At 41.8% G+C, this 72089-nt stretch overlaps 1 protein-coding gene across 1 annotated transcript; it reads left to right on the top strand.

Moving 5' to 3' along the window:
* Window positions 1-16809: 16809 nt before the first annotated feature.
* On the top strand, window positions 16810-62654 carry CD81 (CD81 molecule). The gene is made up of 8 exons (XM_075187886.1): window positions 16810-16960; window positions 45377-45491; window positions 46626-46723; window positions 47988-48062; window positions 51006-51116; window positions 51381-51458; window positions 51733-51816; window positions 61994-62654. Exons 1-8 carry the CDS (start codon window positions 16895-16897, stop codon window positions 62054-62056), a joined length of 690 nt encoding a protein of 229 aa, XP_075043987.1. The 5' UTR covers window positions 16810-16894; the 3' UTR covers window positions 62057-62654.
* The last annotated feature ends 9435 nt before the right edge of the window (window positions 62655-72089 follow it).

Genomic DNA, 72089 nt, shown 5'->3' with positions numbered 1-72089 from the left:
TTCACTCTTACTAGAGATGAGCGGGCTCGGATTCCGCTAATCCGAGCCCGCCCGAACAGTGCGGATCCGAACAGGATCCGAGCACTGTTCGGATATTTCCGGCGGGCAAAAAATTTAAAACGAGGCTCTGTCGTCCAAGTCTCGCGTCGAATCTCGCGAGGGGTGGGAGGGAGGGCCCAGAACAATTCCATCTTGTACCTCTTTTTTTGGCATTATGTGCTCAAGCTACCTCGGTGCAACCTTTTGGCCTAAAAACAATATTGTGAGGTGTTCAGAATAGACTGGAAATAAGTGGAAATGATTGTTATTGAATGTTATTGAGGTTAATAATAGCGTAGGAGTGAAAAAAAAAAACACAAAACTGTTTTTTAGCACTTTTTATGCTTTTTTAAAAATAAATCAGAACCAAAACCTTTTGTCGGATGTTTTGGCAAAACAAATCAGAACCCAAAACCTCAAGCTAATCAGAACCCAAAACCCAAAACACTAAAAGTGGCCGGTGCACACCCTTAACTCTTACCACCTCAAGAACACAAATACAAAGAAAAATCTCTGCTGTGAACTAGGGATGAGCGCACTCGGATTTATGAAATCCGAGCCCACCCGAACGTTGCGGATCCGAGTCGGATCCGAGACAGATCCGGGTATTGGCGCCAAATTCAAATCTGAAACTGAGGCTCTGACTCATAATCCCGTTGTCGGATCTCGCGATACTCGGATCCTATAAATTCCCCGCTAGTCGCCGCCATCTTCACTCGGGCATTGATCAGGGTAGAGGGAGGGTGTGTTAGGTGGTCCTCTGTCCTGGTAGATCTCGTGCTGTGCTGTTTAGTTCTGTGCTGTGCTGTGCTGTGCTGTGTTCTGCAGTATCAGTCCAGTGGTGCTGTGTGCTGTGCTCTGTCCTTCTGAGGTCAGTGGTGCTGCTGGGTCCTGTGCTGTGTCCTGTTCAGTCCAGTGGTGCTGTGTCCTGTGCTCTGTGCTTCTAAGGGCATAGTTATTTCCCCAATATTCCCCTGTGTTTAAAAAAATAAAAAAAAGTTATTTAAAAAAATACCAAAAACTACTTTAATTTTTTTTAATTACCACAAAATTTGCACAACCAATCCTGCAGTATAAGCCCATTGGTACTGCAATATTACCAAGTTCACACATTCAGCAGTAAAAGTCCAGTGGTACTGCAATATTACAAAGTTTACACATTCTGCAGTATCAGTCCAGTGGTGCTGTGTCCTGTGCTCTGTCCTGCTGAGTTCCGTAGTGCTGCTGGGTCCTGTGCCGTGTCCTGTTCAGTCCAGTGGTGCTGTGTTCTGTGCTCTGTGCTTCTAAGGGCATAGTTATTTCCCCATTATTCCCAAGTTTTTAAAAAATAAAAAAAAAGTAAAAAAAAAATTACAATTAAAAATTTAAAAAAATATATATATAATTATAACCAAATTTGCAAAACCAATCCAGCAGTATAAGTCCATTGGTACTGCAATATTACAAAGTTCACACATTCTGCAGTATCAGTCCAGTGGTGCTGTGTCCTGTGCTCTGTCCTGCTGAGTTCCGTAGTGCTGCTGGGTCCTGTGCCGTGTCCTGTTCAGTCCAGTGGTGCTGTGTCCTGTGCTCTGTGCTTCTAAGGGCATAGTTATTTCCCCATTATTCCCAAGTTTTTAAAAAATAAAAAAAAAGTAAAAAAAAATAAAAAATTTAAAAAAAAAAATATATATAATAATTATAACCAAATTTGCAAAACCAATACAGCAGTATAAGTCCATTGGTACTGCAATATTACCAAGTTCACACATTCTGCAGTATCTTGTGCTACATATAATGGAGACCAAAAATTTGGAGGATAAAGTAGGGAAAGATCAAGACCCACTTCCTCCTAATGCTGAAGCTGCTGCCACTAGTCATGACATAGACGATGAAATGCCATCAACGTCGTCTTCCAAGCCCGATGCCCAATCTCGTAGTACCGGGCATGTAAAATCCAAAAAGCCCAAGTTAAGAAAAAGTAGCAAAAAGAGAAACTTAAAATCATCTGAGGAGAAACGTAAAGTTGCCAATATGCCATTTACGACACGGAGTGGCAAGGAACGGCTTAGGCCCTGGCCCGTGTTCATGACTAGTGGTTCAGCTTCACCCACGGATCTTAGCCCTCCTCCTCCTCCCCCCCCCTACAAAAAATTGAAGAGAGTTATGCTGTCAGCAACAAAACAGCAAACAACTCTGCCTTCTAAAGAGAAATTATCACAAATCCACAAGGCGAGTCCAAGGATGTTGGTGGTTGTCAAGCCTGACCTTCCCATCACTGTACGGGAAGAGGTGGCTCGGGAGGAGGCTATTGATGATGTAGCTGGCGCTGTGGAGGAACTTGATGATGAGGATGGTGATGTGGTTATTGTAAATGAGGCACCAGGGGGGGGAAACAGCTGATGTCCATGGGATGAAAAAGCCCATCGTCATGCCTGGTCAGAAGACCAAAAAATGCACCTCTTCGGTCTGGAGTTATTTTTATCCAAATCCAGACAACCAATGTATGGCCATATGTAGCTTATGTAAAGCTCAAATAAGCAGGGGTAAGGATCTTGCCCACCTAGGAACATCCTCCCTTATACGTCACCTGAATAACCTTCATAGTTCAGTGGTTAGTTCAGGAACTGGGGCTAGGACCCTCATCGGTACAGGGACACCTAAATCCCGTGGTCCAGTTGGATACACACCAGCAACACCCTCCTCGTCAACTTCCTCCACAATCTCCATCAGATTCAGTCCTGCAGCCCAAGTCAGCAGCCAGACTGAGTCCTCCTCAATACGGGATTCATCCGAGGAATCCTGCAGCGGTACGCCTACTACTGCCACTGCTGCTGTTGCTGCTGTTAGTCGGTCATCTTCCCAGAGGGGAAGTCGTAAGACCGCTAAGTCTTTCACAAAACAATTGACCGTCCAACAGTCGTTTGCCATGACCACAAAATACGATAGTAGTCACCCTATTTCAAAGCGTATAACTGCGGCTGTAACTGCAATGTTGGTGTTAGACGTGCGCCCGGTGTCCGCCATCAGTGGAGTGGGATTTAGAGGGTTGATGGAGGTATTGTGTCCCCGGTACCAAATCCCGTCGAGATTCCACTTCACTAGGCAGGCGATACCAAAAATGTACAGAGAAGTACGATCAAGTGTCCTCAGTGCTCTAAAAAATGCGGTTGTACCCACTGTCCACTTAACCACGGACATGTGGACAAGTGGTTCTGGGCAAACGAAGGACTATATGACTGTGACAGCCCACTGGGTAGATGCATCCCCTTCCGCAGCAACAGCAACAGCTGCATCAGTAGCAGCAACTACAAAATGGCGGCTCGTGCAAAGGCAGGCAACATTGTGTATTACAGGCTTTAATAAGAGGCACAACGCTGACAACATATTAGAGAAAATGAGGGAAATTATCTCCCAGTGGCTTACCCCACTTAGACTCTCATGGGGATTTGTGGTGTCAGACAATGCCAGTAACATTGTGCGGGCATTAAATATGGGCAATTTCCAGCACGTCCCATGTTTTGCCCACACCATTAATTTGGTGGTGCAGCATTACCTCAAGAGTGACAGGGGTGTGCAGGAGATGCTTGCGGTGGCGCGCAAAATTGCTGGACACTTTCGGCATTCAGCCAGTGCCTACCGCAGACTAGAGGCACATCAAAAAAGCATGAACCTGCCCTGCCATCACCTCAAACAAGAGGTTGTGACGCACTGGAACTCCACCCTCTATATGCTGCAGAGGATGGAGGAGCAGCAAAAGGCCATTCAGGCCTACACAGCCACCTACGACATAGGCAAAGGAGTGGGGATGCGCCTCAGTCAAGCGCAGTGGAGACTGATTTCTGTGTTGTGCAAGGTTCTGCAGCCACTTGAACTTGCCACACGAGAAGTCAGTTCCGACACTGCCAGCTTGAGTCAGGTCATTCCCCTGATCAGGCTGTTGCAGAAGCAGCTGGAGAAAGTGAGGGAGGAGCTGGTAAGCCATTGCGATTACACCAAGCATGTAGCTCTTGTGGATGTAGCCCTTCGTACGCTTTGCCAGGATCCGAGGGTGGTCACTCTTTTAAAGTCAGAGGAATACATTCTGGCCACCGTGCTCGATCCTCGGTTTAAAGCGTATGTTGTGTCTCTGTTTCCGGCGGACACAAGTCTACAGCGGTGCAAAGACCTGCTGGTCAGGAGATTGTCCTCTGAAGAGGACCGTGACATGCCAACAGCTCCACCCTCATTTTCTTCCACATCTATGGCTGCGAGGAAAAAGCTCAGTTTTCCCAAAAGAGGCACTGGCGGGGATGCTGATAACATCTGGTCCGGACTGAAGGACCTGCCAACCATTGCAGACATGTCTACTCTCGCTGCATTGGATGCTGTCACAATAGAAAAAATTGTGGATGATTACTTTGCTGACACCATCCAAGTAGACATGTCAGACAGTCCATATTGTTACTGGCAGGAAAAAAAGGCAGTTTGGAAGCCCCTGTACAAACTGGCTCTATTTTACCTGAGTTGTCCCCCCTCCAGTGTGTACTCGGAAAGAGTTTTTAGTGCAGCGGGGAACCTGGTCAGTGAGCGGCGAAGGAGGTTGCTTCCTCAGAACGTTGAAAAAATGATGTTTATAAAAATGAATAATCAATTCCTCAATGAAGTACAGCACTCCCCTCCAGATACTACAGAGGGACCTGTGGTTGTGGAGTCCAGCGGGGACGAATTGATAATGTGTGATGAGGAGGAAGTACACACTGTAGGGGGAGAGGAATCAGAGGTTGAGGATGAGGACGACATCTTGCCTCAGTAGAGCCTGTTTAGTCTGTACAGGGAGAGATGAATAGCTTTTTTGGTGTGGGGGCCCAAACAAACCAATCATTTCAGCCAAAGTTGTTTGGTAGGCCCTGTCGCTGAAATGATTGGTTTGTTAAAGTGTGCATGTCCTATTTCAACAACATAAGGGTGGGTGTGAGGGCCCAAGGACAATTCCATCTTGGACCTTTTTTTTTTGCATTATATGACCAATCAACAGTCGTTTGCCATGTTCAAAAAGTAAAACCAAATTTAAAAAAATTCAAGAAATTAAACCAAAAGTAAAATGCCCTGTCATAATTTAAAACAAGAGGTATTGACGTGCTCTAAAACTACTGTATTGTTGTTTATATTTTATAAACACTACACTTGAAAGCTTGAGTCTTTCAATAAAAAAGTAACTGTCCATTGCACGAATATTTGCAACAGGGACAATTTTAGGGTTAAGAAAGTCAACTAATAACACTTCGACGCTGTCTGTCTTTATAAACACTACACTTGGAAGTTGGAGGAGGTATTGTGGCCCCGGCACCAAATTTACTACCGGGGCCACTCCACTGTGCAGTCCATATTTAGGTGTATCAGATATTAAACAACGGTGACAGTTGATGCCCAATTTTTTAATTATATTGTGGCCTCGGTACCAAATTGTGTACCGGGGCCACCACACTAAGCAGTCCAGATACTTGTTTGGTGGAATTCAGACCAGTTGAGGGTTTTATTATTATATTGTGGGGACCACTCTATCTATACCACACTACAACTCTATACCACTCTATTTAATACTTTAATTTTATTTAATACTTTAATTCTATTTAATACTTTAATTCTATTACTAATTACCATAAAGAGGAACTGCGGCTTCTATTTAATACTTTAATTCTATTAGTAGTTACCATAAAGAGGAACAAAATAAACCAATTTTACCAAAAGTATAATATGACTTAGACTTACAAACACTACACTTGAAAGATGGTGCCTTTAAATGAAAAAGTCAGTCTTCATTGCACGACTATGTGCAACAGGGACAGTTTTTTGGTTTACAAAGTCAACCAATAACACTTCGACCCTGTCTGTCTTTAACATACTTGATGGGATCTCAATGACGAATTGTCTGTACCATGTTTGGAGGAGGTATTGTGGCCCCGGTATCAAATTGGGTACCGGGGCCACCCCACTACGCAGTCCAGATACTTGTTTGGTGGAATTCAGACCAGTTGAGGGTGTATTTATTTTATTGTGGCCCCGGCACCAAATTTACTACCGGGGCCACTCCACTGTGCAGTCCATATTTAGGTGTATCAGATATTAAACAACGGTGACAGTTGATGCCCAATTTTTTAATTATATTGTGGCCTCGGTACCAAATTGTGTACCGGGGCCACCACACTACGCAGTCCATACCCTTTTTTGGTGGAATTCTGACACGTGGAGGGTTTTTTAATTATATTGTGGCCTCGGTACCAAATTGTGTACCGGGGCCACCACACTACGCAGTCAAGATAGATAGATGCGTATCATAGATAAAGTACATTCAGTGGTGTGGGGCAAATTGAAAAATATTCAAAATGCACTGACATTATCAAAAACAAGAGGTTGTCACACGCTAAAACTCCAACATGTATATGATGGAGAGGATGGAGGAGCAGCCGTATGTGTAGTGTAATGCAGACCTGTTGAAGGTTTTTTATATATTTTATTGTGGTGCCCAGTGCCCACTCCTCTAGGCAGTCCAGGTACATTTATTGGTGCGATTCATAAAAGTTCAGGGTTTTTAATATATTGTGGTGACCCACTCCTCTACGCAGTCCAGGTACATTTATTGGTGCGATTCATAAAAGTTCAGGGTTTTTAATATATTGTGGTGACCCACTCCTCTACGCAGTCCAGGTACATTTATTGGTGCGAATCAAACAAGTTGATGGTTTTCTTATTATATATATTGTGGTGACCCACTCCTCTACGCAGTCCAGGTACATTTATTGGTGCGATTCATAAAAGTTCAGGGTTTTTAATATATTGTGGTGACCCACTCCTCTACGCAGTCCAGGTACATTTATTGGTGCGATTCATAAAAGTTCAGGGTTTTTAATATATTGTGGTGACCCACTCCTCTACGCAGTCCAGGTACATTTATTGGTGCGATTCATAAAAGTTCAGGGTTTTTAATATATTGTGGTGACCCACTCCTCTACGCAGTCCAGGTACATTTATTGGTGCGAATCAAACAAGTTGATGGTTTTCTTATTATATATATTGTGGTGACCCACTCCTCTAGGCAGTCCAGGTACATTTATTGGTGCGATTCATAAAAGTTCAGGGTTTTTAATATATTGTGATGACCCACTCCTCTACGCAGTCCAGGTACATTTATTGGTGCGATTCATAAAAGTTCAGGGTTTTTAATATATTGTGGTGACCCACTCCTCTACGCAGTCCAGGTACATTTATTGGTGCGATTCATAAAAGTTCAGGGTTTTTAATATATTGTGGTGACCCACTCCTCTACGCAGTCCAGGTACATTTATTGGTGCGAATCAATCAAGTTGATGGTTTTCTTATTATATATATTGTGGTGACCCACTCCTCTACGCAGTCCAGGTACATTTATTGGTGCGATTCATAAAAGTTCAGGGTTTTTAATATATTGTGGTGACCCACTCCTCTACGTAGTCCAGGTACATTTATTGGTGCGATTCATAAAAGTTCAGGGTTTTTAATATATTGTGGTGACCCACTCCTCTACGCAGTCCAGGTACATTTATTGGTGCGATTCATAAAAGTTCAGGGTTTTTAATATATTGTGGTGACCCACTCCTCTACGCAGTCCAGGTACATTTATTGGTGCGAATCATACAAGTTGATGGTTTTCTTATTATATATATTGTGGTGACCCACTCCTCTAGGCAGTCCAGGTACATTTATTGGTGCGAATCATAAAAGTTCAGGGTTTTTAATATATTGTGGTGACCCACTCCTCTACGCAGTCCAGGTACATTTATTGGTGCGATTCATAAAAGTTCAGGGTTTTTAATATATTGTGGTGACCCACTCCTCTACGCAGTCCAGGTACATTTATTGGTGCGATTCATAAAAGTTCAGGGTTTTTAATATATTGTGGTGACCCACTCCTCTACGCAGTCCAGGTACATTTATTGGTGCGATTCATAAAAGTTTAGGGTTTTTAATATATATTGTGGTGACCCACTCCTCTACGCAGTCCAGGTACATTTATTGGTGCGAATCAAACAAGTTGATGGTTTTCTTATTATATATATTGTGGTGACCCACTCCTCTACGCAGTCCAGGTACATTTATTGGTGCGATTCATAAAAGTTCAGGGTTTTTAATATATTGTGGTGACCCACTCCTCTACGCAGTCCAGGTACATTTATTGGTGCGATTCATAAAAGTTCAGGGTTTTTAATATATTGTGGTGACCCACTCCTCTACGCAGTCCAGGTACATTTATTGGTGCGATTCATAAAAGTTCAGGGTTTTTAATATATTGTGGTGACCCACTCCTCTACACAGTCCAGGTACATTTATTGGTGCGAATCAAACAAGTTGATGGTTTTCTTATTATATATATTGTGGTGACCCACTCCTCTACGCAGTCCAGGTACATTTATTGGTGCGATTCATAAAAGTTCAGGGTTTTTAATATATTGTGGTGACCCACTCCTCTAGGCAGTCCAGGTACATTTATTGGTGCGATTCATAAAAGTTCAGGGTTTTTAATATATTGTGGTGACCCACTCCTCTACGCAGTCCAGGTACATTTATTGGTGCGATTCATAAAAGTTCAGGGTTTTTAATATATTGTGGTGACCCACTCCTCTACGCAGTCCAGGTACATTTATTGGTGCGAATCAAACAAGTTGATGGTTTTCTTATTATATATATTGTGGTGACCCACTCCTCTACGCAGTCCAGGTACATTTATTGGTGCGATTCATAAAAGTTCAGGGTTTTTAATATATTGTGGTGACCCACTCCTCTACGCAGTCCAGGTACATTTATTGGTGCGAATCAAACAAGTTGATGGTTTTCTTATTATATATATTGTGGTGACCCACTCCTCTACGCAGTCCAGGTACATTTATTGGTGCGATTCATAAAAGTTCAGGGTTTTTAATATATTGTGGTGACCCACTCCTCTACGCAGTCCAGGTACATTTATTGGTGCGAATCAAACAAGTTGATGGTTTTCTTATTATATATATTGTGGTGACCCACTCCTCTACGCAGTCCAGGTACATTTATTGGTGCGAATCATAAAAGTTCAGGGTTTTTACTTTTTAATATATATTGTGGTGACCCACTCCTCTACGCAGTCCAGGTACATTTATTGGTGCGAATCATACAAGTTGATGGTTTTCTTATTATATATATTGTGGTGACCCACTCCTCTAGGCAGTCCAGGTACATTTATTGGTGCGAATCATAAAAGTTCAGGGTTTTTAATATATATTGTGGTGACCCACTCCTCTACGCAGTCCAGGTACATTTATTGGTGCGATTCATAAAAGTTCAGGGTTTTTAATATATATTGTGGTGACCCACTCCTCTACGCAGTCCAGGTACATTTATTGGTGCGAATCATAAAAGTTCAGGGTTTTTAATATATATTGTGGTGACCCACTCCTCTACGCAGTCCAGAAAGATACCTTGTTGCAACGTTTTGGACTAATAACTATATACTGAGGTGTTCAGAATACACTGTAAATTAGTGGAAATGCTTGTTATTGAATGTTATTGAGGTTAATAATAGCCTAGGAGTGAAAATAAGCCCAAAAACTTGATTTTTAAACTTTTTATGTTTTTTTCAAAAAAAATCCGAATCCAAAACCTTAAATCCGAACCGAGACCTTTCGTCAAGTGTTTTGCGAGACAAATCCGAACCCCAAAAATAACGAAAATCCGGATCTAAAACACAAAACACGAGACCTCAAAAGTCGCCGGTGCACATCCCTACTGTGAACCAGTAAAAGAGCTGCTATTCTACTTGTACGCAAAATGCAGAAACCTCAGTTACACAAATTTGCAAATGAACAATAAGCCACCCGCCCCTTCAAGGCGCTTCTGCTAATAGGGTGGTCCTAATTAAGACAATAAGAGCCCCTATATTGGGTCATACATTTGTGTGTTTTTAAATTGAGAGCTAACTTAACAAGAGGTATCCCAGGAATCTCCAAATGGCAATAGAGGACCAGCGCTCCCCATCAGCCACTGATACCAAACATGCCTCTCAAACTACAATACAAAAAATGGTAGATGCTCAATTTATAGATTCACAGCAGTGGCGGATTCAGGGGGGGGCGTGATCGGGGCATTCGTCCCCCCCCTAGCAGCAAAAAGCTAGGTCCCAGCCGTCAATCAAAACGGGAGGGGTGGGGCTAAGCACGAGCAGGGGCGGCGCTAAATGTGGGCCAGCCAATCAGAGTGGTCCCAGCCGGTGATCACAACGGGAGGGGGCGGGGCCAATTGCGGGCAGAAGGCGGGGTTTAACACGGGCCAGCCAATCAGAGCAAAGGAGGGGCGTGATTATGCAAAATCGCCCCACCTAAACATAAAGTCTAGATCCGCTCCTGATTCACAGCAGGTGCTTGGAAGGGTGGGGTTATACAGAAAGTACAAATACAGAGAAAAATCCCACAGCACACTCATGTGAACCAGTAAAAGAGATGCTATTCTATTTATATGCAAAATGCAGAAACCTTGGTTACACATATTTGCAAATGTATGATAAGCCCATCCCGTCAAGGCTCTTCTGCTAATAGGGCAGCACAGTGGCGTAGTGGTTAGCACTTCTGCCTCACAGCACTGAGGTCATGAGTTCAATTCCCGACCATGGCCTTATCTGTGAGGATTTTATATGTTCTCCCCGTGTTTGCGTGGGTTTCCTCCAGGTGCTCCGGTTTCCACCCACACTCCAAAAACATACTGGTAGCTTAATTGGCTGCTAACAATTTTTCATGTGTGGTTTAACAGACTCCTAGTGAATAAAGTCTTATACTGGAGAAATGCTAAATAGTTTTTCTTAACCAAGATGAAACCGAAACTCTTATCCATTGTCTCATCATTTCCCACCTTGACAACTCGACCTCCTCCTATCTGGTATTCCTCTCACCCATCTATCCACACTTCAATCTGTCCTGAATGCTGCAGCAAGACAGATATTCCCAGCTCCACATGCACTGCAGCACTGTACAAGTTACTACACTAGCTCCTCTCAGTCTCTGATAATAAGCTCTCAGTCCCGGGACTTCAGCTGTGTCACTGGAATTTCTTAACACTCCCAATCAAATTTTCCCACATCCTTCAAACATTTAAACGCTCTCTGAAAACCCACCAGCTTTCAGTTCAAATAAGTTATGTGTGTGTGTGTGTGTAATATTTTCATTTTTCTCTGGTAGACTACAAGTCTCAGTGGCCCTGGGTGCCAGGGTATAGTAGTACTTGTGATTCACTAAGAGCCAAGATGCCCTGGCAACCATGGGTATGATGGTGCTTGAAGTACAAGCACCAGCATGCCCAACAACTTAATAGCAGCCTAGGTATGCTGGAACTTGTAGTGCACCAGGACAAAATATGTAATTTATTCTATTTTTCACTAAATTAACCCACACCTTCTACTCCAGGGATGTGGGAATAGCCCAAGTGCTATACAGGACGGGGATGTTTTTTGCCCGGTAGGATTTTTTTGTGGGCCCGATCCCCCTGTGATCTGGCTGGTTGTCACTATGGCAGCGGAACCCCATGATGCGGGTTTCCCTGTTATAGTACCCCCAGCCCTGGCTGGCAAATCCTAGTGCTGTTATTGGCAATTTTGGATAGACCCCACACTTTTTGTCACCCTGAATTTGCCAGTACCAGCCTAGGATGGCAGCATTAGTACTGGTTTGAATTTATTATGGGGGTCCTGCTTGTTTTTTAATTTATTTACTTTTTCTTTCATAATTGCTGTTGTTATACATAAGGTGGACCAACACTGAGCAATGGCACCCGACCACCAATATTACTTGTTGCAAGTTATTGTGTGGGCAATTCATTCATTTGATCTATTTCTCTGCTCTGCTTTCCTATATTGACACAGTGTTTTTTTTGGTCATTTTATATTTGGAGGGCCTAGGTAATTTGGCAGATTAATAAACATTGAACATCACATTTTACTTATTAAACTAACGTCTTGAATTTTTTTCAGTGTCATACTTCTGGCTGAGTAAGTAAGAATGCTTTGTTGAGTGTGTTGCAAAAAAGTTAAATGGATAAAATTAGAGTCCAATGATGTGGTGGGTCTGTTATAGCGATCAAGGTTATACTTATAGCAGCATGAAATTAAATACTTTTGATATAAACTATGATCGTAATTATGTAACCTTTGGAATGGAAAAACAAAAATAATGTGCACATTAGACCCAGCTGTCAGCACACATACAGCCCAATCCCAGCACATTCACATACTTAACCACATAACGAAATAATGGTAGCATATGGCCATATAATGCCACCATACCATAACATATCTTTAATTAGCTTCATATGGGAACATATAGATGGTCCCTTTATGCCACCACATGCCAATCCCAGCTTACCTTTAATACTCAGTCGCTGTTCAGACACAGCAGTGCTCTGTGTGAACAAGCTCCCATATCGAGTGACCATGTGATATGATTCCAAACTTTGTCCATTTGAGTTTGAATGCATGATTTCTGGATCAATTTTGTGGGATCCAGTTCCTGGGATGATTTGGGAATTCTTTGCAGTATGTTTTGACCTTGCATGCATCATGCATATAGTGGTGTTCATTGATTCCTGTGGATTTGATCCATGCACAAAAAAGAGGTGCAGAAACTAACCTACATCTTCATGGCTCCACAGTATGGTTGCCAACAGGCCACTATTTTACTGGCCTGACAGGTAAAAATAGGAATATGTGCCAATGTTATTAATTGGGGAGAAGAATAATAGATAAGAAGGCCAATATATTTTTCCAAAAAGCATTGCAACCATAGTCCACAGGTCTCGGTTTGAGGTATGGCCACATAGACCATGGTCTAGGGTGGAAGAGACTGAAAGGGGTAATCCAATGCCTACAATAATGCCCACAAGCTGTGGTAAGAGGAAGACCAGCTTGACAGGTACCTTCTTAAATATTCAGATTTGGATCCTGATTCATTAAGGTAAGTTAAGCAAAACTAAGCAAGTAAGGCACAACCATGTTGCATTGGAGGGGAGGTAAATTTAAAATGTGATGCAAGATTTATATTTGGGGTAGGGCATGTCCTAGATCAACTTTAAATTTCAGTGTACAAATAAGCAATCAAGTATTTGTGTGATACATCAAAAAAACAGCCAGTATTTTCCTTATGTGCAAAATAATAAACTCATTTGCACCCCTTGCATTGCAACATAGTTTTCTCCAGAAAACTTGAGTAAGAAAACTTACTCAATTTTTTGCATAATGAATCAGGCCCATTATTATCTCAAGACAGGACACCACCAATTACTTGATTACTGGTTATTTGCAAACTAGCTGTGCTCCCCAAACTTCCCCTATTGCTGTACTTTAGACACCAATTGCAGAGACTATGAAAAAGTAAACCACTAGGCACAAAATACTACGGCTATGCTTTTTAGGGGAAGCTCCATACTTAAAATCAATCTCAGTTTGCAACACACTGATTGCGGCACTAAACATTAGTTCATGAGTTGAGACAGTGAGTATAGGTTACTATGTGGCATGTAATAGTTGTGTAATTTCAAATTTGTTTTTGTTACATATGCATAGAAATAGAGAGTATAGTAGTTTGCATAAAGATGCAAACAAAAGATACAATCACAGGATATAGAGACGGGCCTGCTCATTGAGATCAGATCCTTCTCTTCAGCCAGCTATCTACTATAGGAGCCTATAAAACCAAAGCTCTGCTGCAATGTTTCTCAAATCCCGTCCGCAGGACTCCTAACGGTTCAGTTTTCCAGGAGGTCACAAGTGAAATAATTAGTACATCTTGTGGATCTTTCAAAATGTGTCAGTCAGTAATTAATACATCTGTGTTCCAACAAATAGATAAGGAAAACCAGCACTGTTAGGGGTCCCTGGGGACCAGGTTTGGGATACACCGGTCTAGTGTACAACTAATGCTCCCTCAGGACATGATAACACTGTGTTTAAGATTGTATTAAACAGCATATGCACAATACAGCCATAAGGAGATTACACTTGAACTATTTAATTTACACACTGCACAGTTTAGAGTAAATAATGTTTAACACTATTATGAGGGATAGTAAGTGATTAGCTGCCATAGAAGCGAATAACTAGAACTAGCCAGAAAAAATAAGAAGTAAAAACACCCTAAAAATTTTACTTCTTATGTATTTGCCGATAGCTCAAAACCAGCTACAACCCTAGTAGGTGGGATAGCCGGTTAATAATATGCGGAGCATAATTACCTTTATAGAGAGTCACAGAAAGCAATGATTACAGATATAGCTGTCTGTTATTGAGATATCTTTGGCACTACAGAGAGATTTTTTTATGAAGATCATCTATAATTGGTTAAACACCAATCAAAAATTTGTTCTAGAATTTCTCTAATTTCCTTATTTCTAGTTTTTATTCGTTTTTCCAGTCACGGCTACGACATCTGCGTTAAATACTAGTCTCTCTTCACTTGTCTGGCCCGGTATGTCTTATGGCAGGGTCGGCAACTCCCGGCATGTGTGCCAGATATGGCATGAGGCACAGTTTTATCTGGCACGCCAGAGCTGCTTGCAGTAAAACTTAAGATGGATGAGATGGATCTGCTGCGCATGCGCAGTAGGTCCTCCCAGGTTAAAGCTCAGAACTGAAGACACATGTGCCGACCAGAGGTGAGTCGCACATACAGCCGCCTACATGTATCTGAAAGTGAACTGGGGGCGCTCATGTGTGGCATAATGTGAACTGGGACACTTATGTGTGGCATAATGTGAACTGGGGGTAATACTATGTGGCATAATGTGAACTGGGGGCACTTAGGTGTTGCATAATGTGAATTGGGGACACTTATGTGTGGCATAACATGGACTGGGGGCACTTATGTGTGGCATAACGTGAACTGAAGGCACTTATGTGTGGCATAACGTGAACTGGGGACACTTATGTGTGGCATAACGTGGACTGGGGACACTTATGTGTGGCATAATGTGAACTGGGGGTAATACTATGTGGCATAATGTGAACTGGGGGCACTTACGTGTTGCATAATGTGAATTGGGGACACTTATGTGTGGCATAACGTGAACTGAAGGCACTTATGTGTGGCATAACGTGAACTGGGGACACTTATGTGTGGCATAACGTGAACTGGGGACACTTATGTGTGGCATAACGTGAACTGGGGCACTTATGTGTGGCATAACGTGAACTGGGGACACTTATGTGTGGCATAACGTGAACTGAAGGCACTTATGTGTGGCATAACGTGAACTGGGGACACTTATGTGTGGCATAACGTGAACTGGGGACACTTATGTGTGGCATAACATGGACTGGGGACACTTATGTGTGGCATAACGTGAACTGGGGACACTTATGTGTGGCATAACGTGAACTGGGGACACTTATGTGTGGCATAACGTGGACTGGGGACACTTATGTGTGGAATAACGTGAACTGGGGACACTTATGTGTGGCATAACATGGACTGGGGGCACCTATGTGTGGCATAACGTGAACTGGGGACACTTATGTGTGGCATAACATGGACTGGAGACACTTATGTGTGTCATAATGTGAACGGGGCACTTAAGTGTGGCATAATGCAAACTGGGTGGCAATAATATGTGGCATAATGTGAACTAGGGGTACTTATGTGTGGCATAATATGAACTGGGAGCAATACCTTAATACATTTCAAACCACACAACTATGAATTTTGTACGTAATAATTACATAAGTTAAGAATATATATTAAGTTGGCCCATTACTAATAATATTGTCATGTTATTAGCATGATTATAAATAATTAAATGAGAGATACTGTATATATGTACCACTGGCACACCTGGGCTTGATTATAATTTAGTCAGCATACTGATAGAAAAAGGTTACTGACCCCCGTCTTATGGCAATATTTCTATGGAATGATATCCGTGCAGGCCCCTAAGGTTTCCCCATAGACAAGAAACGTACAACTTGATACAAGATTTACATATAGACAGCCGGTATTATATGGTTGCAAATACAGTTCCCATCCATTATTTTTATTTTTTTTATTGAAAGCTCGGGAACAGTGCTTTCGTGCCCTAATGAACGAAAAAAGTGCGAAACTTAAAAAACGTGCACTAGGGTGCGGTTCTTGGCCTTCCTCAAAAAAGGATAGGCCCTAGTCCCTGACCCCCGGATCCAAAAAAAGGACCCTTAGGGGGCAAGGGTCTTCAGACCCCCCTTCGCCACAAGGCTATGGGGGGGTCCCTTTGGCCCTGGGATCCACCGAGGCTTCACCCAGGGCTCAACAACTAGCTCACCCCCGGAAGGATGAGCCAACGATGGGGTTCAGGGGGGCAAGAACCAGAAGGCCACACAACCCCCCTTAGATCTTAGGGGACACAGAGCCCAAAAGGGCCTACCCGCACCCCTAAAAATCCGTGAAGCAATCAAATATAAAAATGAAAGTGACAAACAAGATGTGTCATAAATAGAAAAATAAAAAAGTGGTTACAGCCCCAGCCTTCCCATCTATGTTCCACTGAACCTTACTTCTTTATCTAGTCCTTCCAATGTTACTTTCTGACATACTGACTTTCTCTGAACTTTGGGAAATAACCCTAATCCTAGATGCACCCCCTTACTTAATTATGGGGTTCAGATCTCGCCCCTCTTCATCGTTGTATAATAACTAGATATCCCCCTATTCCCTAGGAGAAGACCAGGCTGCCCCCTCCTCGCTGTGTATGAGGAGGGGTCGGCGGGGAGGAGTGGCCCTGACACACGGGGAGGAGGTCTGGGCTCTCTACGCCCTCCTTCTCCAGTCACTCATCTGTGATCCGCTTTGCAGCCCGAATAACGGAACCTGAAGCAGTCGCCATGGGGGTTGAAGGATGCACCAAATGCATCAAATATATGCTGTTCGTGTTTAATTTCATCTTCTGGGTAAGTCGTACGTGGTCTCCTCATCTAGAGGAGTAGGATTTATTGCCAGTTTCTGCGCGGTCCTAGATGTTTGTGCTGAAGCATCTCATCATGGGGGTCTCCTGGGCTTGTTGTTTTCATCTCCCCCCCCACTTGAGTGGTAGGCGGAATATTGCTATGTATCAGCACAGGCGACCACCGCTTGCAAAATGCAGGCAAATGTGCAATGCAATGAAAGCACCCGTGCAGTGAATCACGGCTGGTGCATATCTGCGTGCAAGAACGGTATTGTATGGTAATAATGTGCGTGCAATATGCGCTGCCTGGATGTAGACAACAACAGCCCCTCTGCGGGGTCCCGCCAGCCCCACGTGGTGCAGGTGGTCTGTGAGTGTGGTGAGGCATTGTCCCTCCCTAATACCCCCTCCTCCTGCCACTAGTGAGCCTGGGTGACTGACCAACAAGTGGTGAGAAAGTCACCACAGGCTGAGAGAGAGGGATAATCACTGTAGTGGTTATAGTGCCTGCTGGTACTGAGGTGCTTATTGTGCTTGGTATAATAACCCACACATTGTTGTGTGGTGACATTATATATATATATATATATATATATATATATATATATATATATATATATTTATATTTATCTAATCACCATCCTGGTTCTGCTTTTACTCTGAGAGTCACGATATACAGTATATTCTCAGTGTGAATCTATTCTATCACACTTCATTTTCTCTCACATTGTGGTTTTACATATATTGTGGTAATACACTATGTGGCGCCCTGTTCCTTTTATTCCCTTGTAGATATTCCAGATTCAGTCTGTTTCTGGGACTGGCTGCCTCCTGTAAATTGGACTTTGTGTTTACTGTATTACTATTTTTAAGCATTACTTTCGTACAGTGACCTTGTATACAGAAGTGGGTTAGGCGCCCCTTTTTTGCTATCTGTTGTGTGTGTATGTATATGTATGTATATGTATGTATATATATATGTATATGTGTATATATATATATATATATATATATATATATATATATATATATATATATATATATATATATATATATATATATATACACACACACAGAGCCGTAACTTAGAGTTCTAGTGCTCTGGGCGAGAAAGACCAAATTAACCTAAAATATTCCTAAATTGCGCCCCCCTTCAGCGTTGCGCCCTGTGCGGTCGCCCCTATCGCACAGCCCTAGTTACGGCCCTGTGTGTGTATAAAGATATATATATATATATATATATATATATATATATATATATAATGTTTGTTTGTGTCATATTACCCTATTATATACAGGGCCATCTAACACATTAGTGTGCACAGTTCTATAAGATCTCTAAATTACATCACTGCGGAGGTTATGTAGGGAGTGAATACAGAAAAAAAAGCAGATGTTTTTCATCTGTAAGTTGATTGCTAAGTGCTGGGAAGTCAGTAAACCTCAAAACGGTTTTATCCAATATCAGTTCTCACTCTATGCATTCCTTTCATTTCGTCATTGTTTAAATCAGGTTCACAATACTGGGATTTGTATTTCCACAGCAGCTGGAGAGTCACAGGCTGCCTAACTTTGCTCTAAATATGTTTAATATTTTGTGTTTAATTTGATGCCGATTACATATCAAGAATAAGCAGTATTATAGCAGTTCTGCTCAATATATCCCTACATATGTTAGCTGGTGCGCCCAGTTTAAAACTGTGGCATTTCTTAGTGCTGAGAGTATTTATCTCTAGAGATGAGTGAAAATGTTGTGTTCTGTAAAAATATTCATCTCCTTCTGCATTTGGTCATGTAATGTAACACGTTTCACCTGCGGAATTTGGCCTTATTATTTATTAAAGTCGTTGATCTGTAAGGGGCCGCAGAACTCCACAGCGCCGGACACTGGGGAAAACATGACCGTCCATAAATCGGGGACATACAGGGTAGACAAAATAAATGCAGATGGGAAAGCAAATGGTAGGGAGGGTCCTGTTCCTGAGAGGCCCAGTCCTGCCCCAACCAAACCTCTAGTCTCAGCTCTGTTCATGGACTATAAATTCCACAAAATGCAAATTTACAGTACACTGCAGAAAGATGAAGTAAAAGCAGAACTTGTATAGCTGGAATGTCACAGTGTTCTGCAACTCTCGCTTCAACAAAATTTTGTCTTAGTTTTGCTCATCTCTAATGTCAATGTGTAGACCGGTGAGAGTAGCAGTGCAGGATGTGTGTATTTATAAAGGGAGGGGGGTGAGGGGGGTATATGTATATCGTGTGTGAGAAAGTTTACTCAAGTTTGAACAGCACTTCCTGCAACCTCAAGTCAAGCATCTACATCTGTCTTTTTGGCATAAATTGTATTTTTGTTTGTGTATTAGAAAATGTTATTAGTAAATTGCATTACGTTATGTGATACTAATTGCACAACATCAATCTATTTACAGACAATAACATGGGGCCTGATTCATTAAGGATCTTAACTTAAGAAACTTCTAATTTCAGTCTCCTGGACAAAACCATGTACAATGCAAGGGGTGCAAATTAGTATTCTGTTTTGCACATAAGTTAAATACTGACTGTTTTTTCATGTAGCACACAAATACCTGATAGCTTATTTGTACACTGAAATTTAAAGTTGATATTTGTGTGCTACATGAAAAAACAGTCAGTATTTAATTTATGTGCAAAACAGAATACTAATTTGCACCCCTTGCATTGTAACATGGTTTTGTCCAGGAGACTTAAATAAGAAGTTTCTTAAGTTAAGATCCTTAATGAATCAGGCCCATGGGTTGGATGTTGTATTTGCAGTGCTGGTTTAAGATGTGTTTTTCCATAGGCAAGAAAATAATTTTGCACGTTATGTCCGACTCTGTAAACGAGAAATAAGCTCTGTCCATTCTCTCTATGTATGTTGAGTGCTCAGCTGGGCTTCCACATTGAGCATCATACTTTGCTGTGCCCTCTTCCAGGCTGGCTTCCACCGTAGTTTGCCGGCACTCATTAGGCAATAGATCTGGTTGGAGGAAACCTGCCTAAAATGATGATCAACCTGGGACCCGAATCAATCAATTAACATAGAGAGAACACTATTTTACATGCTCTCGCCGAGGCTAACGGGGCCAAGAGGATCACTATTTTGTCTGATACATGTAAAATGCACAAAATGCTATATAGTAAATAACATTTAAATTCGCCCCCGTGACAGGTATTTTTAAGGGGTTTATCCATTTAACAAAATGCCTGTCCCTCCCCACTCCATGTAGCAAATAGGTTACATTAGCAGAATCAGTTGGAATATATTCATGTGACCCTTCTGCAGCATTATAGTACTAAAAGAAACATTATTTTAAGTTACTTTGTGCCAACTTTAATGAAGCTGAATGATTCAGAGTATTAAGGCCTCATTAGAGCTCCATGAGGACTGAACAGATTGCAATGCTCAGATTTTAGCTGAAGTGTCCTTATAAAGCGCCATCTTGCTTCTGGTAATAAATTGGAACCCCTTCATATTTGCTACACAGGGGCATGTTATATTATGAAGGTTGGGATTGTCCAAAAGTTGACAATGTTTTTATACAATCACAGTCAAGTACCGGTCACTATGCGATCCTCAAACCACTTCAGTGAATTGATTCTAAAACTTCAAAAACCAATAGAATTTTAGAACGTTTAAAAAATCGAGACAGACGAACAGGTTTGAACATGTTGAACAACAGTGTTCAAGCCTGTTTGCACTCACACAAGCCTGTTCGCACATGTATGAGATACATTTGAATAATGTTGTTTTTTTAATTATTGCAAACTGTGAGCACAGTAATATTCACCATTTGACTTAAAAATAAATGGTACAATATTTTTATATAAATTTAAAATATTATTTTGATTGTGTCTAATAAAAATTAAAAACGCACAAATTTCAACTTGAATTCTTGAAATATTTTGAACTGCGAGTCCAAATCGGGATAAATTGTACAGCATCATGTAATCGGGGGGAAATTTGATCTAGAAATTTTTGAACTATACTGTGAACTACCGGTGGGCATCATTCTGCTAAATTAACGCACAAAGTGATATCCGCAACAGATTGTCATTCTTGTAGCTTCTAAGTCTAGATCTATACAACACATGGAAAGGGAAGTTGCACTCCGTTAATAAGGCTTAATTTGGATGTGGCGTACCATTATATGTGTCATAAAACATCTAGTCAAGATTTGTCTAGTTGATAAGAGTATTAAAATTTCAAAACAGTGTTTAATTACCTTTTCATTCTCAGACCCAAGCAACGGTGTCAGGTCAATTTGTTGTTGTATTTTTTTTTTGTTAGGAGGGGTGGGGGGGGGGGTTGTTTTTGTACATACACTACTTATAGGAAACAGGGTCTATTTGTTGTATGTTTGTATAAATGTTCTCTAAATATTTTTTTTTTAAATAAGGCAATAATAAAGGTCCCATTGCCAACTTTAACTGTTTTTGCCATGCAAAATCTGACTCCTTCGGAAAAATGGTAGTTATCTATTCATGGTTAGAGGGGTTTACCACCTAACATTTTTACTTTCCCTTGGGGTAAACAATACACCTAAATAATCATTGCTGGTACCTAACTTGTACATTATTTGTTCCACTTTGCTCTATCTATTCCATGTACATATTTTATTTTAATATCAGCCAGTACCTATATTTAACTTACAACCAGCTGGGGAATAGTCTGTATAGGTAGCAGTGGAGATCTCGAAAGCCGGAAAGCAGGAACTCCAATGCTGTAAGCCCTAGAGCTGCCTAGTGGCCCCTACTGAGCAACCACAGTCATGCCAGATGGTATTATAAAGTATTGGAAGTCAGCAGGTTGCTACTGGGAAACACAGAAATAATGATGTATTCAGTAAAAACAGGGAGAGACCTAAGAAAAATAATAATTCTTAAAATCGACAGAAGGGAAACAATTATTTTCAATGGAGAACAATTGCATACATCTAATACAGTCATCTATGAATAGGTATCATATAACCTCCAGCTCACAAATGACATTAAGTGCTAGAGATGTGAGCCGGAGCATCTAAGCCTGTCTTGTGGGATGCTGCCTCAATAGGTGTAGTACGAATTAACGATGATGTAAACACCGACAGTGTTTACACCTACATAATTAGTACGATACTGAACAGAGCGACATGTAAGAAATACCTTCTTAGCTGTAAACAGACACAGGGCAGATCTGATGTGAGGAGAGGACAAAACTTCCAAATGACGTCATTTGCAACTGTAACTTTTTTTTTTTTTTTTTTTTATTTCTATTTTTTTTTTTTTTTTTTTTAAAGCGGCAACGCACGGACCCATTTCATCATGGTAATGTTAATCCCAAAGGTAGTACTTGCATGGGTCTGTGCGTTGCCGCTTTAAAAACCGAAATGTCCAAGTGACGGTTGTCGCCCTCTTCTCACATCGGATCTCCCCTGTGTGTGTTTACAGCTAAGTAGGTATTGCTGTGTTCAGTATAGTAATAATTATGTAGGTGGAAACACTGTTGGTGTTTACAGTATCGTAAATACCACTACCACCGGCCTCGATCCCATCATGTCATCTTTACTACACCATATTATAATGCACCTATTTGCATTGTAAATACTCCATTAATAATTATTTACTTACTAAAACACAGAGAATAAGGATTGCAGTGGTAATAATTGAATATATAGTATGCAGAAAAATCTGAATTTTATAGTGCACATGTTCAATACTGAGAAATGGGGACTATTCCAGGAACAGTTATCTAAAACCCAGGGCAGTCCCTGGAAATTAAGGGTAGCTGTCACCCATGTACTTGCATGTCAAAGGGTTGTACACTTTTATTTTACACCTTTCTAGAGTAGTTTGTTAAAGAGACTAACCACACATATCTTATATACACAGCCAAGGGCTGACCACTACCAGTGAATGCCCTGGTCTGTTTAGAGCCCTGTAAACTTATAGTCCACGCATTTTGTCCACTGTAAGGTGAAGGCAGCATTAGCACTTGTCATAGGGATCAGTAACGCATGGTGGACAGAGTTAGAACGTCTACCAATATACAGGTCATTGAACTCTATGCTAGACGTAAGCTTCCTTCTCACTAAAGAGCAGGACATTTACATGATGCATTTCAGGTGTGTCCTGCTGTTTTTCAGTAAAGGAGATGTGTATCTATAGAGAATGATGGAGATTATGGCTGGTGTTCTAGCTTTGTCTACTGTGTGATGCACACAGCTAACTGCACAAGGGGTAAAATACTATTGTATTACCCAGTGTGTAGATGTCATAGTCCCCTTTCACTTTCTTTATTCAGGGCATTCCATGCATTTTCTCTTTCAAATCAATATGTATATCTTTTTGTAGCAGAATATAGGGACTAAGGGGTTGATTTATCAAACCTTCTAAAAGGGAAAGTGGAGGCGTTGCCCATAGCAACCAATCAGATTCTAGCTATTTTCTAGACTGTACTAGATAAATGATAGCTAGAATCTAATTGGTTGTCACGGGCAACACGTACACTTTTCCTTTTTAGAAGGTTCGATAAATCTACTTCTGCCCCATAATTCACTCTGTGCCTACTTTTACAGGATTGCGAGTCTGTTTGGAGGAAAGAGTAAAAACATCTCTCTTTCTGACGGTTCCTACTTTTTGGACCACCCCCTTCATAGTCCCCCACCAATTTTTCTTCTAAAATAATGTTTGTTACAGTCTCATTTGGGTACAAGCATTTCCCATGAAAACAGGCACATTTCTCCAAAAAAGCTTGCTGGGTTTATTAACGCTGCACTACCACCTACTACACACATTTTACTAACCTTCTACATCTAGTTGGAGCCCTGCAAAGTGCTTAATAAAGTGTTGTTTTTTTTTCTGGGGCTCCTCAGATTCTATATTACAAAAAGGTCAAATCAATTCCAGCCGCCACTTTAAAATGGCGTGAGTGAGGGGGACAAATTACAAAGTTACAGTTTGTGATTGGTCCTTCCACTCACCCCCAAAACCTCAGAGCACAAGTTTTTGGCTTGTGACTAGAATTGAAGGAGCCCCAGGATAAACTTGTACTAACTCCCCGGGGCCCCAGATAGGATATGGAGAAGGTTAGTAAAATGTATTCAGTAGATTTGATTAAAGTACTTTTTGGTTCATCTTTTCTCGATGTACAACACTGGACAGCTGCTTTGCATTAAGCAACCTCTGGACAATACTGGAGGATGGTACAGCTTGTCGTCTTTCATTCTAGTCCAAACCATGCAGCTGTATGAAGCATATGACAGAAGTGTATTTCTATGAATGCCTCACTAGTCTTTGTGCCTTCATTTGGCTATTTTACTATTGAAATCCTTTTCCCTAATTCCACAAGTGAATTTATTGTCCCTGCGATTCTGTTGCTCTCTTTAAATAAAAGCCTTAAGCTACAATGGACCAGCCACTTGGACCATCACAAGTGTTAAAGGAACATTATAAAATGTTTTATTTGGCTGTTACTCTTTGGCAAAACAATCTGCTTCCATATCTGATAATAGTCTTGAAAATGTAAAGTAAGCTTTTTGTATACTTATAAAATCACAGTAACGTAGCCATTTGGGGGGGTACTGTTCTGTTGTGGTCTATGGGTGATAATTTATAATTCATCAGGTAGAGTAATCAACATAAGTGATTTTTTTTTTTGTGTGTGAATACATTTAAAGCAGCACTGACAACAAATAAACAATTTTACTTTGGTGCCCCATCTTCTTGAAGGGTCCCCAGGGACTAATCTGTCCATTTCCCCCCCCTGGGCTCCTCCGTTCCTCTTACGGTCCTGTATAAAAAGTTTTATAAAACAATTCTTTTTCTATTTGGAAAGCTTGACACACTCGTAAATAATGACTGTAACCTTATCAATTTGTACAAAACTACCTCTGCATAACTTTTTGGAACACAAGTTAATAGACAGCTGACCCAAAATAGGTAAAACAATTAGCCAAACATGCCATCTACAGATATGCCGGTTAAATCCATCACACGCATGTACTACCAAAGACATGGGAAAGAGAATGTTTCTGGTAGTAAATGATACAGAACCTATGAATGTTGGCTTCTCTCCTATAGCTGATCCCCTAGGCCCCCAACACAGGTTCCCCTGCCCTGGCGTTTAATGCAGGATTCCTATCAAGAGGATACGTTGGAGCAAGAACATTTGTCATGCTAAATTGACTATACCGACACTGGGGGCAATTTATTCAAACTGGCACAGCAAATAGGGCAGAAGGATTTACTTGTAAAAGTGATCCCCTTTCTTGCAAGACATTTATATAGACATTTTGGGGGGTATTCAATTGTTAGCGAGATCCCTGGAAAACGAGCGCTCTAAAAATATTAGCGTTAATACGGTAATTACTCGCTGAATTTCATCTCTCAGCTCCCTGAGCTGCGAGATGAAATTCAGCAAGTAAGCTACCGTATTAATGGTATTTACGCGCATATTACCGTATTAACGCTAATATATTTTGAGCGCTTGTTTTTCCGGGGATCTCGCTAACAATTGAATACCCCCCTTTGAACGTTATTTCTGCTCTTTTTTTTAGTTGCTTTCTTGATAAATATGTTTCCAGCTTGTACACTGAGAAGCAGAGCCCAGCCAGTGCTCCCTTTTATCAACAGGTTTTGAAAAAAAAATCCTTTAAAAAGGCATATGAACAATTTTAAATATGTTGCATTTGTGCACTTGTTGTCTGGCGTTGGAACGTCCCCCGCCACTGTCATATTACTCTGCATGAAAGGATAGCACAGTGGTTTGCAGAGAAAATACACCTAGATATTTTGATTAAATTGTGAAACATTCTAGAAATACAATGCTTGTGGGTGGTATCCTGATGGCAAATAAACTCCCAAAAACGCTGTTGCATTGCTGAGATGTTTCCTCCCACCTCCTCCAGGTGTATAATATTGCTTCCGGATCTCCACATGCTGTTACATGCACTACGCAAGTCCCTTCTCTGGATCTAATATTCCCAGGACATACGTGAAGGAGCATTTTTTATGTATTTACTTATATTTACATCAGGCTGCTGTGTCTTGACTACTGTGTCTTTCAGACCGAACATTAAGTTTACTGTATTGCATATACTCTATGGGGGAGATTAATTGCCGGAAATGTGGTGAGATGTCCTTTGCGCATATTGCTGGCCATTAAGGTAGAAGTACCTCTACGGGGTGCGAGAAATAAACGAGCGTATATTCCTGTAAAATGACTGTGGACTTTCTGGAGACACCTTGCGCTGAATTGTGTTTGTGTGGGTTTCCTCCGGGTGCTCCGGTTTTCTCCCACATTCCAAAAACATACTGGTAGGTTAATTGGCTGCTATCAAAATTGACCCTAGTCTCTCCCACTCTGTCTGTGTGTGTGTGTATCTATATTAGGAAATTTAGACTGTAAGCTCCAATGGGGCAGGGACTGATGTGAGTGAGTTCTCTGTACAGCGCTGTGGAATTAGTGGCGCTATATAAATAAATGATGATGATGATTAAATGAATCCCCCTCCTAGATATTGCTATGTTCTACTGTACATTCTTTAATGTAAGCAGTGTGAAGAAAGTCTGCTATTATTGCGGTGAGTACAGTAAGTGGATTAGCCACTAGTAACTCCTGCTTGGTGAACTTGGAGCGTCCCAGGGAGTGTTGGGTACATGGGGAACAGACACCTCAAACTGTCCTTTTTATTCATAGAAAATTAATATATTCCATTTAGATTTTTTCTAGAATTTGGAACTTTATGAAACAATTTTTATGGTGAGGGTTTCTCCATATTTTCATATGGTCTTTACATTCCATAGCACAGAACTGCACGATACGGTCTCCAGTCAAGTACTTAAATTCCATCTCGGTTCTTTCTCACATCATAGTTTTACTCTTGCCTTTCTCTTTTAATTCTCAATCTTTAGCACTGAATATATTTTTTATTGCATGCAAGTGAAAGCCAGTGGTCTTGCAGTTTGTAAATCAGCTTTATAGTGTATTAAATACAGATAATCTTATTTATATTTTCTCTTTTGTGTAATGCACTCCCAATGTCTACTCAGCATTCCTGTGTATACTTCTTGTGTCTGTTGGGGGCCGCACCCTTCCGTTCACTGCTGCGAGGGTCTCCGTCAAAGACATTCTTTCTGTCGCTCAGTCTTTTTATAGGCACAGGGAAGACGCCGAGTTAGTAAGTTTCTGCTGTTGGCTGAGTGTGCTAGGCTTGCCCTTGGCAGTAAAGAGCTGCAGACAACTGCTGCTAGGAGGACCTGTATAACAGTACTAGCATCTGCATCACAGCCTTGGCAGTGGCTGCAGCAGACTGAATTCAGCAAGACTGAAACAGTTTAGAGAATTGTACATAAGAACTTCCAAACACATTTATTTGCATCAGTTTCACTTACTCTGACGTATAAGTCAGTTTAAGGCCATACATCCAATAGTAGTTGTGCTGGTATAGCCTGATGTGTGAGGATATAGATTATTTCTCCATCTCTAATGATCCTTACACTGCATTCTAATAGGTGTTTTCCCAGACCCGCATTTTCTTCTCTCTTTACCTCATAATCCTATCTGCATTCTTCCTCACCCAATGCCAAATTCCTCTATCACACTGTCAATACTGTTCCGTTGTATCACTGCTTACTCTGAGCTATATCCTCCCTTGACCCCACTGCTCACTTATACCCTTAATATCCGTCTATCCCACTTCCCGCTCATGTCCTCTCTTGACTCCAGAACTCACTATGACATATAATCCATCTTGGCTCCAGAGCTCAGTCACTCAAAATATTCATTGATCATTCCAACCTAGATTTCACCTACACACTTAGGGCTAGATTTACTAAGCTGCGGGTTTGAAAAAGTGGAGATGTTGCCTATAGCAACCAATCAGATTCTAGCTGTCATTTATTTAGTACCTTCTACAAAATGACTGCTAGAATCTGATTGGTTGCTATAGGCAACATCTCCACTTTTTCAAACCCGCAGCTTAGTAAATCTAGCCATTAGTTTACCAATTACAAACATTGTAGATTATTCATTACAAAGGATTACACCTTGTTATTACCTCATTCCTCCTCATCACGACAAATCACCCAGTATCATATATACATGAGTACATGTAAGCAGTGATCAGGTATGCCTTAGTCTACAAAGAAGTACAATTCCATGTACAAACACGATTGTCTAATGATACATATACAGTACATGTTTGAAAACCACTGTAGGAAGCCAGAAAGCAATTTAGTTAAGAATTTCAGGAGGACATATATAAACCAGAACATCATCTGAAGGTGGATAATCCAGTTCAAGAAACAACGGGAAGACTATCAACATCCGTTCAACAGCAGAAGGTATCATCATCATCAACATTTATTTATATAGCATCAGCAAATTCCGTAGCGCTTTACAATTGGGAACAAACATTAATAAAACAATACTGCGTAATACATACAGACAGAGAGGTAAGAGGGCCCTGCTCGCAAGCTTACAATCTATGGGTAGAACTTATTCTTGTCTTATGGGTGTTATCAGATGTTCATATTAAATGCATTGATAGGACTATTTTATGTTCCCCTATATAATTGCAGGTAGAGGATGGGGTGTCCCTGGATATCACACAGAATGCAGCTTCTTGGAGTCACCGATTGGCTGCGAGTGGAGTCCTCTGGTGACATCACTGCGCACCTTCACAGCCTATCAATAATGTAGGAGAGAGGCATTGTATGTGATATTTGGCACCGTCGCTCTGTGTGGCAGTGCAAGAGTGCTTTTAGGACTGGGGCCTCGGTCTAGTATGACTGCACCCCCTTTTCATGAGAGACTAAATTACAGGGGATGATGAGTTACAGGAGAGGGCTGTGGGGGATAAATTAATTACAGGGAAGGGGATGGTGGTGGTTAAGAATTAAATTACATGGGATAGTGGTTGAAAGTGGATAAACAGGAGAAGCGGAGATTGGTAGAGCAGGAATGAATTACAGGGGAAGGTTATGGGTGCTGGGGTGGGAAATTAAGTACAGAGGAGGGTGGTGGGAGAAAATGATTTACAGTGTATATGTGTATGCAATGGCTAACGTCATGCGTCTAAAGTTATTATTAATGTCACTGACTTGTAAGGCACCACAGTGTTCTACAGCACCAGCCATTGGGGACAATGGGGGCATACAAGGTAGACAAAATAAATGCATAAGGGAAATAATGGGCAGGGAGGGCCCTGCTCATGGGAGTTTACAATCTAGAGGGAAAAGGGCACAACTAGCACAAGAGCAGTGAGTGTGGCTCAGAGTGGAGGTTGGGATAGTTGTAAGGGTACCAGTGTGAGTAGTATAGGTGGGAGTAGGTGCTAGTAATCATTCTGGAGGATATGGGGAGCCAGTGTTGGGATATACACAGTGGTGTGGCAGATGTGGAGTGTTGAGATGAATGTTTATATCAACAATAATTGAGCTTCACCCACACAAATTATATATATGAGAGAGAGAGGAGGGGACTTGCAATTGGTAGAAAATATAAAGAAGCTTATTTAGAGTTGGAAGTATTTGCGTCAAACGTGCAGGAATAAAATTCATTCTTCAATACAAGGTTTCCCAAACCCAGTCCTCAGGGCTCCCCAACAGTGCAGGTTTTCCGGATCACATGTGACATAATTACACCACCTGTGGATCTGTTACAATGTGTCAGTCAGTAATGAATACACCTGTGCTCCAGCAAGGAGATATGGAAAACCTGCACTGTTAGGGAGCCCTGAGGACTGGGTTTGGGAAACCCTGCCTCAATAGAAGCACTTTTAACTTTATTTTGAGTTGCATATATTTTATAAATATATAACTACGGGAAATACCACTGACAGTTGTATATTTTAAATATAAGCTGTTGAAAGTGTTTGTATCACTTACGATCGTAAATACCGGAAGTTCGCAAGTTGGAACGCATATGCAGGACCGTACTGCATTACACGTATCATTATAACATAGTCACACTCACAGGACCGTACTGCATTACATGCATCAATATAATATAGTCACACACAGGACCGTACTGCAATACATGCATCAATATAATATAGTCACACTCACAGGACCGTACTGCAATACATGCATCATTATAATATAGTCACACTCACAGGACCGTACTGCATTACATGCATCAATATAATATAGTCACACTCGCAGGACCGTACTGCATTACATGCATCAATATAATATAGTCACACTCACAGGACCGTACTGCAATACATGCATCATTATAATATAGTCACACTCACTGGACCGTACTGCATTACATGCATCATTATAATATAGTCACACTCACAGGACCGTACTGCATTACATGCATCATTATAATATAGTCACACTCCAATCAGATTATAATGTTTTGATGTCATATGCTGTATTTTGTAAAGTCCAGAAAATTTTAGGCTTTTCCTGTTAAATACAGACAATAGAAATTATATTGTACAGTAGGTCAATATTCAAAAACAGACATTTCCGGGACGCATTTTCCTTAGAATTTAGAGATTATTGGCAATTATGAGATTGCTTGTACAAGAATAAGAGATAAATTATATTTCTATGCAAAGCAGGCAAAATAGGGTTTCGTTATGTTGTGTTGTGTCGACTTCTGTTATTGTTGTGATTTTGATATAAAAGTCTTTTACTGCACGTAACTACGAGTCACTACAAAGTGTATCGTCCTTGTCACTTTGTGTCAGAGGAAAGGGTCAGGTGCCAGTACTGCACAGCAGTCTTCCTTGTACTTACATGCTTCCTTAGAAATGCATAATTAAAGCAGATGTTCAATAACTTGTGTCATCCAGCTGAGGATTATTTTGTGAAGAGGCAGAAGAGTAGTTACAGAAAAGACCCTTTGTAGTCATATCTGACCTTTTCTTCATTATTCTGTGCTGAGTGGAGTGCTATCACAGTATAAAATAGGGATTATCTGTCCCCATGTGTGCAACAAACCGCTTTAGTTTTGTATCTGTGCACCTACTGGTCTACCCAGAGTTACCAAAGTGTGTGGAGAAGCAGAATAATTTGAAGAGACAAAAGTGTAAATGTCACAGTAAGGGGCATATTCAATTAGCTTTCCTGTCTGCGAGTACGTGGCTGCACAGGTCCCAATACCGCAACATTGCGGATTTCCGTTCTCACCCCATAGGGTTTCTAAGCTAAATTGCAGTACCATAATGTCACTATACACGTGCAGCCGCGTGTAATCACAGACGTGAAAGCTAATTGAATATGCCCCTACAAGTACAAACTCCTACCACTTTGGAGCCACTTTTTAAAAAAAAACAACAAAAAAAAACCACTCAAAAAAGTTTTCACTTTTCTCCTAATTTATAGCTTCTATTAATCATGAGAATGGGGACATTGTCACGTTTTGTATAGAGCGCCCACTCTGCTCTGTAAGGGACTCCGGAATGCTGGAATGGGTTTGATCCTTCACGGAATTTGTCATTGCTGTACTCGCGTATGTGAGGACTAGATTAAAATGACTTAAGCTGGTTGCTGGCGAGATGCAAGGACTGGGTTGTTATGGATTGAAAGTAATAACATTACCAAATACTATAAATATATCCAATGTGCAGCTGTTGACTTTATTCTTTTTTAATTGTAAGATAACAGGATGTTACTCTTTTGCCCCTCTTTGGTGCTTTTGCATCCCCCTCCTTAAGAGTAGTGTAAGTAAGTACACACGATCATCCTTTTATTAATGCTGGCAGGCTTGCATATGGAAAATGTGGATAGATCATCAAACAAGGGGCAGCCTGCCTTCCTAAGCCTGAGCACATGAGGCCTTTCAGTGCCTAGGCTTGGGGCCAGCCGACTTCAGCATTCTAATGCTGTCTGTTGGAAAACTCTTTGAGCACTTGAACATTCTGAGAAGCAATGTAATTTAAATAATTAATTACCTGACACTATGACACATAACTCTTCGGTCCCCTTAAATAATAAAATATTTTTTTTATGCTATGAACATTTGAAAGCCTCTGCTCACTAAATGATATGTCATGTCACTGTTTGTTTTTACGGCTATGTGCAATGGTAATCTCCTGGCACATAGCAGACAGTAAATCATTAGCAGCTTAAATCAAAACCCTAAGGAGAAATGAACAACTCCATGGGGCAGATTCAATGTAGTGCAAGGTGATGCTGAATATCGCCATGGTGCTCAGATGCGCATATTACCAGCTATTATGGTAAGAAATCTCAGCTCATTTTTCTATGTGCCTCTATGGGGCTTGAGGGAAAATGAACGGAAATGTTTGTAAAAACTGTGTCTCCGTGGACTGTTCCAGAGACAAATAACGTCTGCCCCTATTTGTCTTACAGATAACTTATGTTAAAAGAAAACACCACAACTAATTTTTAGAGTGCATTGGAATGTTAAAGCAGCAATTCCATGGAAAAAGCTGTAAGAATAATGTTGGTATTCGCCATTTTCCCTTGGTTCTTTTTTTTTACCTACAGGCTGCTATTAATGCTGTATGATTCTGGAATACCATGGCAACCACAGTCACATGGCACTTGATGTAGTTAGCAGTGAGGCTTTGGAACACCCCTCTGATATGACATGACATGCTGTGAGGCTGTATTTGAGTAGCAGACTGACTGTGTCTGGCAGCCATTTTTGTTTACCAACCAGAGAGCTTTTGAAAAGGCGATCATGGTTCTGTAGGAGGATAGCTATTAGATGCTTAAAAGGTACTTAACTTGCTAGTTAAATAAAAAGCAATTTTCTATGTGATGTGAGATTGCTGCTTTAAATAATAATTTGCTTTTGGAAACTACAGGAACTAATTGAAATCTATTTCCCAATTTAGTTCATCATGTTATTCCCCCAGTAAAGCAGATTAAATTAGATTTTTACAACTAAAGATATAAAAACTCTATATAATACCACTTTCATACTGCCGCCCCTGCAATATCCCGGGTTTTTGAAGCCGGGTTTTTGCAGGGTCTCGGAGCGTCCCAGCTCAGAAACATCATTCATACTGCACCTCGGACCCGGGAATTTCCCGGGTTGACCCCATTCATACTGCACAAGTCTGTGCCCTGGCAATTTGTGGGAGTCATCACCAGAGCAGTTTTCATTGGCTGAAAAATGGTGATGTCATTGAAAGGTGACTGGTTAATGCTGGAACACAGCATTTATATGTCTCATAATCTGGGGATGTGATGATTCATGCAATCAATATAATAATGTGTATAGTATTTGGGATCTAAGTACCTTTCTTCATCACTCAGCGACTGAACTTATCATTCGGATTCCTGCACAATATTTACAAAAAGGTATGGTAAGAAGGTGTGTACCAAGATATTGTGATTTAAAGGTGCAGGGATAATAACTATTGGTGCTTAGAATTTAATTTTACTCTATGGTAATAAAACGAGGCAGTAACTTGACATGTACATTGAGCTTTCTTCTTTGTGACCCCTCTGTGGCTGAAGAATGAGCATTATACAGCTGCAGGGACTGGCTAAATGACCTTTAATTGTTGATGACCTTTATATACTACTTATATTCCAAATTTAGTGTACTTGTAGCTCTATTCTGGTTGATGTTAATTTTCTCACAATCCAAATCCAATTACTACATTTTACTCTTTCCCCTTTTAATAAAGAATAAAGAAAACTAAGAGGTCACCTTCAGTTCCAAAAAATGTATGTACACAGCACAGTAGAATCACTGAGATATGCTGCACACAGTTCTGTACTATAAAACATACCCCTCACCATTGCCCCACAGTTCTTCATGATTCACTGACAGGCAGACAGCCAATCATCTTGTTTTCTGTGCAACACGGGTTTTTAGACCCGGGATTTTTGACTTGTACCATTCATACTGCACCAAGACCCGGGTCGTTTAAGCTCGACCCGGGAAAAACCCAGGATTTTGGTGCAGTATGAATGGGGTAACAGGCATCTATATTTGATTGTACAATGCATAAACCAGATAACCTATCTGAACCAGGGAGATTTCATGGACAGTACTAGACTATCTACTCACCTCTTGCTGATTTGACATGATAACATTACAGTAGCTGGAAGCCTAACATGTCCTAGTTAAACAAAAGAAGATGCTGTGATTGGCTTAAACATAATGGAGCCAAGTGCACTGTAACATTGTTAGCATTTCACTTAAAGGTACCCACACAAACAGGGATTTTGTCAGCTAATTTGGCCAATTTAGACCAAATTGGCCTGAAATCACATAGGCCCCTATATATGTAACACCACATAATATGAAACATAGTTTTCAATCCTCAGCGCATTGATAAGGATTGAACTATCTTTCATGTTTATCAAAAAAACTTCAACAGGGACAGCAGTCACAATAAACTGCGGTCTGTGTGAAGTCCAACACTTACCTTTTCACTGCCTCTTTAGTGCGAAGAAAATTGCAAAGACGGCATCTTCCTTTAAATGCTAGTGGGCATGCGCCGACTGAAAGTATCGGGCATGCGCACAGAAAGCCCTGTCTCTGTAATAACGAGAAACTATTATATGGCAGGGAGGGATCACATGCGCTGTCCAGTTCTGCTCTTCGGAGCAGAGCTGACAGCAATTAAAGTTTTTAATTTAAAAAAAATAAAAAAGGGAAAAAAAATTCAATTCGGCTTTTGATAAATAGCATTACTGAGCAGTCCCCATACACTTTTATGGGGACTGCTCAGTAAAACGAACACAGATGCAAAGCAGCAGATATCTATATCTGCTGCTATGCAATGATCATTAATGTCAAGTTAACTTACTTTTGCGGTTTAGCAGAGGAATATTGTTTGATAAGAAGGCCCCATGATGTGTAGGACTATACCATAACTGATCCTCGAGAGAGTGCTTCAAATTTTGAAATAGTTTAATGCTATTATGTGTGTTCTATAATCACACAATGACATCAGTTGGCCCCTGTAGCCAATTTGGATCAAGATCTGGCTGTTCGCCAATCAAGCCACACAATCAGTGTGGCCATTTTACAGTTTTCCACACACAATGGGCCTGATTCATTAAGGAAAGTACTCATTTATATTTTTTACTTAAGTTTTTTTCCTGGACAAAACCATGTTACAATGCATGGGGTGCAAATGAGTTTTTTATTTTGCACATAATTTAAATACTGGCTTTTTTTTTTTCCTAGATCAACTTTAAATGTCAGTGTACAAATAAGCCATCAAGTATTTGTTTGCTACATGAAAAAACGGACAGTATTATCTTTATGTGCAAAATAATAAACTAATTTACATCCCTTGCATTGCAACATGGTTTTGTCCAGAAAACTTACTCAGTGTTTTGCTTAACTTTCCTTAATGAATCAGGCCCAATAACTTTAGTAGATTGTTTTTGTGGGGCAGGGACCACTATGAATTTTATAAATCATTGTCTGTAAAGGGCTACAGAATACGTTGGCGCTATAATTATTATTAAGTTTAATAATAATTGGAAACATTTTGTTTTTTATGTGGGGACCAAGTGATGTAAAACAATTGCATCTGGTTGGCCAAATCATTTACAAATATTTGATTTAGCAGTTTTGAAGATCTTGGCTGATTGACAATCAAAATTTTGTTTGCTTGAACACTATAAAAACAATAATTATTTGTGAGCAACTTCTGCTGGACTGTAACAATTTTAATAGCTAGCTGTCAATCATTTAATTGCTGAACAATCAAATCTTTAATAGGCCGGCGTGTGGTTACAGATGTATTCAGTAGTCAAATGTGCCCTTTGGAAACAAACAAATCATTCTATGTGTGTGGCTTTATGGCATAAACACTTAATATTTGTGGTTGTGTTTTCTATAACTGACAAAAAAAGAATCATTGTTTATGGAGAAAATGTTTTCCAAGCCTGTTATGTTTTGGCTCATTTTTGGTCTATTTATTCAGTGTGGATTATGGAGGGTGAAATTAGCACTGCCATTTGTTACATGATTACTGGATGAGAAGAACCCAGGCACTTATTAATCAGTGGGGATTACATATACAAATAACTAATTTGACTGTCTACTGTGAACATTTTTCTGTGTATATAAAAGAGAAGTATGACTGTACTTACCATGTAGACAAACTAGGCATGTGCTTAGGGCAGCACGGTTCAGGGGGAATCACAGATTTGATACGTTGTCTTTACCAACTAACCCAATTTTCCATTTAAAATTGTGGGCATAAGCATGTGGGTGGCCAGGACGTATTTATTCACAAACCTAGGGAAGCACCATGCTTGCCCAGCCTGCTGCCATGTTTTTGTGCGTCTGTTGTTCCACTCCTGGTGAGTTATGAGTAACAAAGGGATTATCGTAGCTTTGACATGCCTCGGTTACCTAGGGGATACTATAAGGCTCTGACCTGGACTGTCCCTTGCCTTATGTTCTGCAAGCTCACAGCCCACCCAACAGTTGTTTATTCTGGATTCCAAGTCAGAATATTACATTGCCCAGAGCAGTTTTTGCATGCAAACCATTATGACACTATCACTTCATGGTGCTGAGCTACTTCTCATCTATAAATATTCATTTGGTGTCCAAGAGTACGTATGTCTGCTCAAGCTCTATGTGTGAAGTTCTGGTTTGTTTCCAGGCCTGGTTCCTCACCTTGTCACACTTCCTGAAGGCCTGCCGATTGTCCACAGTGTATCTTCGTCAGCTCAGTCAGTGTATGTCTCTAAGCCCATGTACACGACCAGTGGAAACTTTTGCTTGTGTGCATAGCGAGGGACTGGAATTGTGCGGTCACTAGATCATATAGCATCATCCAAGGACCAGTTAGTAAGGTCTGGTCATGTGATTACTGTGACACACTTGTCTGATGAAGAGAACATCAGGCTCTGAAACTGAAACTGCTGAAAGCAGTGGGGCCTTATCTGGCAGCTCAGACATTGCCCTTCACTATAATGACCCCCAACCCAGCAAACACCAGGAGAGGAGAGCAGGGGCTTATAGGCAGCAGTGATACACATACCACAAGTACCTGTTTTGGCTTGCAATGGATGAGGCAAACATCCACTTTATGTACCATCTAGCATGTAAGCAATATAGCCCATGTAAATGAGCCAGATATGGCATCAGCATATTTAAGTTATGTGAGCGTACTACTGGCTAGTTCAAGTAGATGAGGTAAAGGACAGTCACTTGATTTTCTCTGGGTAACCATCTTATATGGGCACAAATGAAAAAGTAGAGTGGGAATTAATTTCCCCACTGCTACGCTAGGGGTCTAATATGTATGTGTCCAACTGGTATACAAGCATTTCCATTTTTAAGCACTTATATAGAAGTCATCTGGGGGTAAAAGTATCATCCTCCGATATCTGCAAGTCGCCAGAAATCGGCGACTTTGCAGTGAAAATTTTCACTGCAAAGTCACAGATTTCCGGCGACTTGCAGAAATCGGAGGATGATACATTTACTCCTGGTCTCCATAGGGCAAAACTGAGTCAAGCGAGCCAAGGCAGTTTGTGGAGCAAAGATACAGACACAAAAACTTGTGTCCTGATGACTATAGCAAATATATGGGTCAAGGGACTTTAAAAACTGTATGCTTAAGCCATACATAACCATATGAAAACTATGTATAGTTTGTACATGATCTTTAAATTCACAGGAAATTGCAATTCATTCCTTGGATACCATGAAGATGAATAACGTAATTTATCTAGCAGATAATTCCCTGTGAGCTCCGGATCAGTAAGTATACAGACTGCATGACAAACAACCCTTACAGGAAGCTCTTCTTAGACTACAACAGTCCTAGGGCAGTGTAGCTGGTCTGAAAGGAAGCTGAAACCATCCATCCATCATCATTGACCTTGTGTAGACTAAGCTCTCCTGTGTGTGCTCAATACACTAATCCTGTGTGGAGTTATTATCTGCAGTATTCTCCCCAGAAATTGTTTCAAGCCAAGTGGCATTAAGAAGTAGCCGGATGGGAGCAGCTATAATACTTTATTAATAATAAAAAATGTTGGCGGTTATTGCCTACACCTGCCAGGACTGGTCAGACTGGTGGTCAGTGGTCTAACACACACTGCTGGCTGTAGTGCTCACACAGTGCCTATTATAATAGGAGATGCAATGGTTTATTCTATTGTAATAGGACTCTGTTGGGCGCCAAAAGCTTGGTGTCAAGTAAAACCTGGGAAAAGGGTTTTGGGGAGAACATTGATCTGTGTGAAACATCTTGTGAACCAGTATAATTAAGGTGTATATTGCTGTTGTCCTTTTTGTGTCCCGGTGTAGAGTGCGCATGGACTCCCCCTTAAGAACCCATGGTGGCACTTCAGTGTGTTTGTAGTGACAGCATGGTACCAAAGAACAGCACACACGACCAGGCCCATAATTTCTGGGCTTTGTCATGTCTTCAGCCTAGGGTTGGGAGACAGCAAAAATTCCCCTGCAAAAACAATATTAAGTAATTTTTCGTGATAAATATCAGATTGGCAGAAAACACATGGGGTGAGAGCAGACATCAGGACAGAAGGGGTTAACACATAACTGGAGAGCAGTCAGCAGGCCAAAAAGGCTAACACATAGGAAAGGGGACAGCAGATGGATAACTCATTAGGGAGGTCAGGGGTGCAATAGGTTAGGGTATAGGGAAATACAGCAGATTTGTAAAACAGAAGACAACTGATAAGTATGCCAGCCCACCTGGTGATCACACATTCCTTTCCATATAACAGTATCCCCCTTCCCCTCAAATACAGAGCAACATCTCATCTATACACCTGTACTCGCTGTACGGTCATAAATATTGGCAGAACCTTTTGGTGTCTGTAAGGCGTCAGCAGTGTTGGATAGGGATGTTAGTCCACACAGCGTTAAACTTAACCAAGTTGTTGGTTTATTGAGAACAAGAACAACAGCAGTGGTGCAGGTACACACATGTTTAATGGCTGCAGCAGTTGTAACAGTTATAGAATGCAGTTAGGGTCATACAGCAGCAGGATGCTGATGTCATTAATCAGCTCCTCCTGCACCAGAGGACCAACAGAGAGAGTGTGATAGGAGACAGCATGCGGAGTGCACTTCTCTCCAACAATAATAACCCCCATCCCAATATTCATGTTACCCACTCCCTTTAATATACAGCACATATTGCACCAGCATCTCATATACATCTGTCTCCCTGTCCCATCCTCTCTATATCAATATACCCCCCCCCATATTAATGTGACCCCTCCTTCACTGAATATCACATATACCAGCTTCTCATATATACATCTCAGCCCCCCCCTGCCATTTGATTTATATCCTTGTTTATAGGACACCGTCATATCCCATTACAGTAATTGCCCCCATTATGTAACAACCCACAGTCCCCCTAGTGATCCTGGCCCCTCATTCTCCCATGGCTCCAAGATATAAGCAGCACTATATATATATATATATAACTCTGATCTTTCATCAGCACAAGCAGCCAGCTGGGGTTGGCCACGGTAAGAGGCAAAACTAGCGAGCCATGGGCCCTGGTGCAGGGAGGAGGGAACAAAGGCCCTGAGCCTCTGCATCTGCCATGTAGCGGGCCCCGTTATCTCCATGGTCCCCGGTGCACGCCACCTGCCACTCCAATGGTAGTTCTGCCACTGGCCAGAAACAAGGCCCACAGGAGCAAGGCTGACAGACATCGCTCAAGTAAAAAGGACACAGACAGCTCACTGCACCCTCTCCTTTCTCTATGTTTACATGACCCCCACCCCCCCCCTCCTCCGCAGAAGAATGCTGTGCAGAGTGAGGGCGACTGAGGTAATCAGTGGTAAGGGCACAGCATCCTTTCAGCCACTTGGGCTGTCTGAGTGACTGTGAAGGTCAGGGTCAGCCATCTGCAGATTATAATACATTTTACATTGATGACTCCTTTTGACTGGAGAGTTGGAAAAAGGGAGAGAAGGGGCAGGCGAGTGCAGGCTGTGTACACTGAGGGCCTTTGCTTAATTGCAACTGAAGTAGATTTTAATGCACATACACCTGTCAGGAGGCGTATTTCTTGCAGGTGCTGGAGAGCTAGTGCAATGATGTTGGTCAGCAGCACTAGCTTGCTGTTTCTGATTGGCTGACTGCAGCTTGACCCCTCCCACCGAATCTACTTTTCTTTAGTGTGGTTACTATATTACATGAAGTCGTGGCCGTCCATTCACATTACTAAATTGATGTCAAGCCACGTCTCTACACTATCTAACACACACTTGTTACTCCTGGTGTAAACCAGGAGCACGTTACTGAGACACAGCTGGACGCACCTTGAGATACATTCGGCTGAACACATGGATGTAGTTGTGCGTCTCTTCCTGCTTATATTCGGGGTGCAAATGAGGTCAAATCCACATGAGTCCCTTAATGGGAATGAACATTTTGGTAAATCTGCCTCTTGTGTATTTTACCTAATTTAAATGAGTAAGGCTGGGTACACACTACAGTGTTTTCAGCCAATTATCACGTCAATCAAGCGATAAACGACTCTTCAGGCCAATATTGCATTAGTGTGTACACCCCAACGATGAACGATTATTGTTCAACAATGGAACAATGTCGTTCCAATTCTGCGGTGTGTATACACTCAGGACAGGCAGTGTTCATAGATCTCTATTGAGTGTGCAGAGTCACAATCTTTTCATCCGATGGTTATGACAGATGAAGATCACAGATCTGAAGGTAAATCGCATAACATGTGTTTAGTGTGTACACAAGAATCAGCATGCTGATTGGGATTTTTTTTTTTAATTGTTGGTAAAATCATTAAGAATATTGCATCGAACGAAATGTTGTATAGTGTGTACCCAGCCTAAGGCTAATATTTTATAATAAATGCCTCATCTAGCTGGCTGAGATTGTCCCCTTCGCCTGCATAGTGTAACCTTAATGTCGAATTCTTGTACTGTGTACTTACAAAATATCTATGCAGATGCCTGCGCCCCAGCACCATGTCATTCTATTGGAATTCAAAGTGATTGGCAGGCAGGTGGTATGCAGCTACCTACAACTACAAATACGTAGTATTACAACTGAAATACCACTTACTAGTTGTGAGCCCTACACACCATTATACAAGATACAATGTTCTCATTTTATTATTATTTCAGTTTACTTATTAAGAGATGACATAACGCAGCACTGTACATTGGGGATCACAATACAAATACATTATATACAATGACAAGAAACAGAAGGTAAAGATGGTCCTGGCCACATGAGCTTACACTCTTAAGAGGTGGGGTGGACTGAGACAGAATAACAATTGTAGCTGTTGGTGGGGGAAACTGTGTGTGTGGCTACGATAAGGTAGACACATGATTAGCCAACAATAATAAAACAAACATAGACAATTGGCATTTCTGTGCAGCTACTGGTGGTGTGATATGATTAGAATGAGGATAGACAGTGAAGATGGAGACTTGAAACATGAACCAATCATTATAGAAGTCTTAACAGTCAGCTGCTGGTAACCAGACTGCCCCTCGCCATTCATCATCATCATTTATGTATATAGCGCCACTAATTCTGCAACGCTGTACAGAGAACTCGTTCACATCAGTCCCTGCCCCATTGGAGCTTACAGTCTAAATTCCCTAATATAGACACAGACAGACAGAGAGGGAGACACTAGGGTCAATTTTGATAGCAGCCAATAACCTACCAGTATGTTTTGGGAGTGTGGGAGGAAACCGGAGCACCCGGAGGAAACCCTCGCAAACACAGGGAGAACATACAAACTCCACACAGATAAGGCCATGGTCGGAATCGAACTCATGACCCCAGTGCTGTGAGGCAGAAGTGCTAACCACTAGGCCACTGTGCTGCCATTTATATTAACCAAACCTTGTTTGGTTCTGGAGAAGGGGTTTACTTTTATGTTGCATGGGAAGTCGAATTAGGTGTCAGGTTAATGGCATTAGAGGCAGGAACCTTCCCTGCACCTGTAAATTCTTGAATTTGGAGTCAAATGGCGAGTGATTGTGCTTGGATGGCTTCAGTGTTTTCCTGACTCTCTTGTGCTTGTTATACATCCTTCCACCCTCACTTGTGGTTATCTGTAAGTTTAGTGTAGCTGTCTATCCAGTGTTTTTCCTTGGCACTATGATCACTGCTGGGCAGGCAGCCATGGCACTTCTTGCCCATGTTCCTCCGGTCCTTGGTTTAATGACACTCCTTGGCACCACCTTGTAATATCCTACTGCCTTAACATTCTTTTAGTTGACATATATTTATCATATGAATATTATGTGGGAGGCAGGCCCAGAGCTAATCTCATTCTCATTTGGAGTTAATATACATGCACGCCTGTCCCTCTCCCATCGCTCAGTCTCAGACACTTTTCCTGTTTCCTCAAGTTGCTTCCTGTTCTTTTTTTCACACATACTCAAGTGTTCCGCCCGGCGCTGAGAAGTGTCACAGTGAGTGTGTGGATCCTGATTACAGATCTTACCAATATATAGTCAACAAGCTGTATTATTACTGTCCACCTAACAGACAGTGAGCAGTAATGTTGCAGATCTTTTATTGATTTCTTATATTTGATTGCAAGCCTCTACGTGTAAGAAGTACCTAACGGTACAGGTATTTATGCCCAGGTTAATGTGTGACATTATTAAGTAGCGTTTGTGTTTGTGGTGCATAAAAAAACATGTCTAATTTAGGTGCTGATTTTCCATTTCACATTTCAGTCCCTTGACAGTAACAAATAGCATTGTATTAATGTCACACAAAATATTTATTTATGTTCTAAATATGGTTAATGCTCCGTCCCTGGGATTTAAAGTTCACACATCTCCTGCTTCCTGCCGTAAAAATCACCTACTGTGTGACCCCATGACCCTCTCTCTTTCTCTGTGTAACTGCAAGATAGGACCCGGCATTTCTTAAAAAACATGTTCAGCTGAAGCTTCCTTCCCAAGGAAGAGGATCTGAGTCAGTAAACCTCAGCAATGCCCTAGCTGACCTTGTGCAGTCCTTTTTGTAAACTATCAACATCCACTAACTTTCTGACACCTCCCCTGTTAAACTTTCCAAGATACAGCGATAATAGAACAGTGACAGAAATATATTGTAAAAATTATATTTGTAGACTAACAGCGTCACTCCTGTAAAATATATTTCATATTTAAAGGGGTTGTCTCTTGAGTCACATGATGCATTTTGTGATGATATGTCATGTCATGCTGGTACAATCAACTTGATTTGTTTAAAATTGAAATTAGATTATTGTAGAAGGAATCTTGTATTCACTTACTGTAAAATTAAAAGGATAACCCTGACCTATGTAAAATATATGGGGCCTGATTCATTATGGAACTTAAATTAAGAAGTCTCTTATTTAAGTCTCCTGGACAAAACCATGTTACAATGCAAGGGGTGCAAATTAGTTTTCTGTTTTGCACACAAGTTAAATACTGACTGTTTTTTCACGTAGCACACAAATATCAACTTTAAATTTCAGTGTACAAATAAGCTATCAAGTATTTGTGTGCTGCATGAAAAAACAGTCAGTATTTAATACCCCATTCATACTGCACCAAAATCCCAGGTTTTTGCCGGGGCGAGCTCAAACGACCCCGGTCTTGGAGCAGTATGAATGATACAAGTCAAAAATCCTGGGTCTAAAAACCCGGGTCTTCAACCCGGGATTTATCGAGGGGTAATTCCCGGGTCGGACCCGGGTTGCCTGCACTATGAATGGTGCAACCCGGGTTTTTCAACCCGGGTTGCACAGAAAACAAGCTGATTGGCTGTCTGCCTGTCTCTGGAGGATGATGTCATCGGTGGGAGAGCATGGAAGATTCGAGAAGGAGTTTAGGAGAAATGGTGGATGGTGGAGTGCAGATCAAGCTGAAGCAGAATCGGAGTTTGTTGGAGAAAATTGCTTTTATTTCACTGAAAAAGTTTATGCGTCAAAAAACCAGTCCGCTTTCAATGACATCACCATTTTTCAGCCAATGAAAACTGCTCTGGTGATGACTCCCACAAATTGCCAGGGCACAGACTTGTGCAGTATGAATGGGGTCAACCCAGGAAATTCCCGGGTCCGAGGTGCAGTATGAATGGTGTTTCTGAGCTGGGACCCTCCGAGCCCCGGCAAAAACCTGGCTTGAAAAACCCGGGATATTGCCGGGGCGGCAGTATGAAAGCGGTATAACTTATGTGCAAAATAGAAAACTAATTTTCACCCCTTGCATTGTAACATGGTTTTGTCCAGGAGACTTAAATAATAAACTTCTTAATTTAAGTTCCTTACTGAGTCAGGCCCATGATCACCATATTCCTCAGTGGCTTTTTATATTTTACAATACGAGGGAAGGTTATTCCCATTATAATACACAAATCACGTGAATATATGTAAGTTCTCTTGTAGAATATATATTCTTATATTTGGGGCGTAGTGATGTGTCATTGTGAAAGTGTTTCCTGATGGAATGTATAACTGTCAGTGAAGACAAATCACTGGCACATATGAGAATCACTTCATGCAAGCCATTTGATTTGTTTCCAATAGAATCTTTAGCATGAGGAACAAAGTAGATTGTCAGCTCTTTGAGCAAGGTTCTCATTTCCAGTCCTCTATGTTTGTGTAAATGTTAAAATCATGAAATTGTTATGATGTTCTATATGTATTACTTATGCTTTAAAGCGCTGCAGGCGTTATATAGATTTAGGGCTTGATTTAGAGCTGGACGTAAACCTGTTTGCACCCTGTAAAGATGTTGTATAAACCTGTCGTATTGTGATTGCACACAACTTACATAGTTTGTGATACGTATCATCATCATCATTTATTTATTTATATAGCACCACTAATTCAGCAGCGCTGTACAGAGAACTCATTCACATCAGTCCCTGCCCCATTGGGGCTTACAGTCTAAATTCCCCTAATATAGACACACTCACACACAGGCACAGACAGACAGACAGAGGCAAGGGTCAATTTTAATAGAAGCCAATTAACCTACCAGTATGTTTTTGGAGTGTGGGGGGAAACCGGAGAACCCAGAGGAAACCCACGCAAACACAGGGAGAACATTCAAACTCCAAACCGGTAACGCCATGGTCAGGAATCGAACTCATGACCCCAGTGCTGTGAGGCAGAAGTGCTAACCACTTAGCCACTGTGGCACAGGTCAGGGGTGTTCATGTGTAGGTTCAGTAGAGTACTAGTGCAGAGACGCAAGTTAACCACACCCCTTAGAAATGCATCTGATTTTGACTTATACGTTTCTTAAAGATATACCTGTTCGGAAGCGTATTTTGGATTAAGTGCTGTTTCATCTGCTGAGCACATTAACGGCATTGCAGACAACCTTACATAGCACTATTGTCATGTAGCTGAATGTGTCAGGTGTTGTTAACAGTTCCTTAGTGTTAAGCAGATTTTTATATAGACTTAATGATCTCAATGATGATTTTTTGTAATCCATTCTAACATTTCCCCTGTAGTTGGCAGGAGGCGTTATTCTTGGAGTTGCCCTATGGCTTAGACATGAGCCTAAAACGTCCAACCTTTTGATCCAGCAAATTGGGGACAAGCAAGTTCCAGCCACCTTCTACATTGGTGAGTGCTGCGTTATTCATTTGTATTTGTCGCATATCTTAGCTCCTAATTTGAGCCTTTGCAGTGACCTTGGGCCTGATTCATTAAGGATCTTAACTTGAGAAACTTCTAATTTCAGTCTCCTGGACAAAACCATGTTACAATGCAAGGGGTGCAAATTAGTATTCTGTTTTGCACATAAGTTAAATACTGACTATTTTTTCATGTAACACACAAATAATTGATAGCTTATTTGTACACTGAAATTTAAAGTTGATATTTGTATGCTACATGAAAAAACAGTCAGTATTTAACTTATGTGCAAAACACAATACTAATTTGCACCCCTTGCATTGTAAAATGGTTTTGTCCAGGAGACTGAAATAAGAAGTTTCTCAAGTTAAAATCCTTAATGAATCAGACCCCTTGTGTCACCACAGTAACCAAATTACCTAAAAATTGGGGGCTAGTCTATAAAACTTGTGTTTAGGTTGTCTTTCCTTGTACTCACTATTCTATAACATTGTAATGGGGCTTTTTTCCACCTCTTCTTATGCTAAGTGAGTGAATTTGGTTTAGTTAACAGCATGGTAAAATGTGGCTTTCATAGAAATACACATTATGTGGTTTCCTTACATATATTTTTTCAACGAAACCAGCAGTTATGGAGGAAATTATCCTGTAAAAACAGATTAGTGAACAACTATAAAAATGTCCGTTTTCTCAAGAATGCACGGCAAAAATGACGTTTAAGGAATGGAAATATAACATGTATATCCTTAATAAATACTTTTTTTAAGTACATTATGACTTAGAAATGTATAGTCATTCCATAAATGACATTTTAAGAATATTTTTATGCAGTATTCCACAAAGTTGCTTATTGAATAGCAGGGTCCAAAAAAACATGTGATGTAACCTGTAGCAACTAGATTTCATCATTAATTTGGTGTAACCCTTAGCAACCAGAATTAAACGTTTAGCAGTCTATTGAAATCAGACATGGGGAAACTAATATCTGAATGGTACTACAGCAATTATTTAACTGATTATACCAAAATATCAGCTTGCATGCTGGGAATTGTCAGCTATCACTTGAATCACAGCTTTCAGTGCTAGTATATATCATAACCGTATGTTGTAACTCTGTTCCAGGCATCTATATAATCATTGCTGTTGGTGCCGTCATGATGTTTGTGGGTTTCTTGGGATGTTATGGAGCCATTCAGGAATCGCAGTGTCTTCTGGGAACGGTAAGTAACGGAGACCTTTCTCTATACTTCTACATGCCACCTGCGTAAGTATTTAAAATAGTCCATCTGCTCTGCCGTAGGCGTGCCATCGGTGCTGCTGTTTAAGAAGAACATACTTAATTAGAGACTGCTTTGGAATTGCAATGTCTGCATTAGTTCAATTAATAATGACCATGTGTTCCAAACTCAGCAGTGCACTTTTTGCCAGCAAGCAATTGAGTGCTTTAGTCTTTTATTTTTTTTAAATGGCTGTTTGGTAGTGTCATTCAGGCTGATTTGCACTCATGTGCCTGGATTTGCGCTAAATCTCAAAGGTTTACGATGGTGAGGGAGGAGCAGACGTTTGCACCAGGAAAGGGAGGAGTTGGGTGAACTACGGGATACACCGTTGGGCCCAGTTTTGTGGGGCAGTACGAAAACGAGGCTTAATTCTGCGCTTCAAGATTACTGAAATGAGAGAGAGGGCTGAGAGAGTGCATTTTTGGGGCGTTCCTGGCTGCGTGGAGGGACAGTCAGCCATTACCATTCCACAAAAGGACTCCAAGCTGGCGGAGGTCGGGTCTGGCCCTTTACATTTAATGAGAAGCTTTTTGCACCTTTCAGTTACACTTTGTACAGTGTAAAGAAAAAAAAAACACAAAAGTGCCAAAAATAAGACAGATGTCCCCTCACTCTCATCATTTAAACCACAAATGAGGTTAATTTAAAGAGAAAAATTGAAAATGTATTTAATGAAAGGGTGAGGGGGCACTAAGGTATTTGGAGGTTGGGTTTGATGTGCTGTTTACACTTTTGCACAGTGCACATCTCTATACACTTATGCACATACTCTTAGTTCATGGAGATGTCTCCTGCGAGTTCATAGTAGACGTGCACCTTGATTTGCACAGGCAGTTCCCATCTCGGCTCTTCAGTGCACAGCCAGGGTATCATAGATAACTTTCACTGTGCACAACAGATATTACATAGAGACACAACGGATGATGGTGTCCGCTCTCACCTCTCATCTTACAATGGTGACGATCGCATGAGTTAACGTTAATGTTTTAAAAGGACATCCGCATCAATGCTGATATAAAAGTGGACCAGTGACAATGAATTAAACATGTTCTATTTGCATAGGATGTAACAAGCCACACATGTATCGTGCTATCCCTTTGCTGCAGAAACACTTCGGTGCAGTGAGAACCCCTCTTACACCCCTTCTCCTCCCCCCCCCCCCCCCCCCAGTTCCTCACCTCTCCTCTACTTCATATCTCTGCAGTTCTTCGCCTGTTTAGTGATCCTTTTTGCGTGTGAAGTGGCCGCCGGTATCTGGGGTTTCGTAAACAGGGAACAGGTAAGAGAGCAACACCGTGTGGAAGAGATGTCATATTGCTTGTGACATTTTATCCTGTTTAAAATAGTCAGATTTAAAGTGTACACGAACACTCAATGGAGGCAGCCATATTGTGTGACTGAAGCGATACTCATGACATCAGCCTTTCAGTCCATTAGGAACCAGGGACATCAGTGAGCTCCCACAGATATTAGACACAGGTGTGCTGTAATATGCTCAACATGTATCAATCAATCATATTATAGTATAAAGATTGTAATTCTGATTTATCACATTCATGGTCATTTCTTTAACCTCTTCTCTGCTGAGCCATTTTTTGTGACCCCCTGTGATGAGCATATTTTGATACTTTTGGGCTCATGATATACTGACTGGAATATCAGTAATGTTTATGTGCAGTACACACACAAATCATCATCATCATCATCATGAATTTATTGATATAGCGCCACTAATTCCGCAGCACTGTACAGAGAACTCATTCACATCAGTCCCTGCCCCATTGGGGCTTACAGTCTAAATTCCCTAACACATACACAGACAGACTAGGGTCAATTTTGTTAGCAGCCAATTAACCTATCAGTACGTCTTTTTTTGGAGAGTGGGAGGAAACTGGAGCACCCGGAGGTAACCCACGCAAACACGGGGAGAACATACAAACTCCTCACAGATAAGGCCATGGTCGGGAATCAAACTCATGACCACAGTGCTGTGAGGCAGAAGTGCTAACCACTAAGCTGTTGTTTTAGCATTTCAGTAAATACCATTCATCATCATCACCATTTATTTATATAGTGACACTGATTCCAGACAGACAGAGAGAGACTAGGGTCAATTTTGATAGCAGCCAATTAACCTACCAGTATGTTTTTGGAGTGCCATTAACTTTCAAACCAGGACTAGAATACATAGTGGTTTCTGGAAAGTTGCAGACTAGCAGAAAAAAACACATTTTACTACCCCAAAAAAGTTGATCAAACAGTTGAGAAATAGGTATTGTCCCGTCGTTCACAAGAGCAGCGGTCTAAGGATAAGAATGGTGCCCCATTTGTAAGGGATGATTTAGTGTATGGTGTCTCAGGAGTACAAATATGCAGCTACCACTTTTTATGGGATTTTTGTTTCCAAATATGAGATGAGCGCATTGTAAAAAATTGAAAAAGGGTGAAGCTGAGCGTCTTTCCCAGGCTTCGTCTGTGCTGCTATATATTAGCACTGTTTTATTGTACGTTTGGATTGTTTCTGTTTATGCTGTAAAATGTATGCATCCCATTCCATATACTTCTATGTTATTTTTGATTTGCTTTAATGAAACTTAAAATTGTAGGATAGCCTACCAATACGGAAATTAGACAACCTCCGTCATCAAAGGAAGTGCCAGTTAGCTTTCTAATCCAAACCTGGAATGCACTGTAGTTTCCAGAAGGTGGCGCCAAAGCGGTATTGTAATATTTATGATGAATAGCTGCTGATCTACCCAGTAGAATGGTGTCCTATGTGTATGAGTACCAGGAATACAAGTATGCATCTGCCATTGTTATTTCTCTAAAAATAATCAGTTTCTTTGTCTGATAATGACAAGAAAAATAAAAAGCTCCCATGGATATTTTGCAAATAAGGGAGGCTATCCTCTTTCACACAAGGTCTCCCCATCCACTTTTTGAAGTAGCATTGGGGATTGTGGGTCTGAAAAAAGCCCCCCCTAGTTAAAACATTTTTGTAATTGAAAAATAATGTATTAAAAAAAAAAAACTAGTTCAATGTATAAATTGACTGTTGATGATAGATGATCAGCAGGCGATATCAACAGAGGATCACCCTTGCTTGAAAGAGGAATTTTTCCCTAGTTTTTGCAGAACCGGGGATGGGGAGAGCAGAAGAGCCTCCCCCATCCCTGGCATTTTTAGGGCTTGTTGAATAGGGACGGTGCAATCACAGTGGGCAGTAATCTGAAGACTTCCTTGTAACCCTTTAACTGTAGGATAAGTGAGACTTGCTCTTTGCAATTCTGGGCTTCATGTAGACGGCCATTCTCAATCCCTCTTAGCAGTCATGGGGTTAAAGACAGTTTGTGACTGCCTCTACTTTGCCTGCTCTCTGTCACATTTTTGTATTTTCATCGTACCCACCCACTGCTGTTAGGCCACACTCAAAGCTGTTGTGTTATATGCAGACCCACACACATGATGAATAAGATTGACAGGAGGGCTATGAGCGGTGTTAAGGGAATTATGTGACACACACCAACAACGGCACTCTACTGTCAGACCTAATAACTACATATGGAAGCCACACAAAATAATAATAATCCTTTTATACAGTTATCACCTAACTTTTAGACACGTACAGAAGTAAAATAAAGCAAGTTGAATGTATGACTTTTTGCTCAAATGAGTTTGACACCACAATCTTCTGCATCAGTAGGTAGCCTGATATCACTACTATGTGCCACTGGGAACCCTGCTCCTTGCACTAACTTTTAGTCTGTGGCTTCCTGCTTGCCTCCATTCCCCTCCTCATATCGGTGCCCTCTAACATGCAGTTCTGCTTTCACTCTCGTCATTACACAAGTGAACAGATTACTGCCTTCCACAAGATGAGCACACTTCTCTTCTGAAATGTTCTGTGCTGCTGTGAACTAACTGACTGCAATGCAAATATTCTGATTTTCTGGTTTGTTAAAAAAAAACTTGGGCTGTCCCGAATGAGCAGGACATGAAGATAATACAATAACGTGCTCTATCCCCAAACTCACCTTAAATACAGTGTTAGTGTGCCGTTAACAATGATCTCTTGAGAAATATGTGACACCTGTTAAACCAGGTTAAATAACTGTTCTGGATTTGGCAGAAATAGTAAAAGTAGGCTAAATTGTAATATATTGTCCGATATCTTTAGGGATATTTTAAGGTGGGTACAAATGGATGTCTTCCTTCTTATCAGGTGTCGAAAGAGATAAAACAGTTTTATGATGAAGCTTACGAGCAAGCGAAAACCGGGAAGAAGGAGGAGAAAGAAAAGGCTAGATCTGTGATCAAAGTTTTTCATGAGACCGTAAGTCAAATATTTCCTTTATATTACAATTATGCTGCATTCCAAAGCATAGTAATCCGATACGTGGCTGATATCTGATCCGTGGCTCAATCTCTGTGACATTGCAGTAATGTCAGCTTGTATAAAACAGCTTGGCATATTACCCTCCTACTAGTATATAAGTGATACTTTTATGTTTTTTTAAGGTGCGGTGTTTCTATTGTTTTTACTTTTGTTTTGTTACTGAGGCTGTTACTAACGTTTCTCGTATTCTGCTCCTTACAGCTGCAGTGTTGTAAAGATGACTCCAAATTAATGTTTATCCCGGGAGATAACCTGTGCCCGGCTGGAATAACAGACATGGTTAGTAGACATATGTAGTATGATGACAATGACTGTAGTCTTAGGGGTGTATTTACTAAACTGTGGGTTTGAAAAAGTGGAGATGTTGCCTATAGCAACCAATCGGATTCTAGCTGTCATTTTGTAGAATGCACTAAATAAATGAAAGCTAGGATCTGATTGGTTGCTATAGGCAACATCTCCACTCTTCCAAACCCGCAGTTTAGTAAATCTAGCCCTTAGTGTGGAAATTAGAGTGTTTTTAATATATTCCTTCCCTATCATTTTATTGTAGAATTGCCATGACAGAATTGACGAATTGTTCCAATCTAAACTGCACTTGGTTGGTATTGCGGCTGCAGTGGTGGCTGTAATTATGGTAAGATCACTCAACATACTTTCTTCTCATGATCTTTTCTTCTCGTCTCTCTGCTGACGTTATTGGTACAGTAACAGGTTTATCTGCCTCTGGTCAGGGCTGCGCTTTCATTAAGGGTTTTAAATCTTCAGTAGTTATGTCCACTTTCACTTGATTCAGGTTGCTATGCTGAGCTACAGTTATGCAAGGTCATTTAGAAATTGTAAAATAGCCATTTTGCAGTGTGTATACAGCTTTGGATCTGCTGTGCGCCTCAATTTGCTAAGTGCGAACCGTTTGTTGTACTAGCAGATTGGAGAAGCTTGGTGGATAAAGACGTTCCTAGCAAAGTACAGAGACGGTTCACCGATGCGCCTAATTTTGCAGAGCAGTGCAGAAACATGATGGATTATTATAGTGAGATGAATGGGTCTCAGAGAGGAGAGCCCATTACAGTGCTCTTTGCTCCTCCACACATTTTAATTAAAAAAAAAAAAAAACAACTACTTGAAGGGAACATACTTGTGATTCATTTCTGTCTGACACTGGTTGTTTAGCTGAGCAGGAAATGCCCATAGCTGAACTGCACATAGCGGAACAGGAAATGCCCATAGCTGAACTGCACATAGCGGAACAGGAAATGCCCATAGCTGAACTGCACATAGCGCAGCAGGAACTGCCCATAGCTTGAACTGCACTTAGCAGAACAGGATATGCCCATAGCTAAACTGCACATAGCGGAGCAGGAACTGCCCATAGCTGAATTGCACATTGTGGAACAGGTAATGCCCATAGCTGAACAGGAAATGCCCATAGCTAAACTGCACATAGCGGAGCAGGAACTGCCCATAGCTGAACTGCACATAGCGGAGCAGGAACTGCCCATAGCTGAACAGGAAATGCCCATAGCTGAATTGCACATAGCGGAGCAGGAACTGCCCATAGCTGAACTGCACATAGCGGGACAGGAAATGCCCATAGCTGAATTGCGCATAGCGGAACAGGATATGCCCATAGCTAAACTGCACATAGCGGAGCAGGAACTGCCCATAGCTGAACTGCACATAGCGGGACAGGAAATGCCCATAGCTGAATTGCGCATAGTGGAACAGGAAATGCCCATAGCTGAACTGCACATAGCGGAACAGGGAATGCCCATAGCTGAACTGCCCAACCAAGTTTTATAAAAATGTGGCTCCCATAGCTGCAGGTGCTCTTGATAACTCACATTTCCTAGTATCATCATCATCATCAGGTATTCATATAGCGCCACTAATTCCGCAGCACTGAACAGAGAACTCACTCACATCAGTCCCTGCCCCAATAGAGCTTGCAGTCTAAATTCCCTAACATATACAGATACAGATACAAAGAGAGAGAGACTAGGGTCAATTTGATAGAAGCCAATAAACCTATCAGTATGTTTTTGGAGTGTGGGAGGAAACCGGAGCACCCGGAGGAAACCCACGCAAACACAGGGAGAACATACAAACTCCACACAGATAAGACCATAGTCGGGAATCAAACTCATGACCCCAGTGCTGTGAGGCCACTAAGTCACCATGCTACCCTAGTATTTATTTGTTCTGATTAGTGGCAACCCTTTTTGTTTTGTGTTTTGTTAGTGGTAATGTTTACCTAGCTTATGTTTGAAACGACAACAAAAATAATATTTACTCGTCTTCATAAAAGACAGCCCTTAAAACAGTGATGTTTGGTTTTGTTACTGTTAAGCAGATAGATAAATTGATATAGAGCTATTTACATAGACATATTGTTCATAGTCCTGAATGCAGGACTTTGCTGAGCGTGTTTTTGACCCTAGATATGCTACCACCCCTAAGTGTAATGGGTACACTCATATATATATATATATATATATATATATATATATATATATATATATATATATATATATATATATATATATATATATAGTGGATGCTCCCTTACACTTTATATATGCAATAATGCAATCCCTAACCTAATGTAAAATATATTTATTTTAGAAGTCGCCAAAGTGCTCTGTGATCATGTCTAAGAGCACTGGGCTGAATAAAATCTGAGGGGACTTCCAGTATTTGTAATAAGTCAGAGAAATGGGTGTTTTTATCCCTTATTTATCATTTATAATACACAAGCTCCAAATAAGGAATGAAGCAATGATGGTGTATGACGTGATGTCATGTTTTCCAGTGATGTCATTCACCACTACTATTATATTGTTCAGTAATTCTTAATGCTGCTGCGTATTTCCACAGTCAGCTCTGTGATACTCTTGTATAATTTGACATGAGAATGGGCTACATATCCATTTAGTTACTGTTTGAACGTGAGAGCAACAGGTGTTTCATTGACAAAACCCAAACTGAAAATACACAAAAAATAGAACTGCGGGGGGTGTGGCTTGGCTGCCATACTGGAAGGACAGGAACTTCCAGAGCTCTCCCTTGGCCTCACAATCCGCTGGCTTAGCAGCAGTTTTGGGCCCCCAAAAATACACTGGGCAGTACCACCGAAGCCCAGAGGCTCACTGGAGCCCAACTGCCACCACAGAATCTCCCCTATCTGACTCCCGCTGCCCAGCGCGGTGAGCGGGGATTTGGCGCGATCATCACTGCCTGGCTGGATCCTGCACGAGCTGTTGCCTGCATCTGGAGACCCTCCCCAGCCGCCTGGCACCCCCCTACACTTACCAGAGCCACCAGAGCCTCCGGATCGAGGACCCGCGAAAACCGGAAGTGCCCGTGCCTCCGCACTTCCGGTATCGGCAGCGGCAGCGGAGACAGGCTGTTCCTGTCCAACTTGGCCAGAGATATTAAGCGGTGAGTGGGGGCGGGCTGCGGCAGACTCGGGGAGCCTTCCCCAACCCTGGGGGCCACTGTCAGCTCTCCAGAGCTCCGGGACCCTAACTTCCGGTCGGCGGAGGGGTGTACTTCCGGTCAGCGGCTGCAGAGGGCTAAAGTACTTACCAGACAACTGTCTCCCCACCCCCTTCTCTCCTACACCACCAAGGAGTGCCTGGCAAAGCCTGAGGCAATAGGACAGCCACCTAAGCCCATCTCCCCCCTCTGGTTGCAGACAGAGCACAACTCAAGCCGGCTAGTGAAGTTTCCTTGTTAAGAGATGTCCCCCCCTGTGACCCTGTCAGGGTTGTGCAGTCCAATGGAGGCATTTTGAAGTGTTACAGCGCCTTCCCACCCGCGGAGTACCCTTTTGAAATTCTATCTACGCAAAATCTATCTACAGATCTTGAGGTCCTGAAGCTGTGCCTAGGCAATCATGCCTCCTAAAAAGCTTAAACCTACTACTACTGCTTTGGCTCCTCCGATCAAATTCCAACCAAAGCCGAAATCAACAACGACCTCGCCTTCTACACCAAAAGGCTCGTCTCCGTCACGACAGACACCAGAGCCGGCAGCCTCTGCCCTGGGCGCTTCGCTGCCTGACCAGGGCCTTGATACAGCTCAAGACGCACCTCTAACAGTTCGTGCCTTACATCAGATGCTGACTGCACTAAGGGCGGACCTGACCTCTGAGGTTAAAGCAGCGATCGGTGGTCTGAAAACTGATGTGACAGAACTAGGAGATCGAACAGACCATCTGGAGACGAAGATGGGAGAACTGGTCTCTTCGCATAACGACCTCTATTCCTCACACAACGCTCTTAGCTCTTCGCATAACTCTCTACAAAGCGAAGTCCTGTCTCTGAGAGAAAAGGTCGCAGATCTGGAGGATCGCTCTCGCAGAAATAACATTAAGATAAGGGGCATACCGGAATCTATTGCAAATTCTGATCTTCAGAGCTATGCTGTTTCCCTATTCAGCAGACTTCTTCCATCATTGGACGCTAATGACTTTTTGATAGATCGTATACACCGTCTCCCGCGTCCACGTACTGCTCCAGGGAATGTCCCAAGAGACACTTTGCTCAGGGTCCACTTCTACCATGTCAAAGAGGCGATCCTTAGAGCGGGTCGGGATCCGAGCAACGAGGCATCCCTCGGAGATCTTCAGCTTTTCCAGGACCTCTCACTTACCACCATCAACCAAAGACGAAGTCTACAATCAATCACGTCAGCCCTGAGGGCCAACAACATCACCTACAGATGGGGCTTCCCCGTGAAATTGCTGGTTCGCTACGAAGACTCTACTTATGTCATCTCCTCCGTGGAGGCAGGCATCAAGCTGCTGAAGGAGTGGCGTATCCCCACACCGTCTGGATCTTCTGCGGCCAGGCCCCCTCCACAGGCTGAATGGTCCCAGGTTTCCAGAGACTGAGTTGTATTCCTATCTTCTATGTTGAAACCTCATAGGACCTAATCCTGATTTGATAAGTATAACTATAAGTAATATCAGCAATTCCGTTTAACCTAGATATGCTTTCTCGAGTTTCGTGAGTCTAGGGTGTGGCTGCCGGGGTGCCCGTGGAGGTAGAAGCTTAGTTCTGTACCCAGGGTCAGTTACCCCTGGTAGTGGCCCGCCCGCTCGCGGGAGGCTGGTCCTCTCGCGGGGGGGATGGGTCAGCAGTGGACTGCTTCCATGGGGGCCCTGAGGTGGTTGTACCCCATAGAGTTTGTGCTAAACCTATCTTTGAGGCTGTCGTAATGTTACAATGCTATATATAATTCCTCTTGCTGTTCTTTATTCTTAAGTTGTTTTTTGTTTGTTGTTGGTTTTTGTTTTATATATTTGGGTGTTCCGCGGGTGGGAATGTGTTCCAACTACCCCCCACATGTTAAACAATTTGCCACACTCTTACCCATGTGGCAAATACTCTGACCCAGTTCCTCGGGTCAGTCCATCCCACTATTTCCCTTGTTCCCCTTTTTCCCTCCCTTTTAATCCTCCCCTTCTTCCTCCCAGTCACTCCAGAACTAAATTTCTAGTGCAATACTTACTCTCGCTCTCTCTATCGTATAACCATGACCCTTTAGAATATGGTTAAGTTCTATACCTTAAACACTAAAGGTCTTAACTCCCCTAACAAACGGCGCCTAGCGCTCACCACATTCCATAAACAAAAAGCAGATGTTGTGGCCCTCCAAGAAACCCATTTCTCCTCCCATGCCCCACCGCAGTTGAGGGACTCGAGATATCCGTTAGGTTACTTTGCAAATGGCCCTTTTAAAAGAAATGGAGTTGCTGTCCTTTTTAGCGCCCGTGTACACTTCCAACTCCATTCAAAACTAGAAGATAAGTCGGGGAGGTACATCATCCTGACAGGCCTCCTAGAGGACAAGCCAATAACTATAGTTTCATTATATGCGCCAAACTCCCGTCAAATTCCCTTCTTGAAGGCCTTGTGTGAGGAGGTACAAAAAGTCCGAAAGGGCCACTTGGTGTTATTGGGAGACTTTAATCTGACTTTGGACCCGAAGGTTGATAAATCCAGGCCCCAGAGGTCATCCGGTCCTGACCCTACCCTTGGCCCCTCTACTGCTTTCCGTAAGCTACTAGCGGAATATGACCTTTACGATGTTTGGCGGGCGCAGTGTCCGGGTGCTCGAGAATATACCTTTCACTCAATGGTCCACAACACCTACTCTAGAATAGACATGATTTTGTCGGATAAGTGGACACTCCAGCATACTGACTCCATCAATATCCTCCCTATTACGTGGTCTGATCATGCCCCGATGGAATGGTCCTGGAGCCTATGTATTGCCAGAGCTCCTCCTAGACCTTGGCGTATGCCGGCCTACCTATTCACTTCACTGGAGGCTAGGACTGCTCTCTCGGAGTCATTGTCACAATACATTCAGTTAAACGACCCAGCTGACACTTCCCTTTCAACACATTGGTGTGCCCTGAAGGCAGTAGTTAGAGGTGCTGCTATTCAAATTGGGGCCCGTTTAAAGAGGCAATACCTCCTACGCCAACGAACACTTGAGTCTGACCTAGCGAGATTAGAGCTCCAAAACCAAACACGCCCATCTAAAACCTTACAAAAAGAAATAAATGAGGTGAGGAAACAGCTGAATAATATTTTCATTACTCGCATGAAATCCTCCTTACTCAAGTTGAGGCAAAAATTCTACACAATGGGTAATAGGGCCAGTCGTCTCCTAGCCCGAAAATTAAGAGGCAAGCAAGCTAGAAATCGTGTTAAAGTATTGCACGGTCCTAGAGGTAACAAGATATATAACCCAGCGGCCATAGCTAACCAGTTTGCCAAATTCTACTCTAAACTCTATAACCTCCAGGACGATGATAATGTTTTTAAACCATCTGAGGCCTCCATCTCCGCATTCCTCCAACACTTAGACCTTCCCTTGTTAGACGCCGATAGCTTACAATTGCTTAATCTCCCGTGGACCCAGGGAGAAGTTGAGAGAATCATTAAATCCCTTCCAAAAGATAAGGCTCCCGGCCCGGATGGTTTCATTAATGCATTCTATAGTGCCTTCGGGACCGAAGTTTCCCCTCTCCTTACTAACCTGTATAATAGTGTTTCGGAGGGTGGGGGCTTTCCAACAGAGATGTTGGAAGCACAGATTATTACTATACCAAAACCGGGCAAGGACCACTCAGACTGTAAGAATTATAGACCAATAGCATTGCTTAACACAGACCTGAAAATTTACGCTAAATTGCTTGCTGATCGCCTGAATCCCCTCTTACCACAACTGATACACCCGGACCAGGTAGGCTTTGTAGTAGGCCGCCAGGCCTCGGATAACACTCGACGCATATTAAATGTCGTGGACCTCCTCTCTGGGTCCTCGGAGGAAGTCATTTTGCTCTCTTTAGACGCAGAAAAGGCCTTTGACAGACTTCACTGGAAGTACATGAAGGAGGTCTTGTGTAGGTTTGGTATACAGGGAAGAGTTCTTCACTCCATATTAGCCCTTTATCAAGACCCCTCCGCTAAAATCTTCAGTAACGGTTTCCTATCATCCTCATTTCCCATCACTAATGGCACGAGGCAGGGGTGCCCTCTTTCCCCATTAATGTACGTCTTGGCTATAGAACCCCTGGCCCTCACAATCCGGCAGGCAGATAACTTCCCAGGTATTGACATCCATCCACATAGACAGAAGGTATGCCTATTTGCTGATGATGTCCTACTGTTTGTAACCAGCCCGGAGACCTCATTGATAACTTTGAAGCACATCCTAGACAGGTTTAGCGAAGCATCATACTATAAATTGAATGTTACAAAATCTGAAGCCCTTCCCATTAATATACCACAACCTTCCCTTTCAAGCTTACAAAAGAAATTTCCTTTTGTGTGGGTTAAAGACTCCCTATCTTATCTAGGTATACATATCCCGGCAAATCTATCTGCGGTGTTTGAAGTTAATTTTTCCCCGATCTATCTTCACCTCTCCTCACTGGCTAAGAACTGGATGGATTTTGAGGTCTCTTGGTTGGGGCGCATAGCGGCTTTTAAGATGATGTTGCTACCAAAACTTATGTATATTTTCCGTACCATACCCTATATTATACCAAAACGAATGATGGATAGGTTCCACACTCTGATGATGTCATACGTCTGGAGGCAGAAACGCCCCCTCCTTACATACAAACGTATGTCTTTACCAAAGTCAAGAGGCGGCTTATTGCTTCCCAGCTTAACACTTTACCAGGATGCCTGTGTTTTGAGTCACCTCCGGGACTGGTCGCTACCCCTTGCAGCTAAGCCGTGGGTTGATATCGAGAGGGCTTTATATGTAGGATTCCCCCTACTGGATCTTCTTTGGATTCCTAGGCCGGACCGCCCACCGGGTGCCCGTAAATTACTCTCTATCTCGGATGCCTTACGGGTATGGGATAAATTTATTGGGTCGCACAAGGATGTTGTACTCCCTTCTCGCAATCTTTCCCTCCAAGCATTGTCGAAACTCATACCGGATATCAATATTACTGTATGGAAAAATAGAGGGATAGTTTCTCTGGCGGATATGTTTGCGCAGACCCTTTTCCTCCCCTTTGACGTGCTTAGGGACAAATACAATCTGCCTCAGTCTGAGATGTTTAAATATATGAGAATTAGACACTGGGTAGGGGCGGCTTCCAGGACCCCCCATGCCTTGTCCACACTTCCAGCTCAGGTCCTAGATAGATTAACAAAGGCGGGTAGTAGGGGAGGAATAACATTCTGGTACCGCTATTCCCAGTCCCTGGTCCCAGTCTCCAAGACTCCGATTCAGGCACGTTGGGAAGCAGATATTGGTATGACTCTCTCCCTCCAGCAGTGGGAAAAGATCTACATTTCCTCACACCGCATGTCTAGATGCATCAATCACACCGAAATGTACGTTAAGCTCCTCAATCGGCTCTACCTCACCCCGGATCGCCTTCATAAGATATGGCCAAGTCAGTCTAAATTCTGCTGGCGTCAATGTGGTCAGATAGCAGATGTTTATCATGTCTTTTGGACATGCCCGGTGATCCAGACGTTCTGGTGCGAGATATCCGCTTTGATTTCGGAGGTCCTGCGAGTTTCTGTCACTCTTGACCCGAAGGTAGCCCTCTTACATATTTATCAGCCTGGGGTTCCTAGCTATAAGCGCTATGTATTAGGACACATACTAATAGCCGCTAGAGCAGCAATTGCTCAGAACTGGAAGTCCCCTGCTCCCCCCAGCATCACCAAGGTCGTGTCTAAGATCCAGTATAGTTTTGAAATGGAAACAACGGATGTGCCCTATACGTCATCCGCCTCCAATCCAATTTTCAAATGGTTTAGCTGGCATGAATATGTCACAGAGGGCTCCGGTAGAGCATGAGTAGCTTCAAATACTTCACCCTCTCCATCCCCAGCAGCCCTCATAGAGGAACCCCAGCCTAACGATTAGGCTCTGCCTGTGTGCTATCTGAGCTACCTAGGTATTAATGTCTCCCCATCTGGCATACTATGAGAAAGACCAATGTGTATATTTTATTTATGTTTCTTAAAGTAACGTGCTTGCTATAATATCGTTGTTTCAATTGAGTGACCCCCCCCCCTCCCCCCTGCGCGGGGGTGTCCCCTCTTGTTCCTTTTTTGTTTTTTTCATTACCCTTTTGTTTGTTACCTCAACTGTGTTTGTTACCCTTTCTTTTTTCTGTACCCCATTTAACTTTGAAAAACTCAATAAAAATTTATTGAAGTAAAAAAAAAAAAAAATAGAACTGCGGTTTAAGAAATGAAACGCGTTCTTTTTGTGACGTTCAGCTGGGATCTTGTTGGACTACCTGGCCTTACCTGTAAGCAGAAGCAGCGGATGACATTTATCGTTGCTACAGCAGAGCATGGGTTATAAGATTGCAGATTTTAAGGGTCATTTATTACTTTTAAAACATGATGCCGCAAAGCACATGTCATTTTGTCTATTTGAACGCCTTTTGCTTAGGTCTACTTTTGGGAAGTGCCTATGTGCAAATTCTTTGTGCCTGTTTGCGGGCCTGATGGGAATAAGCATGTTGCTATAGCTACTAGTGCTTCAGAACCACCTCCTTAATGACAACTTTTACTTTACTCATAAAATTATTATGTTTGTTGGAGCTTCATTTATATCTGAAATAAGTCGTGACAATAAGGAGACATCAGGACCGACGTCTTTGCATATAGTCCCATTCATACTTTTTAATGTTTCTATTACATTGGTTGATTTGTACCCATAAATGCACTTTTATGTATAAATAGTTATTGTTGACAGAGGTCAAGTGTCCTAAAAAAAATTGTGTAAACATAGAAACTTGCTGAACTTGTGACGCTGTGTGTATGTGTGCGAGTGTGTTTGTGTGTGTGTATGTATGTATGTGTAGGTATGTGTGTGTGTGTATATGTATATGTGTGTGTGTATGTGTGTATATATATATATATATATATATATATATATATATATATATATATATATATATATATATATATATATATATATATATAATTACACACAATATATCATTTTGCATGTGAAAAAGGCTTGGTGAACACCCAACAAACATGCCCACTCCACACCTTCAAGCGAACTGAAACACCTCTTTACGAAAGAAACGGTCTCTTTGGTGGATGTGCTTACATTCCGAATCACCAACATGTGGGTTGCCTGCATTCAGCAAGTAACACCTAGAACAGTCCCTCTCCATAAGAGAGAGGAACATATGTTTTGTTTTATGTAAACGTTGTAATATTCTACTGCAATGCACAATATGCTGGCTATGTCTCCTGCATTTATGTTAATTTATTTCTTCTCCCTTTATTTTTTAGATCATTGAGATGATATTTAGTATGGTTCTGTGCTGTGGGATTCGGATCTATTCTGTGTACTGAGGACCACGCTGCTTTGCCTGTGTAAATAACACCACTTCTTCTACTCTCCTCCTCCCCCCATCCCTGTCTGTGTCTTTTTATTAACACCTGTTACCCGCTCGTTTGGAGCCTGTGCTGAGACTGAACAGACCCAGAAGAGAAGCTGGTGTGTGTTTACTGCGAGAGTATCTTTCCTCTATACTGCCCTGTCCCATAGGTTACAGCAACAAGGCACTCAGGAGTTGGGGTCCTAGAGAATGTACTCCCCTTGCTTTTAGGGCTCTGGCTTTTAGCACTGCCTTTGTGTGATAACATGTCACCCGTTACTGCCACGAAATAGGGCCCTCTGGAGTTGACTAAATGGAGTGGATGGTCATTCTGTACAGTCATTCAACTCCAGTGCCTTTTTGCTGTAAGTTCATAATCTCTGCCCGCTCCTGTGTAAAATATGTTGTGTTAGTACTGTTGGGGGAAGGACCGATCCCAACAAATTCCCTTTCCCTGCACGATCCCTCCACACAGTCTGTCATCAAATAGAACAATGAATATATATATATATAAACATGTATAAAGATTCTCATTAAAATACTTTATGGGGCCTTTTTCCCCCCCAACACCAGTCTACTGTATCTGTTTTATGTTTTCATGTTTTAGGAAAAGGCTGACACCTATAGTCAGACAGAGGATTTACACGGGTGTCAGCAAATCTATTTCCTGTACATAGTAGTGGCATGCTTATATGGGATTTAGCCCATACTTACCTACTTTCTTCAGCTCCCTTCCGGGAGCCAGCCAGTGGAGGGGAGGCGTGAGGGGGCGGGGCCGCGCAAAATCGCGTCATTTCGGCCCCGCCCCCTGTGACGTCATGACGCAAATTGCGTCATTTGACAGCAGGGGGTGGGGCTAAACGCTGCGATTCATTGGGAATTGCGGCGTTTGGGATCTAATTCTGCCCACTTCACTAGGAAGTGGGCACTTCCTAGTGAAGTGGGCAGAATTCGGAAGATTGCCACACTCGCCCGGGAGTCTCTCGCAAAATGCGGTAGTCTCCCGGACATTCCGGGAGAGTTGGCAAGTATGATTTAGCCCCAATAATTCACTGAGACATAACACTTTGCAGTCATTTCATGGATGCGGAGCAGCATCTCTCACTGCAGAGCTGGTGCTCCGTGTTTCTGTGTTCTGTGGCCATTGCTTACAGAATACTACATCTACCTATAGACAATAGCAGATAGCATCTACCGTTTGGAATGATAGCCGCACATAGGCCAATCCTGCCACTCATCCAGATGGCCAATCGATATGCTCGATGTGGTTGGCAGGTTGGACAGATCAAAGGTCGACAGAGGTCATCTATTATTATTATTTATTTTTTTATTATTTTTAACAAAGCATGTCTAATTACACAACGCTGTCACAAAGTGACGTGTAAAAGGAATACAATATACAGTGTAGGTCGTCAAACCTATCGCTGGGAGCCACTCAACCAGCATGACAGAGATGCATAACAGTGGTTGTATCAAACAAATAGTTTTGGCAAGAACAAAAAAAAAAAGAATTTAAAATATATGGGAGCCAACCTGGTATTAATGGAATAAAAAAGGATAGGTATTAAAGCAGGCCTGTCCAACCTGCAGCCCTCCAGGTGTTGTGAAACTACAAGCCCCAGCATGCTTTGCCAGTAGACAACCTGTTGATAGCTGAAAGGGCATGCTGGGACTTGTAGTTTCACAACACCTGGAGGGCCGCAGGTTGGACAGGCCTGTATTAAAGAATGATTGGCGGGTCATTAACACACATTCTAGTCTGGTACCAGATAGTGTCCTGAAAACCGTTTTGGATGCGTTGTTTGAGCAGATCAATAAATGTTTACCATAACTGGAAAAGAAGCCTGAATACTATTTACCTTAGTCCTTCCTTGTCATAGCAGCTTACACCAAATCTATATACGAAAAATATGATATAATATTTTTCCTATGATATAATATTTTTCCTAAAGAGTGATGGGGCAGAAGGCGATCTCAGGACTCGCATCATCTAATAGTAGTATTGTTTATTTTATATAGTGCCATCTACCAACCAGCTTTTGGGGATTGTCAAAAATGATCCACTCCATTTCAGTTTGATCATTTGTGGGTATTGCACTTACATATAAATATCACTCAATGTCATGCATAAGGCCAGCTTAGGAAATATATATATTAGTGCAGAAGGCATTTAAGTGATTTTAAGTTCAAAAACATATTTTAAAAAGCACAGTTCACCTTCCTAAAGTGCATTACATAATGTAATATATTTTACAAATATATGTACAATGGTTCCATATCTTGGCAGAGGTATTTATACAGACATTTCAGATATTATCATTTATACGGCACCAAAAGGGTTCAGCAGCAAGGTACAGTAGGTGGGACGAAATGGTATTCCCTGATGGCAGTGTCCTCTTTCAGTAGGATAATGCGCCCTGCCACACTGCAAACATTATTCAAGAATGGTTTGAGGAACATGAAAAAGTGTTCAAGGTGTTGTCTTGGCCTCCAAAGTCTCCAGATCTCAATCCAAGCGAGCATTTGTGGGATCTGTTGGATGTGCTGGAAAAACCATGGAGGCCCCACCTCGCAGCTTACAGGACTTAAAGGATCTGCTGCTAACTTCTTGGGGCCAAATACCACAGGACACCTTCAGAGGTCTTGTGGAGTCAAGACGGGTCAGAGCTGTTTTGGCGACACCAGGGGGACCTACACAATATTAGGCAGGTGGTTGTAATGTTGTGGCTGATCGGTGTATAACTATAATATGACATGACCTAATATAGCATTATGGGAAGGTCTCATATAACATGACAGGTACCATATACAGGGGTAACAGAACAGACTGCACGGTACAGTGCAGGCATGGAGGAGGTGAAGGGAGGGACATAGCCAGTTTCCTTGTGCTCTATCTCGCTGCTAACAGGATAGACCAGTGATGGCTAACCTGTGACACTCCAGGTGTTGTGGAACTACAAGTCCCAGCATGCTCTGCCAGCTATCAGCTAGTTATCTACTGACAAAGCATGCTGGGGCTTGTAGTTTCTCAACACCTGGAGTGTCACAGGTTAGCCATCACTGGGATAGACATACTGTGCATGGACATAAGTAAGAACTTGAGGGTGGGATACTAGGGCACTTATAGTACAGTGGAGCACACAGGAGGAGGGAGGGCCCTGCTTGTGAGAGCTTACAATATAAAAGGGGGGTTTAACAATATTGGGTGACACATAAAGGTGAGGTAAATGATGGATGGAGGACAGTGTCCTTTTAATAGACAATGCTGGCCACACAGCAGTCATATAGCCACCCACACATTGTCCTGCACTGCAGTATTCATGTTACGAACTTCGGATGCTGGACAAATTAAACATGCAGCCTGCTATGTTCAGGTTCCATCAAGAGTTTGATGTCAATACTATGAATACTGATAGTTGCTATCCTCATAGTGATCAACAGATCACTATTTGGGGTATTACCTATGCTGCGTTCACTTCCCTCTGAATGAATGGTAGGGTCACATCCTTAAAAGTTAAATAAGTGGACTTTGAGGGCACTTTCTAGGAAACCATGCATAAGGGGCAAACTCATTTAGAGCAAAGTACATAATATACAAATTATTTTGGGCTTTATAGTTATGCATATATGAATAGTGTAACATGGCAAATTGAGAAACTCTCACAAACAAACAAAGCACTGAAGAAGCAACATGCACAGCTTCCCAATCACAGTCCCACAATCACACACCGCTCCAGGAAACTAGTATACACACAGCACCTCAATCACATTTACACAATCACACACAGAGCTGCAGGAAACCAGTATACATACACTGTTCCTCTCTATGCTGAGCTGCATGCAGCCCTTCAGGGTGGAGTCCTCATTATATAATAATCTTTTAATTACATGATCTATATCTTTCTGGATTGCTCGGCTTAGAGGAAACATTGTTCATGACAGGTCAACTGATGTGCTTTGTAAATAATATGACATTTTGTGGCTTCCCAAAAAGTGTTGATCATTGTGTTGGAATAACTTGATTAAAAGTCATATTCCACTATATTCCTTCCTGATCAATGATCAGTATCCTTCACAGTATATCTTAACTACTATACTAATCTACTGCTACTATAGAACTACACAGGTAAGGGAGGTAAAACAAGAAGTATGGGACTGCCCCTGTAATAATGCTCTATTGGACTGGAGGCTTAAAATGTGTGTGGAGAAAAAAGTAAAAACATCACGACAAAGTTCTACAAGTAACTATTTAGGACCACCGTTCCATTTGTTTCAAGATATTCATTTCTCTCTTAAAATACTGCTTGGTTTATCGTCATTCATGTCTTAATAATCAGAACTAGGAAGCAACCGGGATGTCTTTATTACATGGTGTAATGTGTATTTTTAAATGTTTTTACATTGGTGAAAATGCACCTAGTAGAAATGCAGTTTCCTGGTAGGTGCACAAGGCGCCCGATTCAATGTATAGGCCAGTGTTTCTTAAATCCAGTCCAGCCCTAACAGTGCATGTTTCCATGTTTCTCAAATCCATTCCCCATGGACCCCTAACAGTGCATGTTTTCTTTTTTTTTTCAAACCCAGTCCTTGGGCTGTCTTTATAATGCGTGTTTTCCATGTTTCTCAAATCCAGTCCCCATAGACCTCCAACAGTGCATGTTTTCCATGTTTGTCAAATCCAGTCTAGCCTTAACAGTGCATGTTTTCCAGGTTGCTCAAATCTAGCCCAGTCCTAACTGGATATTTTCCACGTTTTCTCAACTCCAGTCCTCAGGGCTCCCCAACAGTGCAGGTTTTCTGGATCACATGTGACATAATTAGGACCACCTGTGGATCTTTCAAAATGTGTCAGTCAGTAATGAATACACCTGTGCTCTAGCAAGGAGACACACACTGTTAGGGCTTCCATGCGGATTACATTTTACAAACCATGGGATAGGGGCAAGAGCTAGTTTTCACCAACTTTCAATGCATGCATCAAGGAATACCCCAGTCCAAGCCGCTCCTATCAGATGATGAATAGTTTTGCACCCTGCAGATCCATGGGCTTTCCCATAAAACGTCTACATTTGCACAAAAATAGCATGACAATTTTCTGTGCAGGACAGCACTTTTGTACTTTCATGAATGACCCAGTGACTAGGTATAGGGATAAACTTTCACAGAAGTATGAAAGCATGCAGTGAGCAATATTTAAAGGTTTTCTGATTAACCAGGCCTATGCTGACATTAGGAATAGCACGGCAGTACACACCCCTCTACCACATTTTTAGAGTTTTAGCTCCACTTTAAACACAAGGGGCCTGAGTCATTAAGGAGAGTAAGGAAAAAAGGAGTAAATTTGATCCTGGACAAACCATGTTACAATGCAAGGGGTGCAAATTAGTTTATTATTTTGCATGTAAGGAAAATACTGGCCTTCCTTTCATGTAGCACACAAATACTTGATTGCTTTCTTTTTTTTTTCAGCCATCTCAGAGCTGTTCTAGGAATGTCAAACTTTTGTCATCCTCTGCAGAATTGCCCATAAACCCTCCTGAAGCTCACTTTCTAAACTGAGGGCTTAAGTCTTTAAATGTGCATTTTAAATCGGATAAAAAAGATAACAGTCGCATACACACGGCCTCTGTTTCACAATCATAATGTTATGTCAACACAGAAATAAATGTAAACACGTTTATAGATCAATGCTGTCCATATATTTCCATGAAGGGGGCTCTGCATCCCTGTTATAAGTATATGTTCACGGGTGTATGCTATTAAAAAAATTGTTTATGGTGCCGTCATAGAAGATGATGACCAAACAAAGCTTTGGAGGGTCACCAAATGCCACTGATAGCGTCCATTTGTATGAGTAAGTGCATGGATTATCATAGCAACAAATGTATGGGAATAAAATGTGATGGGAGCTTGGCAAATTCTGTCATTACTTGTTGAATGCGAGCAAGCTGCAGTAATGTGCCTTATACGCTGTTCAGATGCAAAAACATTGTGTTGTGGGAAAATATTTAAGTTAGCTCCAAGAGATTGGTCATTCAAAGACGTGATCCTGCTTTGGCTGGCTACAGAGCTACCCCTGCAACATGAATTGGTATTTACAAGTCATTAGAGGTGCATCTTTTTCACAATCCAAGAAAGCACATTTACAGGTAATTTATACTTCCCCCCTGAGGAGGTCAGAAAGACGGAACACAACAGGGACATAAGATCTTGGTTGCAGGATAGAAAACAGAGAGTTATAGTAAATAGAGTGCATTTACAGGAGGGAAAGGTTACCAGTGGAATACCCCAAGGATCTTTACTTGGACCAGTGATTTTTACTATCTATTGGTGACATTGCAAATGGTATTGAAGGAAAACTATGGCTTTTTACAGATGACACACAGATATGCAACAGAGTAGATACACCAGAAGGGGTAAAACAAATGATTGATGATCTAGGTAGACTAGAGGAATGGTCAGAAGTGTGGCAACTACAATTTAATGCCAAAAAATGCAAAATCACTCACTTGGTTTTCCAAAACCCAAAGATTAAATATAGTATTAACGGCAGTATAATGGAAACTACTGAGGAGGACAGGGATCTAGGAGTCAGGTGACTTAAAGGCAGGTAAGCAATGTAACAAAGCAATGAGCAAGGCAAGTCAGGTGCTTGGTTGCATAAGGAGAGGAATCCGTAGCAGAAAGAAAGAAGTAATAATGTCACTGTATAGATCATTGGTACGGCCTCATCTAGAATACTGTGTTCAGTTCTGAAGGCCATATCTCCAGAAGGCAATAAATACATTAAAGACTGCACAAAGATGGGCAACTGAAATGGAGCATGGCCTATAGCACAAAACTTACCCGGACAGACTAAAAGATCTTAATATGTATAGTTTGGAGCAGAGAAGGGAAAGGGGGGACATGATAGAAACTTTCAAATATATCAAGGGTTAACAAGGTACAGGAGGGAAACATTCTTCAAAGGAAGAGAAGTATTAGAACACGAGGACATGTACTGACACTGGGGGGAAGAGAAGTATTAGAACACGAGGACATGCACTGACACTGGGGGGAAGAGAAGTATTAGAACATGAGGACATGCACTGACACTGGGGGGAAGAGAAGTATTAGGACACGAGGACATGCACTGACACTGGGGGGAAGAGAAGTATTAGAACACGAGGACATGTACTGACACTGGGGGGGGGAAGAGAAGTACTAGAACACGAGGACATGCACTGACACTGGGGGGAAGAGAAGTATTAGAACACGAGGACATGTACTGACACTGGGGGGAAGAGAAGTATTAGAACACGAGGACATGCACTGACACTGGGGGGAAGAGAAGTATTAGAACACGAGGACATGTACTGACACTGGGGGGGGGAAGAGAAGTACTAGAACACGAGGACATGCACTGACACTGGGGGGAAGAGAAGTATTAGAACACGAGGACATGTACTGACACTGGGGGGAAGAGAAGTATTAGAACACGAGGACATGCACTGACACTGGGGGGAAGAGAAGTATTAGAACATGAGGACATGCACTGACACTGGGGGGAAGAGAAGTATTAGAACATGAGGACATGCACTGACACTGGAGGGAAGAGCAGTATTAGAACACGAGGACATGTACTGACACTGGGGGGAAGAGAAGTATTAGAACACGAGGACATGTACTGACACTGGGGGGGGAAGAAGGTTCAGAGGAAATTTGAGGAAAAACTACTTCACATAAAGGGTAGTGAATAAGTGGAATAGCCTCCCATCAGTGGTAGAGGGTAATGCAGTAGAGCAACTTAAACATGTTTGGTATAGACATAAGGATATCCTTACTGTGACGGCTAGCGGTCTTATCATAAACTTGTAGAACAAGATTGAGAGGTCTTCACCTATAGCAGCCGCCTTTCCTATAGAGCTCGCCATGCTCACAGGTACTCGGACGCCCCCAGGTCTTAAACTCAGAGTAGTACAGGTTTATGAACGTACCGTAGCACAGAGTAGTGGGAAATAGTGAATCAAGCGTAGTCAGGAAACAGGCCGAGATCTTAGGTCCCAAGCAGGTACAGTGGTCAGAAACAGGCAAGATGTCAGGGCTAGCAGCAAATGAGGAGGGTCCAGAAACGAAGCAAAGGTCAGGGCAACAGGCAAAGAATCAAAGTCCAATAAACAGGGCCAAGGGTCATACACAAGCAATCCAAAGCAGCAAACAGGTTCAAGACACAGGAGCAGATTAGCAAACCGCAACTGAGAACGATAACTGGCAGGGAGACTAAGCCCTCCCTGCCTTATATACAGAGACTGGCCAATGGCAGCAGAGGAACCCAGCAGGGAGTAATCAGCCTCAGGAGCTGATAAATTAATATAATTTAATTAACCAGTTGCGCACTCCCCCGGCTACCCCTAATGCCGGGAGGCGGCGCTAGAAACTACAGCGTCCCGGCCATTGGCGAAAACAGGAAGTGACGTCCTGGTCGTCATGGAGACGACCAGGACACGTCCTGCGGGCACAGTAAGTCGCGGCAGCTTGAGGCACCGCCACGACTCGTGACACTTACAAAGATTAAAGGACCAAATAGGGTTTGAGCTTACCATAGGTTAATAAAATAATAGGCAGACTAGATGGCCAAGCGGATCTTATCTGACATCAAATTCTATGTTTCTATGACATACCTGAGACTTACCTGTGTCTCACCTGTGGACTTTGATTCCTTCTTGTTGGTTGTGGGACTCTTCTCCTGGTCAGAGTTTGTTTTCATCCTTTTCTGTGGAACCATATCTGTGGATATAATATTGCAAGGTTGACGAGGCGGTGTCTACTCTGAAGTCCATCCTTACAACAGATAAGTTCTCCCTTATTATATTTTTGGTATGCGGTCGGTCACTACATTATTTATGTATCACTGATGTGCTTTATGCTACTTTGGCTCTTCTGTTGTTTCATTTACTTTGCAGTGTTGCACTTTCAAACAGGTCCATAAGATATATATATATATAAATATATATATATATATATATATATATATATATATATATATATATATATATATATATATATATTGACAGAGTCACTGGAAGGAGGCGAGATAGACGTATGTGTCCCAGGCTTCCAGCATTGTATACATAAGGCCCAGTCCGGGTCTTCTGATCTATCAGTCTCTAACAGACTGATCAAGGAATGCAGTATATGTTTTCTTTCACTCAACTCCAACATGTCGACATAAAAAGAAAAAGAAGCAAAGCAACCACAATAGTGGTTTTAAACTACTACCTAAGTTCAGATAAGTTGCTCTAAACAGAAGTGGTGAAGATTCCTTACAAACCTTGCCAGAATTTCACATGGAATACCATGTGGAATACTTTACGATCAATACTTACAGTGGAACCTGTAGTTTTTCTTTTTATGACCGGAATATTTCTGCAAACTCCAGCCTATCAACAGCTGATACTAAATAAGGTGAACACTCCGTCAGCGCCTCTGCGTGATCAGCGGGGAATGAAGAGTATTTAAACTGGGATTTGGATTACGAGAGTCATGCCTTGAGAAAGACCCTGGACTGTGGGTTGAAACGCGTCGGCGGCTGGTGACCCGGTTATCGTGTGTACAAGTGACAGTGCTGTTTATATTGGAACTGAGCTGCAGCAGTGAATATTTATACACATGCCCTTTTATACTTTACACTTGGTACGGGTCCACACTATTGACTCTAATCATTCAGATTGTTTTTATGGAAAATAAATGTGCTTTGGGATAATGCACTATTGTGGTTGCTTTGCTTCTTTTTCTTTTTATGTCGACATGTTGGAGTTGAGTGAAAGAAAACACATACTGCAACACTGTTAAGGGAGCAGAGCACAACCCTACAGGCGCATATTGATCTTCTGTTATGTAAGCACACACCCTAAGGGGGAGAGAATTGAAGAATACACCACGGGTGCTTATTGGAAGTTTTCATTGACATCACCTATTTTTGAGAATCATCTCATACCCCATAGTGGTGGTGGACTTTATTCAGTGTC

This window comes from Mixophyes fleayi, chromosome 10 (genome assembly GCF_038048845.1).
Source record: "Mixophyes fleayi isolate aMixFle1 chromosome 10, aMixFle1.hap1, whole genome shotgun sequence".
NCBI lineage: Eukaryota > Metazoa > Chordata > Amphibia > Anura > Limnodynastidae > Mixophyes > Mixophyes fleayi.
The sequence above is the reverse complement of the archived record's forward strand: the minus strand, read 5'-3'. Positions and strand labels throughout refer to the sequence as shown.

Coding starts and splice junctions, on each gene's coding strand:
- CD81 (XM_075187886.1), top strand. CDS start 16,895: ATGGGGGTTGAAGGATGCACCAAATGCATCAAATATATGCTGTTCGTG. Junction 16,961..45,376: donor TGTTTAATTTCATCTTCTGG/GTAAGTCGTACG, acceptor TTTCCCCTGTAG/TTGGCAGGAGGCGTTATTCT. Junction 48,063..51,005: donor GTTTCGTAAACAGGGAACAG/GTAAGAGAGCAA, acceptor CCTTCTTATCAG/GTGTCGAAAGAGATAAAACA.